Source organism: Eublepharis macularius, chromosome 2 (genome assembly GCF_028583425.1).
Source record: "Eublepharis macularius isolate TG4126 chromosome 2, MPM_Emac_v1.0, whole genome shotgun sequence".
Taxonomy (NCBI): domain Eukaryota; kingdom Metazoa; phylum Chordata; class Lepidosauria; order Squamata; family Eublepharidae; genus Eublepharis; species Eublepharis macularius.
Window position 1 is genome coordinate 92173437 of NC_072791.1, and position 66259 is coordinate 92239695.

A 66259-nucleotide genomic window follows, 5' to 3' on the forward strand; every position below is an offset into this window, starting at 1 on the left:
TTCCCAATGTAGACCACAGCGGAGCTGTTCTCCCGGACGACCTCGAAAGGGCACTCATTGAGGGCGTCAACTTGCGGGGCTACACAGGGGTGATGAGGTGGAAAGGCTTGGTCTTGGCAGATGAAGCCGGTCTGGTCTCGATGCTGGCACCCTTGGAGGCTGACGAGCTGCCATCCGGTCGGGGTGAAGCGGGCCCAATGGTCGGGGTGGCGGGCGTAGAGGACTTCGGTATCACTGACTTGGAGTCCCAGAGGCACGACTGGATACACATGGAATGACTCGTGCGCACTGGCCATTAATAAAAATAATTTAAGCTCCTGGGTGGCCGGTGAGAATGAGGAATTTACAAGGGACCACCAGGATTCAAGCTCCAGTTCAATGGGTGACAATTTGGGCATAATCAATCTTTTAATTTCCAGGGGCAAATGCCCATCCATGGCTTGCCGAATTAGCCCCATGGCCACAGCCTGGTTTAATTGTTGGGCTTGCATACATGCCATGGCTATTGACACGTTGCGTTCCACAGACTGTGTTCCTTTGAGCAGCAGAGAAAAATCTCTTTCAATTTGACTCTCCCAGTTAACTAAAATGGAGCTGATCTCGTGTTGCCCATTTGAAATGGAATTTAGGGACTGCACCACCGGTTTACCTAAGTCGGAGATGCTAGTCGTGACATGGGCAAACTTATTAGCGAGAGTCTCAATGTTGACCGAATCCATGATTGCTAAGCCTCCGGCTGCAGGAGCAGTCCAGTCGGCGATGCTTCGTCTGGCACGCGAGAAAGAGGGGGAGGGATCGATCCACAGTTGTAGCCATGCATTCCAACCCTTGCTACCGGCCTCCAGATAGGGAGCGCACTGCGGCAGCCTCTGGGTTATATTTATCTCAGCTAAGTCGATGCGGATCTCTTTTAAAGACATTTGCAGGCGGACTAGAACTCTCTCTCGAATGTCAGTTTTCAAAACATGGGAGCCCACTATATGCGTGCCGCCTTGGCTTAATTGCTTATTGCTAACAATCAAAGGGTCAATTTGGATGGTGTGGGTCTCCTGGGTCCGGATCAGCAGGGAATAATTGCCTGGTTCGTGAGTCAAATTTACAAAGAGCAGCCCAAGCCGGTGAAATTTCTCTACTAGGGGCTTGGTTTGGCATTCGGGCGTCTGTTGAACCAGTATCCAATCGGGTGGGCCGTGTTTGGCTAGGTCTTCCTCTTTTACAATCCAGGTCAGGTTCTCCCAGCGTTCTATAGCAAAGGAGAGAACTGTGCCTGAAGGGGGCGTGATGGTGACTGAGGCAGACTCAGTGGCAGTGGTGCCTAGTAGGATGGTCATTCTAAAGGGGTCTCCTGCCTTCCATACTGCGGCCGACACTAAAATAACTTCACAGTATGGTCCGAAAGCCTCAGTGACAAATGGCGAGGTTTCGAAATTGGCAGGGGTGGTATATTTGTCTACCACCGGGACTGCGGTGGGGGCTGGCCTGATACGGGGAAGAAACATACAAGGAATCGGAGCAAGTGGTGAAACTGTATCAGTAGGCGAGTAACATACTAATTCTTGAGACAGAGTTTTTACTCCCACACATAAAATAACAAGCTCTGGGGGTCGGATCCACTGCTCTTCACAACTGCGGAAGTTTGTGCGATCTGTGGGGGTGGTCATATTGCTCTGCTGCACAACTTTGCAGACCATCATTTCATTTTCTGCTAGTGTATTAATACATCTCCAGTGGGGGTAGGGCATTAATTTGGACGGGCGCTCCTCTGTTAGGGTGCCTGCCAGCACGAGCAAACACAGAGTAGCCAAGTGCCTCATCTCCTGGCCTTCCTTTTCCTTTTGTGGTGAAAATATCCTGGGGAGACCTGCGGATATAAGTACAGGTTCCCTGAGTTTCTTGCAGCAAAATAAATGAAGTGAAGTAGGGAAAAAGAAAAGGGAGGGTGTTTTTCTGCCAGCACTGTCTATTAGGTGGGGCTCGAACGAGAAGTCCCAGGGGCACTAAGCGAGCCTTCCAGCTTGTTGCTCTGGGGGACTCCTGTGCAGGGGCTTCTTCCTATAGCGTGTATATTTCAGGGGGGGACGTCTTTACGTCGGGCTAGGGTCGGCTGTGCGTTAGGCGGGATTATGCAAACTCGCCCCAGGGGTCTCTGGGTGCCTAGGCTATGTGGCCTTCAGGTGCACCTTGCTCGGTGGCGGGCTGTTTCTATTTTGCGGGCTGAGAGCTATCGGTCCGGCTCGGCCTGGCCTTGCCGCTTTAAAAGGAAAAAACTAGCGAGCGGTTTCCAGCAACTATAAGGATTGCTGCAGACGGGGGCCCTCGCTGTAATTTTCAAAAATGGGCTTTCGTCATATGTTTGCAGGACAAGCAATTTTTGGAGGGACTCCCTCGGGAGGCCCCATTTTCTGGTTTTTTTTAAAAAAAAAAAGGTACACCGGGCAAAAAGAAAAATATACTGAGCAAAAGAAAAATGTACTGAGCAAAAAGAAAAACACACGGGGCAAGAAGCATACGGGTCTGGGGTTCTTTTAGGTTGCCCTTACTTGGGGTGCCTGGCAGGGCTTCATTATGACTTCAATATGTCTCCCCCCCTTCTTTTCCCTTATACGGTACGGGCAAGGGAAAAGATATCAGTACGTGGGGCGAGCGGCTGCTGGCGGAAAGGGCCGAAGTGGAGCCGAAGGTGCTCGGCGGCGTTTATCGAGAAGCGGCGGAGGCGGCCGAGATCTGCCGGCGCCACTGTGTCTGGGTTGTTCGGGGGTCATCTTGGCGTGGGGGATCCTGGCTATGTAAATGAGGCACGCTGCCCCTTGTGCGTGGCGAACGCACCCCAATAACACATTCCAGAGGTAACATATTTACAAAATACTGGCGGGTCTTTTACCTTTGCACTAAAGCGTACTAGATGGTGGCGCCGTATAGCAACTCACCATGACGAATATGAACATTAGTAAAAGAGGGATGTTGGGCTATTTGGGGATCCTTTTCCAGGGGAGGCACGGCCCTCAAAGCCAAAGCCGACCATCATGCGAAAGCGTGGGTCTGGCAGGTGAGACCCCGAATCTACGTAGATGCGGGATCTTCACCAGCACGGCGGGTGAAATGTTTTCAAACAAAGAAATCACCTTCTTTGGTGGTTTCAACGTTGGAAGACTGCATTCACTTTTGGGCTAAAGCCTCTCCAAACACTTTCACACACAGCAAATCTCTTTTGCCTGTGCAATTTTTTTCCGAACACGCGGCTCAAAATCCAATTAAGAATCACTTTCGGTGGTGGTCCTATTTGGCTTTGATTGCCGTGTTTCCCCCTAGGGTCCCAACTGTGGGGCCCGCCTAATGAAGTTAAAGAATAGAACTGACAAGAAATAACAAAAACACTAAATGATTATATGAAGCCAAGTTGGCTTTCTATATCTAATTTCAAAAGGGAATTGGGCTTCAGGTTCATACACACATAAAGTTAAGACTGCACAACGAAAAGGGACGGGGGCTGCAGGGACTTGAACTCAAGTCTCCTTAAGGTGGTTTTTCCACTCCTGGTTCCAATCCCTTCCAAATTCTGACAGGGAACCAGTGATTACATTTATTTGGGCTTACTTCAGCCTGGGAGAGGACAAAAGGACGAACTGGGAGGAGGTCAAAATCCTGGTCTGGCCAGTTTTTCCATTTCAATGAGGGGTGGGGGTGCAGCGCTGAGTGGGAACAGTTTGTTTCAGACGCTGCTAGCAACTGGGAGTCTTTCTGGAATTTGCTCACTTGCCTTATTACATTCCTGACTGCACTTACTGCTGGAGGCTCTACCTTTTCATTAAGTTTTGGGCTTGAGCCTTTTAAAATGAGGAAACAGCTGCACACATGTCTCTGAATTAGCTCAAGCACTACTAAACCACACAGGCCCAACATGAGGTTTTCTTCAGGGGTGTTAGTCAGGGAAGGCTGACAGAAAGCTATTTGGTGTGTAGTTGCAAGCACTGGATTCTCAAAGCAATTTAATTCTTTTAAAGGAACTGCATTTTTACTTTTGTTTACCTGTTCTTCAGGGTCATTGCCAGAGGGCACAGTCACAGTGGGCTGTACATAGCTTGGCTGGGGGCAGTCTATGGGAGCCAAGACAATTTCTTGGGGAATGACTTTTAAACTCTGCACATGCTCAGAGGCTAAAGTGAATTCTGGCTTCTTGGGCATGGGGGCTGAGGCAGAAATTGGAGGCAAAGGTGACTGGCTACATGTTTCACTGCCTTTGGCGGGGCGGGGTGCTGATTCAATCACTGATTGTTCCTCCAAAGTCTTTAATCTGGCCTCAGTGAGTCTCTGGGATTCCAGGAGATTTTGCATCAGGGTTTTTAAAGTGGCAGTTTCATTATTCTGGTTCTCCAGCAAAGTCTGCATGCTAAGGAATTTATTGTGGAGCTGCTCTTTCTCTGTTGTGCAAGCATTTAATTTTTCTTTTAATTCCTCATTCTCTTTATTAAGATCATTTATTTTTAAATTCTGTTCCCTATTTACACTTATGAGCTCCTGAATTTTATTTTGCAGCTCTGTCAGATTTCTTTCAGAGGTGTCTGGCAAAGTTGGTGCTGGGTTCTGGGTGCGAATCACCCTTTGGAATCTTTCCTTCTCTCTTTTAAGTTCCAAGCTATTTTTAGTTCCCGGAGGTCGAAGGCTAGCCTCAACCTTTGGTTTTCTCCCACGGGCAGTTAAGTGGGGAGAATCATGTGTGACCCCCGGGCATCCCTATTGGAAAAAGGGGTTCCCAGCTGGTGGTGGCTCTCCTATTACTGTAGCCACTGGCTGTGCATGTTGGGGAGGGCCTTTCGCAAGGGTGTCTAGAAGGGCAGAGAGAAGAACTGAAGTGGGCTGCTGGTGGAAGAGCTCCATAAGCATAAGAACATAAGAACATAAGAACATAAGCAAAGCCATGTTGGATCAGGCCAGTGGCCCATCCAGTCCAACATTCTGTCACACACAGTGGCTAGAAATCCAGTGCCATCTAAAGGACTGTCAGTGAGGCCAGGACACCAGAAGCCCTCCCACTGCCTTCCTTCCAGCACCAAGACAACAGAGCACCACCTCCCCACAAAGAGAATACCATCTATCTCCTGTGGCTAATAGCCACTGATGGACCTCTGCTCCATATATTTGTCCAGTCCCCTCTTGAAGCTGGCAATGCTTGTAGCTGCCACCACCTCCTGTGGCAACGAATTCCATGTGTTTATCACCCTTTGTGTAAAGTAGTATTTTCTTCTATCTGTTCTAACCCGACTGCTCAATAATTTCATAGAGTGCCCACGAGTTCTTGTATTGTGAGAAAGGGAGAAAAACACATCTTTCTCGACCTTCTCTAACCCGTGCATTATCTTGTAAACCTCTATCATGTCTCCCCTCAGTCGTCTTTTCTCCAGGCTAAAGAGCCCCAAGCGCCTCAATCTTTCCTCATAGGGAAAGTGTTCCAACCCTTTAATCATTTTAGTTGCCCTTCTCTGTACTTTTTCCAGTGCTATGATATCTTTTTTAAGGTGTGGCGACCAGAACTGTACACAGTACTCCAAATGAGGCCTCACCATCGATTTATACAGAGGCATTATGATACCGGCTGATTTGTTTTCAATCCCTTTCCTAATAACCCCTAGCATAGCATTAGCTTTTTTTATGGCAGTCGCACACTGTGCTGACGTTTTTAGTGAGTTATCTATCATGACTCCAAGATCTCTCTCTTGGTCAGTCTCCGCCAGTTCAGACCCCATCAACTTGTATTTATATTTTGGATTTTTGGTTCCAATGTGCATTACTTTGCACTTGGCTACATTGAACCTCATTTGCCACATGGATGCCCACTCTTCTAGCCTCGACAGATCCCTTTGGAGTGCCTCACAATCCTCTCTGGCTTTCACCACCCTGAACAATTTCGTGTCATCTGCAAATTTAGCCACTTCACTGCTTAATCCCAATTCCAAATCATTAATAAACAAGTTAAAAAGCATTGGACCCAATACCGACCCCTGTGGCACCCCACTGCTCACCACCCTCCACTGTGAGAAGTGCCCGTTTATGCTCACTCTCTGTTTCCTATTAATTAGCCAGTTTTCGATCCACAAGAGGACTTGGCCCTTTATCCCATAGCTACTGAGCTTACTTAGGAGCCTTTGATGAGGAACTTTGTCAAAAGCTTTCTGGAAGTCAAGATAAACAATATCTATCGGGTCTCCCTTGTCCACTTGTTTGTTCACTCCCTCAAAGAACTCTAACAGATTGGTGAGACAAGATCTTCCCTTACAGAACCCATGCTGAGTTTTCCTCATCAGCTTTTGGTCATCAATGTGCCCACTAATTTTATTTTTGATAATAGTTTCCACCAACTTACCCGGTATTGACGTCAGGCTGACTGGCCTGTAATTTCCCGGATCTCCCCTGGAACCTTTTTTAAAGATGGGGACAACATTAGCTACCTTCCAGTCCTCAGGAACAGATGCAGAGTTTAATGACAGATTACATATTTTTGTGAGGAGATCTACAAGTTCACACTTGAGTTCTTTCAGAACTCTTGGATGTATGCCATCTGGGCCCGGTGATTTATCAGTTTTTAAATTATCTAGCAGTCGCATAACCTCCTCTCTCGTCACCTCAATGTGACTCAGGTCTTTCAAAACCCCTCCCAAAGTCAGTGCTTCCGGAGTGGGCATGCACTTCTTATCTTCCACAGTGAAGACAGAAGCAAAGAACGCATTCAGCTTCTCGGCCATTTCCCTATCACCCTTTAGTAATCCTTTTACGCCTTGGTCATCCAAGGGCCCCACGGCCTCCCTAGCTGGTTTCCTACTTCTAATATATTTAAAGAATTGTTTATTGTTTTTCTTTATGTTCTTTGCAATATGCTCCTCATATTCCCTTTTTGCCTGTCTGATCACAGACTTGCACTTTTTTGCCACAGCTTATGCTCCTTTTTATCAACCTCACTCCGACTAGTTTTCCACTGCCTAAAAGAATCCTTTTTACCTTTTACAGCTTCTATTACATTGCTTGTTAACCATGCTGGCCTTTTCCTAAACCTATTTGTACCTTTCCTAACCAGCGGTATATATTTAATTTGAGCTTCCAGGATTGTAGTTTTAAATAGTCTCCAAGATTCCCCAAGTGTTTTGACCTTTTTTACTTTCCCTTTCAGTTTCTTCTTCACGTACCCCCTCATCTCAGAAAAGTTACCCCTTTTGAAGTTAAACATGGCTGTGTTGGTCTTATTTGGCAATTTCCTATTTATACATATGTTGTACTCAATAACATTATGGTCACTGTTCCCAAGTGGTGCAATCACATTTACATCTCTCACCAGGTCTTCAGCATTACTGAGGACCAAATCCAGGATCACCTCTCCCCTAGTAGGTTCTGTAACCATCTGTTCCATAGCACAGTCATTGAGACAGTCTAGAAACTCACTTTCTCTCCCCCGATTCGAACACCCATTGGCCCAGTCAATGTGTGGGTAGTTAAAATCACCCATTACAACACAGTTTTTTTGTTTAGCAGCCATCTTTAATCCTGTCATCATTTTATAATCCTCCTCTATTTTCTGATCTGGAGGGCGATAACAAACTCCCACAGTTAAGTTTCCATTTGGGCCCGTAATTTCAACCCATAGCATTTCCAGAAGCGAATCTAATTCAGTTACCTTCTCAATCTTACTGGAATGTATACCTTCTCTGACATATAGAGCCACCCCACCACCAACCCTTCCCTCCCTATCCTTCCGATATAATTTATATCCAGGAATCACCGTGTCCCACTGATTTTCCTCATCCCACCAAGTTTCTGATATGCCCACAATGTCTATGGATTCGCCCAACACTAAACATTCCAGCTCCCCAATTTTACCTCGGACACTTCTAGCATTTGTATATAAACACCTGTAACTTCCCCGGCACACTTTGCCTCGAGACGTAGTTAGGTCATCTGCACTGTTTGTCTCCATCTCAGTTGACAACTCTAATCTATCTCCCTGTAGAAGTGTTATACCTAGCCCTTCATCTCTCTGAGATGAACCATCCTGAACCAGAGACACTTTATCTCTTGTCGGCTTTCCCCTAGCATTTAGTTTAAAAACTGCTCTGCCACCTTTTTGATTTTAAGTGCCAGCAGCCGGGTTCCTTCTCGGGACAAGTGGAGACCGTCTCTCTTGTACAGCTCCCGCTTGTCCCAAAAAGAATCCCAGTGCCTAACAAACTTGAACCCTTCCTCCCTACACCATCGTCTCATCCACGCATTGAGACTCCTGATCTGCGTTTGTCTCTCTGGCCCTGCGCGTGGAACAGGTAGCACTTCTGAGAAGGCTACCTTGGAGGTCCTGGCCTTGAGTCTCCTGCCTAACAGCCTAAATTTTTGTTCCAAGACCTCACGACTGCATTTCCCAACATCGTTGGTTCCAACATGGACCACGACCGCTGACTCTTCCCCAGCACTATCTACCAGCCTATCTATAACACGCGTAATGTCCGCTACCTTCGCACCAGGCAGGCAAGTCACCATACGGTCAGAACGTGGTTGTGCCACCCAGCTATCTACTTGTCTAAGGATTGAATCACCAACTACCAAGAGCCTCCCTCCCGCCCCACCCAGGGATGGTTCCTTGATGCGAAAGGAAACCTGCTCACCAACTGAAGAAGAGGTCCCTTCTGAGGGCATGTTCCCCTTATCCTCCATGTCTGCCCCATGATCCTTGAGTCGCTTCCAGAGTTCCCAGCGGAGTGAGTCCCTGGCTGGCGGCGGGCCGCCTAGGTCAGAGGGCTCCTCATGGTCCTTTGGCTGCGGTCTCCAGGGGTCAGCCTGACTTGGGGGAGGGTAGACCTGGTGATTGTATGTGTGCGGTGCCCGAGGGGGCGGGGGCGCCGAGGGCAGCGCAGGTCTCCAGGGCTCAGAGGGTCCCTGTGGGGAGGAAGGGTAGCGACTGGGGGTGGGCGCAAAGGTTACTCCTGGATGCGAGTCCCTTTGGCTGCGGCCCCGAGTGAAGCTACCGCTTCTCCCACGCAAGATGCCACCTCTAGGCTCCGAGTACGAGCTATGCCCTTGGGGCCGATATTGGGAGTGGGGACCATGGTTGGCATACGTGACTGTGTTGATGGGCTCACTCTCTCTCCTATGGGGGGCCGGGGACTTCACATGGCGGATCGCTCCGGTCTCTCGCAACAGGCCAGCAATGCTTCTGATGCGAGCTTCCAGGTCTCCCCATGAGATGCTCCCGGGCTCCACTCCTGCTAGTGCTAGGCGGGTGGTACTATTGAGTCCATCTAAGACTGCTCTCCTGAATTCTAATTCGTCAAAGTCGGGTATATCGCTTGCATCTAAATCTACTTCATCTGCTAGCTCAGCAAGAAGCTGCTTTCTGGCTAAATATGCCTCTGGGTCCTCTCCAGGTTTTTGAGACTCTGCGATGTACAGGGCTTTCAAACTCTTGGTGGGCCACAGGAATGCACAAATTTCTTTAATTGCTCCGTACTGACTACGGGTGGCTAACCTTCGGTTAGAGATATAGGCATTCAGGGCCGAGACTATTTCAGGGGCAGCGCATTGGCGGGCCAGCTGGGCCACATCGGAACCACTAGCGGAGGGCTGGGAGGTGGTCACATGGGTGAACCACTGGATGGCCGTGTCTCGGTTTAGGGGTCCCATGCGATCTGCTATGGCTTGGAGCTCATCAGGCCTCCAATTGCGGGTTTCCTTAACGACCCGGTCTGTTTTCCTGCCATCCTCGTCCATGGATACAATTTCCTTGGTGGCTATTGGGTGGAGGGGCTGTGGGGCTTCCGCAGGCTGGGGCGAAAGGGGTGACCAGTTGTCGGTACTACCTTCGGGGAGGGCCAAGAGGGCTGCGGGATGCACGGCGGAAATTACGGCCTGCTGCATTCCCAGGTGCTGCTTTAGGGCCTCTAGCTCCCTCTTACAAGCGGAGTGGTCTGCTGCAGCTATCTTTGCAACTTTCTGCTCTGCCATGAACTGGGCAGCATGGGTTAATTTGGCAATTTTCTCTTGTCCTTCAATTACTGCGTGCTCAGCCATATCGGCACGAGCGGTGGCCGCTTCAGCCTTGTGCTGGGCGTCCTGGAGGGCGGTAGTTAATCCTTGCTTTTCTAATATGAAATTGACGCGTTCAGCGCGCCACTCAACTGCCTTATCCTCATGGTCTTTCTCCTGTTCGGTTAGCTTAGTCCTGAGGGTCTGGACTTCTAGACGCAGGGCGTCCTGTTCTCGCTTTGCTTTTTCCTCTAGCTCCTTCCTTTCTTTGTCTTGGGCTAATCTGAGCCTCTCTATCTCCTGCTCACTATCTTCCTGCGCTATATGTAATTTATTTATCAGGGACACGCTGTCCTGTAAGGCAGTGAAAAGTGCCCAAGCTCCGTATCTGTCCTTCTTGCTCGACTTGGGTTTCTCTTTCTCACAAAAATCTTGGAAGGCACTTCTGACTATCTGGAGCGGGTCAGGTCCCTTGAAGGAACCGGCTTCCCAAGGGCAATCTCCCTTCTTCACTAGCCACTTCTCCAGGCGGGGCACGGTGGGGTTTGCCCGGTACATTTTTACTTTTAGTTTAAGGCTGATCTCGGGGGAGGTTAAAGAGTGGATCAGCGACAACAGGGGTGGGGTGATTAAAGCTGCTCAAGGGTTTTAACAACTTCTTCCTCTCTATGTCCCTTTTGGGAGGTTTATCCTTCCCTCAGGTCCTCAAGGGTTTTTACCAGGGGGTTTTAAGGTTCTACTTTTGGGTTTGCAAGGGTATTTTTAAGGGTTCTACACTCAGTTCTTCTCCACCGGGGGAGAAGGGAAAATTCCTATTCCCGTTTCAAGCTTGCCTACAAGCCACGGGACCAGGAAAAGTTTACTGGCTCAGAGGGTGCTCTCAAGCTCTCTAAGCCCAAGAAAAAAATGCTCAGTGCTTCCAAGCCTCTGCTCAGAAGCCAAAGCTCAGGGGTCTCCCAAGCCTATGCGCTCAGAAAACCAGAAAGTGTTCCCAAGCCTCTGCTCGGAAACTGAAGTGCTCCCAAGCCTCTGCTCAGAAGCTGCAATTAAGGGGTCTCCCAAGCCTCTGCTTAGGCAACCCGAAATGCTCCCAAGCCTCTGCTTAGAAGCTACAAATGCTCTCAAGCTCTCTGCCCAAGAACTAAACTCCAAAAGTCCCCAGGCCTCGTGCTCAGAGACAAACGGTTAAACTGTCTCCAAGCCTCGACCAAAAGACTAAATGCGCTCAAGGACTGCCTCTGCAAGTCCCCAAGCAAAAGTGCCCAGGAGTAAAGCTTACTGTACTCCCAAGCGAGGTGCGCTCAAGAGTTCTAACAACTCCCAAGCAAAAGTGTGCCCAAGAGTCCCACTGACTCCCAAGCGAGGTGCGCCCACGAGTCTAACTTAAAACTCGCAAGCGGAAAGGCGCCCAAGAGTCTACCTTAAAACTCTTAAGCACGGTGCGGCCGGCTGCCGCGGGGCTTCAGGAACCTGGCTTCAGATTCCCAAAGCTAACTGACTGAACAACCAAACGGACTAACAATCCCTTCACGTTTCCTCCGGAGCGGGGATTGAAGCCTAAGTGCTGGCAGGAACGGGGTTTGGACGGACTTAGGAGAGACGGGGGAGGGCGGAAAAGAATTTTATATGTGCTTCTTCAGGATATATATAAATCTATAGAGCCTACTTCTGGGATCCCACCCACATAGACGCGTTTAGGCGGCCCGGAAGGTGGCCAGGAACTTCACCAGTTCAGAGGTCCTCACCCACAGTACACCGGTTATAACGGCTGGAGGGCCTCGCGGTGCACCACAAAAGGCAAGTAGTCCAAAGCTGGCTGAAGGAGGAAATGGGGAAAAGCCAACCCACAAGATAGAAATGCTCGCTAGAGCCACACACACTCACACTTTTAATTCCCTGAGCTAAATTGCGCTCTTTACACTGAGGTCTGGAAAATTTTCCTCTAAGTCAGTTCGCCGAAGACACGCGTGTCGACTCACGTGCATTCACACGAACTGGGTTATGCCCGCATATTCTCCACCAGTAAACTGTTACCAGAACTGCTCTTTATTATAATGGGGAATTAGCTGTAGCAGTCTGTAACTTTTAATATTAAGCGAGGATCATAACCTATGTTTACGGAGGTCCCGATCCCAGACACTCTAGTGAAAAAGAGGCAGACAAGGAGTAAGGTCCAAACACGTGTATTGAGTGTAGCGTAAGCCTAGCTCGCACAATCATACAAGGAACACACAAGGTCTAAGAAATACAGGGTATGAAATACAGAGACGTTCGCATTAGCTGGTTCCCAACGATGGTAAGGGAAATACTCACAATCCTGGAGCGAAGCAGAGACACGGCAGCGAGGGTGGCCCAATGCCAGCACTGGAACCACAGACGGACAGCAAGGAGGTCTGGATAGGGAATGGCCGAGGCACCGAGTGGTCTGGGAGACCAGCTTAAATACCCCAAAACGTACCCTGGGGCTGGTGCTGTACTTGGTGGTTCTCACAGATTAAAACAAAGGGTCTAATGGGCTACTGAATGGCTTGGATGGGCCACTTTGGTAATCAGATTGCGATAAGTGACACCTCAGGAAGAGGGGACAAAAGAGGGAGGGGGAAATCCAAGTGGGCTGAATGGATGTTCCAGCGGACAGGGCTTGTCCTGATGTCATCAGCTTCTGGAATGCGGAGGTTTCTTTGAGATGCATTCTCTAAGTGCTTGGGATGGTCGGCACTTAGTTCCTTCTCCGGGGCGGCTCCTAAGATATGCAGAGCGGGGCGAGGGGCTCTCGCTGCGGACGTGGTGTGCCTGCTTCGCCGAAATGGCTTCTCAAAGCAGTCTTCTTCCCAGGGTCTTCTGGCTGCCTGAGAACATGGATGCCGGTTGGGCATAGCTGGGGCTGGATAGCAGGCTGCCCGGTAGCGAGGGCAAGCTCGGCGACCTACCCGCGGGAGGCTCCAGGCGGGAACTGACCAGGGAGCGCCTAGCCAGGCTCGCTGGAGGTTTCCCCGGCAGGCGCCCGGCTGCTAGCAGCGGCTTGGGCCCATATGAGGCAGGCTTCCATGGAGGCAGCGGGAACAACACTCTAAAACACAGTCCAAAGCAGGGAACTGGCACAGTCCGTGGCGGATGGCAATGCAGGCATGGGGCACACTTGTAATAAAAGTCCAAACACACACTGGGAAATCCAGATACAGGTCAGGGCAGGGCTGCCCAGAAAGAGTCCTTTGTGCAGTTAACCAAACATGGAGTCAGTAAACTACACAGTCTATAGCAGCAGCAAGGTAATTGACACGCAGGCAGGAAACTGACACGTGTACCAGAACACACACGTGCAAAGCAGTCTTTGGTGTAGCAGTAAAACAGCAACGCAGGAAACTTTAGCACAGTTCATAGCAGGCTTCAAAGCAGGGGAGGGGGCCTACTTGGCAACAGAGTATTGACCAAAACCTTGGCTTAACTCTAGATCATCTTAGGGAATATTTCTCCCATGTATACTCAGTTGAGCAACTGGTTCAGTAGATGATGACCTATGCCAAGTGTTCTAACTTTCACAAAAAAAATTGTGAACAAAGAGCAGAGCCCATTGTTGGTCCATAATGTCTTGGGAACAGGATTTCAAGGAACCCAGTAGAACTCAGTAGAAAGCAGGAAAATTCCATTCCTCTCACTGAAATCTGCTCACACTGTTTGGATTCACATCATTCTTACATGTGCCTTACTTCCCTGAGGAGTTGGAATTACCAGGGGCAGGCCCTATGGCGGGGGGGGGGGGATCAGCAGATGCATCGCACCAGGGCCCATGGGCCCAGAGGAGGCCCAAAGAGGCCAAAAGGTGGCCCAAGAGTTTCCTGCACTTTGCATATGAAGACTAGAATTTATATCTTATGTTGTTAGCCTACATGGCATAGTTTTATCCTTTATATTCCACTAGGGGCAGCATGTGCCAGTTAGAAGATCACGTGACTCTCCACTCTCCAGCCAGGCAGACAGAATGTTTAGGCCAGTGGCCATTGTTGTAGTGGATGTGTTGGTGTACATGGGTGTAAACTGCAGGGGGGCTGAGGGGCTCAAGGCTTCCCCCAGATTTGGCCGGGGTGGCTGAGCTCCCTGGTCAACCGGTGGACTACATGGGGGCTGAGGGGCTCAAATCCCCTTGGATTTGGCTGTGAGAGGCAAGCTGTGACAAGCTCACATGAGGGACTCAGACTGTCCACCCCTTCTCTTGTATCATGTTACAATTTCCATGATTCTTTGGGGCTTTGTTCCTGTTTTTTGCTCATATGTATTTGTGTGTTTATTAAGAATTTATAATTTAAATAATTTAGTTTTCTAAAACGAAAACTTTTCTAAAACTTTCACACTCACACCAGCCAGCATGCTCCAACCACCAATCATCACATTTTCTTTGCAATCAATGCTATTCTGTTAAGGACCAGTTTCTGTTTCTTTTAATAGGGAAAATTTAAGTCTCTATTTTATTTTACTTTTCAGTTACATTATTATTACGTTGTATTTTGGAAATGGAAAACTGGGAAAGGGTAGGCCCTATGTTTCCTTGTTGAAATAGCTTTCAAGAAGGTTGTTGCTGCTGTTTTCGGGGAGGGGGGGGGTTGTGTTTTTTTGCTGTGTATGGAAGAACAGTTAGTTTTTTCATGGTAATGTGTGGGGAGGGGCTGCTTCAGCCACTCCTAAGCTCCTCTTTCAATTTCCATTCCATTTTTAAATGGAGAGGTGGTATCTATTGCAGAAAAGGACAATTCCTAAAACTGAGAACTGTCTTTCTGAAGCAATGAAAAACCCCATCTGCATGAACAGGATTGGGGGGGGCACAAAATTTCCTTTTGCCCTGTGTGCAGCCTGGAGAGAACATTGACAAGGAATGTGCACTATGTACATGTTCATGTTCTCCATTTTCCTGGTACCTAAAATGGTGTGGTCCAGTTTCAAAGGGGTGACCAACTAGCTAATGCCTAGAGAAGAATTTTTTTTTAAAGTTAAGTAGCACTTTCAAAACTACAGCAATGTATTGCTATAGGATTGGGGGATTCTTTCAATAGATAGATATTTTGTTTTTTCTACTAAACAACTGGAAATGCATGTGGAATGAAGCCAAAATTGTTGCACCTACCCTTAAGATAGAAATAAAATTCTCTCGTGGATGTGGTAGAGTTACGCACAAAGGGGGCTAGGCTGCATGATAACAGACCTGATGCTAACTTGCTGGAAATGAATGACCCAAATGATTCACTAGAAGAAGCCTACTTCAGAAAGTCTGTGTTTTATGTTTTAGTAGACAGTGTTATAGCAGGATTAATGTAAGATTCAATGCTGTGAAGCAGTTGGCTGAAAAGTTCAGTTTCTTATGGAAATACCTCACCATGTCTGAAAGTGACTTGAAAGAAAAAGCTTTATTTTTATCAAAACAATATCCTGATGACCTTAATGATGAGGATTTTTTGACAGAAATGCAGCCTTTACCTTTAGTACATAAGGCAAATTTTGGAAATGCACAGTTAAAACCACTGGATCTGTTGAACATATTAACAGAATACAGACTTGGTGGCTTGTTTCCAAAATGTTTGTGCCAATTTACAAATTCTTTTAACAATTCCAGCGACAGTAGCTTCTGCAGAGACATCATTTAGCAAACTCAAGCTGATTAAGAATTTTTTAAGGTCTACAATGTCTCAAGAACATCTTGTGGATTTGGCCAGGCTGAGTATTGAATCAAACATTACCAAAACAATTACTTTTGATGCCGTCATAGAAATTTTTCACAAAAAAAGGCAAGGAAAGCTCATTTTTAAGTAAATACAAAGCCTATTTTTTAACCTTTTTTGACCTTATGCTTAAAAACATTATGGATAAAAAAAAGATGGCTAATGGAGCAGGAAAGGGGCCCTGAAATTTTTTTGCACTGCCTCATAAAATTCCTCTCAGAGGCCCTGACCAGGGGCAGCATTTCCTGGTTTGGTTTCCTTTGGATAAAAGCATATTGGAGACTTAAGATCTATTTTGTAATATTTGCTTTATATATAAGTAGAGCATAGACTTACTCTTAGAAGACAGTAGATTTGTTTTATCAGCAAGAAAGAGACATCTTCCAGTCCTATACCCCAAAATGCTTCAGTCACAGTTTGTTTTCTGTGCCTTTCTTCCTCTATGTTTGTCACTTGCTGTTTCAAACTGCTGTTTTCTTTATGCACACAGATACTTAACCCATCTCTTCAGCTGTCATGCATCCCTAAACAGAGTTATTGAAAGAGCATCCCTAATAATTAACACCCATTAAGGAATCATTAACAGCCATTAAGAAATATCCAGTCCTTTGTCATAGGCTTGCATTCTCATCACTTTAAGCCAAACCTGTTCAAATTACTTGGATAGCAATTTTACCATTCCTTTTTTTAAAGAAAAGTCTAGTTACTAGAATTCACTTTTAAGTGATATCTCTTCTTAGAAGAGGAACTAAATCAAGAGGTTAATAATAAATCAAAAGACTACAAGATTTATTTTATTTTGTTATATTTAGATATTTATACCTCCCTTCCCTAGTTTTTCACAAATTACTACATTATTTCCCCATCACCAGTATTTTCCGCTTTGACTAGAAACTATTTCCATTTTCCATTTCAATCTAAACTGTCACAAATCTTTACTTCTTGATCCAGAGTTATTTTCCCACCCAAGATATGCTCTTATTTTCATGAAGATAACTATCTTTAAACACTCAGCTTCTTCATTTCTGTTCACAAACACAGGCTAAAATTTCTTTAATCAGTCACCACACCTAGTATATTACTAATATAATGAGTTTCCCCGACATAGTTAGAGAAAAGAATGGAATAGAACTTGATACCATCCGATCTGCATTCCAGAAAGAGTTATATATGCTAATTAACCTTTGACATTTCTCCCTATTTACATTTGCTTTCTGTACCATCTAACAGGGCTAGGGTTACTAGGGCTCGGGTTACTAGTCCCCCACTCCCAGCCTCCACCCCCTCGCACACCACTCTTTGTCCAATGCTGGGAAGTGTGGGGAATGGGCCCAGGAACTCTGAAGCGCTCCTGCACTCCCGGGAACTCTTCCTTGTCACGCTGGGAATGCGCTCCAGAGCACATGCATGCTTCACATGCAAAAGGTAAGATCCCCCCATGTTCCCATGACTTCCCCCGTCCCCCGGGTTGAGCTCCAGAGGACTTGGCAACCCTAAACTGGGTCCGTTCCATGTTTTGTGGGACCCTGGGCAGAGGGTGCAAAGGGGCCTTCTATGCCCACTAGTAGCCCCCTCTTCTTTCCCCTCCCACCCACATGCCACCAACGGCCTGTGTGTCCTTCCGTTGCCCAAGCTCTCTCACCACCTGTAGTCACAATTATCCATGCTGCCTGTACATCCTTTCCCCGATGGTGCTAGGTAGTGGGTGTAGCTAGGAGTGCCATGGTCATGGCCACCAGGAATGCCAATGCTTTGTGCATCACCCACATGCCCTTCTATCGCAGTGCTAGGCAACATATGCAGCTGCAAGCAGAGGTGACAAAGTACTCACAAGCAGACAGTGAAAGTATATGAGTACAGGTAGCAAAGGAGATGTGTGAGTAGGGTGTCAGTAGCAGTGGGCCCCACCAGAAGCCAGGCAGATGCTCCACTTTGCCATGTACGGACATCGGTCCTGCCATCTAACACAAGTTTAAAACACACACACACACATACACACAAAATATATACATCCATAAAAGATAGGATTCTGATAACATTGTTATAAAAATCTTTGCTATCTGGTTGTGTGTTTTTTACTTTTGGTTGTATTCTTGTGGTATCTCTCAATTGTAGTGATATCTTTTTAGTTGTAATATATAATATTTATAATATCTAATATTTATTGTAGCTTTTATTGTTGTCAACCCCTTCAGGCCTTGTTGGAGGGAAGAGAGAAGCAGTATAAAAGTCTAATAAGTAAGTAAGTAAGTATACAGTGGCAGGGAATTGTCATTTTTCAACTTGTACAAAGAAAAGACTGCTAAAATATGTTAGATATTAATTATCATATTTAAGTGTTATTAGGAAAAGTACCCCAAGAACAGCATGCTGATTTTAATTTGTTGTTTATAACAATAGGACTGTGGTGTCTTTATTGGACTAGATTAATTCATCTATGGTAATCACAGATGCAGTATATGGATAGGAGTCAGGGACTTTCTGGATCAGACACAGTTCTCTGCAATAACATTTCTCTTGTCCGTTCTGACTTAACTCTAGTGGTAGAGGTATCTGTAGCATTGTCTTCTCAGCAAGGTCTATTGGCAGTCCCCCCTTCATCAAATGCATGTTATGCAATGGTCCAGTCTCAAGATTTTTCAGTGGCTGTCCCATGCTTCTCCTGGAAGAGATCAGTGGCTGTCCCATGCTTCTCCTGGAAGAGATCAGTGGCTGTCCCATGCGTCTCCTGGAAGAGATCAGGAGAAGGGGTGCTTCTACCACCTTTATAGTAAGGCTGCAAATCAGAACCATTCTGGGGCAGTCTAAGCCTGGCCAATGGGGAAATATCTTTTTAATGGAGCATAAGATGTATTTAGATTGGGGTTTTGTATGCTTTTAATCAGGGCCGGCTCCAGCGTCACCGGCACCTGAGGCAGCTTAATGGCTGCCTCTGTTTGCGCAAGTGCGTGTGCGTGCCAGACTGCATGATGACATCACTGCATGTGACATCATCACGCAGGGCTGGTGCATGTACGCGGGGGGCCTTCCAGCCCTCCTGTTCAGTTGCTCAGTGGGCCAGGCGCAGTCAGCCACCCTGGCCACCGGCTGCGCCTGGTCCGCAGAGCAACTAAATGGGAGGCTGCCTGCTCAGCTGCCCCATGCTGCCACCGCCAGCATGTGCTCCTGGGTGGCAGCAGCGGCAGCAGCTCCATGGAGCGCGCCCCTGCCCCCTGGCCGGTGCCCCTCCGGCGCCTTAGCAGCCTGAGGCGGCTGCCAGGCCAGCCTCAATGGGCGAGCCAGCCCTGCTTTTAATGCATTTTATATGTGTTTGAATGTTTGTTGTTAATAGTTTTTATATTGTTATTGCATGCCTTTGGACCTAAAATATTTGGGAGAAAGTCAGGAACATCCCTGCTTTACATATATACTATCTCAGTTATGAACAGTCTTAGGCAAGCAACTCCTTTTCACCCTCAGAGTCCTCTGCCCTCCCCCCCCCCCCCACACACACAAAGTGAGGATACAGATAATAATACATGGGTTTTGTTAGTATTGCTTAGTGTTATTGTGATCATACAAAGCACACTGATTACTCAACACAGTGTCAGGGTTAAATATTATTATAATGATTACATATTATAACAAATGCATTATTTTCATCTCTCATGCTTTATCTGTCTTACATTTCCAAATTCTGAGAGAGGAATATCTATACAAGACTTACATAAGCATCCTCGTACTTCCCAGCAGATTACAACTGTTCATTGCTAAAAATGTCATGGCTGTTTTTCAAAATAAATCCAGAGGAGTTAGCCGTGTTAGTCTGTAGTAGCAAAATCAAAAAGAGTCCAGTAGCACCTTTAAGACTAACCAATTTTATTTTATTGTAGCATAAGCTTTCGAGAATCAAGTTCTCTTCATCAGATGCCTGATCCGAACTGGTCAAATACATTAGAAATGGAAACGTCCAAAAACCAATGGGAGAACACTTCAATCTACCAGGACATTCCACCAAAGACTTAAAAGTCGCTGTGGTTCAACAGAAACCCTTCAAAAACAAAATCCAACAGGAGGCTGCTGAATTGGAATTCATATGCAAATTTGACTCTGTCAAGCTGGGACTGAATAGAGACTATGAATGGTTATCACATTATCACAGGTAACAGATTTCCTTTACAGAGGCGTGGTCTGGGGGAGCCCAGAGACGCCTGGTGTGGGCTTTGTTTGTCAATTATCTCAGCCTGAGTACGTGTGGGCTTTCGGGGACCGCAGTTCTCTTTGTCAGATGCAGCTGGCAGGGAGAGCTGTGGTTATCGAGGGCTTATACTACATAGGAATTGGATACCTTCACTGCGGCAAACTAACACGGCAAACTGACTCCACACCAAAAGGAGATGTTTACATTTATAAGCAAAGGAATGTTTTGATTGCCTTCACACTAATTGCATCCTGTCCTCTTGTGATATATGTCCCCTTCTTTCCCCTCCCCTCCTCTTCTGTATTTGACCAGTTCGGATCAGGCATCTGATGAAGAGAACTTGATTCTCGAAAGCTTATGCTACAATAAAATAAAATTGGTTAGTCTTAAAGGTGCTACTGGACTCTTTTTGATTTCAAAATAAATGCCACCAGATGGCAGTGTGAACATACAGAATGGCTTTGTCAATTGTTAAAAACCTGTCCATGTAACTACGTGTTCTGCAATCCTTCACACACTTACTTATAAAATAATCCTCATTTAACAGGACAGAATTCCCTTCTGAATAGGCACATACAGTATTGCATAGTAGGATTCTCAGGGCTACTTCACACATTATGTTTTTAGCATGTGTATGTATGGAGCATGCTAAAAAATAAAATACATAGATCTTAGAAATGTTTAAAGCTCATACATTTTGCACAAAGTTCCTGATTAGGTGGGTCTCCCTGCAGCATGTACTTGTATTAGTCATCTTGTGCATGAAATGGCTCTTCCATTTGATTGCTGATGGTTTGGTATGGGTAGTATAGGGAGTCCCAGTGTAGTGATAGCCTTGCTAAGTTCACTTTGCCAGGTGTCAGCCAATGGCAGGCAACTTCCTGGCAACTATAGCCTTTTCTCGCAGATTGTTGGCAATCAGTGGGAGGAGGCAGGTTGCCATCATTGGAGGCTGAGAGACAGGCCAGGGAAACAGGCACAAACATGTCAGCATCACCAGCCAATGATGTCGCTTCTGGTGTCACCCTAATGTTTGGGGCCAATTCCTAAAGAACGGACCCAGGTGCAATGCCATTGCTTCTGGGGTGCAATGGAAGTGATGGTGTCAGCAGGCGAATCTGCCTCCCCCAATCTCCCAGATAGGGTTGCCAGCTTCAGGTTGGGAAATTCCTGAAGATTTTAAGGATAGAGCCAGGGAAAGGCAGGGTTTAGGGAAGAAGAGACCTCAGCGGGTTATAACCCCATTAAGTCCACTCTCCTCAGCAGCCATTTTTTTCCAAGGGAACTGATCTCTGTGGCCTGGAGATCATTTGTAATTCTGGAAGATCTCCAGCCACTACCTTGAGGTTGGGAACTCTCCTCCCAGAACCCCCTCCCAAGGGGCACCTAGCAACCCTATGTAGTGATGAAAGCATCAGATAGGGTTGCCAGCCTCACTCTAAGCAGTGGCAGGAGAAAAATAAAATAAAAAAAATGACCTTTGGCCAACAGCATGACACCATGTCACCCTTCTCTAAAAATTGGCCAAAAAATCTGTAGTAGAATGACAGTGCCTAGATAGGTTTTCCCTAGAAGTGACATCAACCCTTTCTAGAAATCACTGAAAAACCATAGAGTTTTCAGCCTGTTCCTAGAGATGTACGATGTCACTTCTGGCTTTCTGATGGCCACTCCTCCAATCTCCTCCTAGGATTTGGGAGACCTATGTTTGGTCCTCAATGTGTCATGGAAGCTCACTGGGTGACCTTGGGCCAGTCACCTTTTCTCAGCCTAATCTACCTCACATGGTGATTGCTTTGAGGAGAAAATGGAGATGCAGAATAATTGTAAGCCACTTTGGGTCCTCATTGTGTAGAAAAGCAGAGTATAAACATCTACATAAATACACTTACGTATAATTGTATGGTTGTAAAATATTTTCTTGGCAGGTGCTTAATAGGTCTTACTGATAAGCAACATCCACAATGCAGTACCTAGCGACCCTTTTTATTTCTACTCGTGCCCTGTAAATGAGACTAGAGGAAATTGGATTCAGGACCTTCTTTGCGTTTTTTTTTATTAGAAAGGCTCATAGCCTGGCCAATAAATAGCCTGAAGCTGGAAAGCCAGTGGAGGCACTTCTGTGGCTACTGAGCTCCCTTTCAAGACAATCTACAAAGTGAGCTGAAAGTAACAGACTTATCAACATACTTGGTGGAAGAAGTACTTGCCACTTGCCCCAAGCTGAGCAACAGCATGACTGACAGATCTTTAAGTCACTCTTAATAACTTACACAATAAACATTAAAAGCACTTTGGTGTAAAAATATAGCTTGTAAAATAAATATAAATGTATTAAAAGTATGTTATTAAAATACACTGATGAAATAAAGCTGTGTTTCTGATCACTGAATATTTGATGAAGCAGGAAAAAGTTGTGTTGCTTCCAGAAGACAACAGCACTTTCTTTGGAGAACCTCAGCAGGAAGAAAATCTGAAACCTACAGAGCAGCTAACCAAAGCATCTTTCCATAATGGCTTAAGACAAACATATGCAATCAGTCTTTTGAGATCAGAATATGCCATAGGGGAGGAGATGGTATCTAAAATATTTTCCCAGAATTCAGACACTGATCAACACATTAGACCAAGTCCAGAGGGGAGGGAGGTTAAGAAGGCCATGTGAATGCCAGAACACGAAGTATAGCATACCCAGTCCTGTCAGAGAACAAGCTACTACATTCCACACAAAAACTACAAACTGCAGCCTTGAAGCAAGCTTCAAGGACACCATCACAGTGGTTATCAGAAGCATCAGAATGTATTACTGTGGTCAAGTCTCACAAAGTAATAAAGGCATGAATGACAATTACTGCCTAAATCTGACAGAAAAGGTCACAGTCTTTTGAACACACATAGGAGGAAAAAGTGCTCCCAGCAATTCATGAAACCAGATTTTCCAGGCAAGGTGGAAATTAAGAAAGAATCTATTGAACATGAACACTAAAAATCTTGACTGGTAAGATTCAGTATCAGTTCTGTTCACACTAGTTTTGAACTTCAAAGAGAGAACAGGAGTCAGTGACTGTGGATACATTAACAAAGTATCTGATATACTTTGAGTAACACCTCAATGGGGCGTTACGCCAGTTCCAAGTACGGTTACCAGGTCCCTTTAGTCCCCTGGCAGAAACCTGGCACTCACCCTCCCCAGTGATTGGTGTCCCTTCTTGCATATACATTGCGTTTGTGCACTCCTGGTGTACGTGATGACATCACTTCTGGAAAAACGTGATGATGTCACTTCCGCGGGTCAAAGGGCGGCCCAGCGTGTGCTCCCGTGCTCACCGAAGGGTTGAATCATCCCCCCTGCGGGCCCAATTTGAGCCCGTTGTGGGGCATGGGGGCACACTGTGCCACCGGGGGGGTGCCCTGGGGTCGCCCCCCACTGGCCAGGTAAATGGGGTCTGGGAGGAGGAGGTGGGAACAGGGAATCCCCCGCCCTGGGCAGGGGATTGGCAGCCCTAGTTCCAAGGGTCAGGAGCCTGGGGGTGATCTTAGATGTCTCCTTGAAAATGGAGGCTCAGGTTGCAGCGGTTGCCAGGTCCTCTTTTTTCCATCTGTGACAGACCAGGCAGCTTGCCCCATATCTCTCGACCCATAATTTAACTACAGTGATTCATGCAACGGTAACCTATAGGCTGGATTACTGTAACATGCTCTACTTGGGGCTTCCCTTGGGTCTGATCTGGCAATTACAGCTGGTTCAAAATGCAGCGCCGCGTGTCATCACCAGAGTGCTAAGTGGCACGCACATGACATAGGTATTGCACCAGCTGCATTGGCTACCAGTGGAGTACCAAATCAGATTCAAGGTTTTGGTATTAACCTATAAAGCCCTATACGGACTGGGGTCAACATATCTGCGGGACAGTCTCTCCCCGTATGTGCCCCAGAGGACGTTACGATCAAGAAATAAACAACTGTTGGTGATCCCTGGCCCCAGGGAGGCCCGCCTAGCCTTGACCAGAGCCAGGGCCTTTTCAGTCCTGGCTCCAACCTGGAAGAACTCTCTGTCGGATGAGACCAGGGCCCGGCAGAATTTGTTATCCTTTTGCTGGACCTGTAAGACAGAGGTGTTCTGCCAGGTGTATGGTTGAGGCAGGGCTTAGCCTGCACCAGCCAAATAGAGGAGATTGGATCCCTCCTGATTAGATGCATCCACCATCTAGCTTTTTAAAGCTTTTAAATGGTAGTTCAGGTGGTGAACCCTGTTACTGAGTGCTGCTATCTATTTTTATACTACTTTTATACTATACTGTTTTATATTGTTATTTAAATTGTTTTAATATAATTTAGTATAAATACTTATTAAACTGTCATCTGCCCTGAGCCTGCTTGTGCAAGGAGGGCGGAATATAAATCAAAAATATAAATAAAATAAATATATGTAGGGTTGCCAGCCTCCAGGTGGAGGCTAGAGATCTCTTAGAATTTCAACTGATCTCTAGGAGACAGAGATCAGTTCCCCTGGAGAAAATGGCTACTCTAGAGAGTATACTCCATGGCATTATATCCTCCCCTCCCCAAACTCCACACTCTCCGGGCTCTGCCTCCCAAATCTCCAGGAATTTCTCAACCTGGATTTGGCAACCCTAGATATATGAGATATGCAGTGTGTTGGTCCTAGCTTAATGCATTCTATGTGAGTCTATAGTACCAAGGTAGATACCTGCCAAATGGCAGCATGCCAGATAATTTTGCATCACTGAGAAAAGCGAGGACTCAGCAAGATCCTGGAGCAGACATCTTTGACATATTACTAAACAGCCCTGCCAGTGTTTGTGAGGTATGAAGCACACACACAGCAGCAGTAGCACTTCATGGCCTTTCTCTTTCTCTTAGTTCCTCCAGCTCAGAGGACCACCTTGCCAAGCCATGCAGTCCCTTCAAAGGCTGACATTTTTTTTAATATCAAGTATGTCCTATATGTTTGTTGAACCCATCTGGCAACCCTATCTCTAGGCTCCACCTGGCGGATGTCAACACTAGCAGCAACCCAACCAAGATTTTACTCAGAGAAATAAATGACCAGTCTGGCCATGATAAAGCTCTTCATGGCTTAGGAGGACTCATGTGTCTGTAGGAATGCTGCCACCTGATACGTTTATATCCCAATATGCTTGGTATACATATCCCACTGTTTTCTTCCATTGATCTTCAATTTTGTACTCTTGAGTTATTTGTACTCTTGAGTTATTAGGCAGTTTTTCCAGTGGATTCACTGATTTTGTAATCCAATTTTTACTACATTGTTGTATGCACACTGAATTTATTAGATCGTATAGGTCCTATTGCATTTAAATTGTGTGATCTGCCATTAGCCACACAACTTCCACATAAGTTAATTTTCCAAGTTCATTCCCCAAACTATTGGTGTTTTCGCCGTGCATAATCTTTATGGTGTCTTTTAGTATTCAGCTCTCTTCTGCACCTCTCCCGCTCCCTTCCAGCCCACTTCTTTGTGATTGGCCACTTTCATCTATTCAGCCATTTCCTCTTTCCTCCTTTCTAGACCTCCTCTCTTCCCTCTCACTACTCTACTTTTTTCGGGATGTGATAAAAGGAATGACAGGATTGCCCACTGGAAATAATGGAAGAAGTTTGAAGGCCCATTGGAAATAATGGGAACCAGGAATGCCAATTTACTTGCATGGGCTCCATTGAAATACATTACAGCACAAAAATAAAGATGGAAAGAAAATGTGGAAAGGATTTTCCAGGAAGGTCTCTGGACCCAGATATTCAGGGACTGGGATGACCGCCCCTGGAAGTATCAGAAGGGGTTTGGGACTGGAATGACAGGCCCATGAGTGGAATGACAGCCCCCAGATGCAGCAGAAAGACTCTGGATCAGGAAGGACTGGCCCGAGTGGAATGAGGACCTCTGAGTGTAGCAGAAACGTTCTGGAACTGGAATGACAGGTCCCTGAGTGGAATGATGGTCCCTGGGAGTAGCAGAAGGGCTACTCTGGGCATCATCAGTATGCAGATAACACCCAGTTATATCTGATGATGGACGGACGGCCCAACTTGGCCCCAGATGCCCTGGAACATGTGTTTGCAGCCATGACTGCTTGGGTGAGACAAAGTTGGCTGAAGCTGAACCCAACAAATACGGAAGTCCTGTACTTGAGCCAAGGGGGGACTAGGTCCGGGACTCCAGCTCCCAGCCCTTGATGAGGCACAGCTTGTGCCAGTTCTGAGGGTCAAGAGCCTAGGGGTGATCTTGGATGCCTCCTTAAAAATGGAGGCACAGGTGACAGCAGTTGTTAGGTCCTCTTTTTTCCATCTGCAGCAGACCAAGCAACTTGTCCCTTACCTGTCAATCTGTGACTTAACTACAGTGATCCAGCCAATGGTCATCTTGGGGTTGGACTACTGTAACTCACTCTAGGAGGGACTGCCCTTGAGCCTGACCCAGAGATTACAGCTAGTGCAAAATGCAGCAGCACATGTTATTATGAGAATGCCAAGTAGAGCACATATAACACCGATACTACGCAAGCTGCATTCATTGCCAGTGGAGTACCAGATCAGATTCAAGGTTCTGGTATTGACCTATAAGGCCCTATGCGGACTGGGGCCAGCATATCTGCAGGATCTTCTCTCCCCATATATTCCACGGAGGACTCTCCGATCGGAAGAAAAACAGCTATTAGTGGTCTCTGGTCCCAAGGAGGCCTGCCTGGCCACAATGAGATCCAGGGCTTTCTTGGTCATGGCTCCTACCTGGTGGAACACTCTGTCTACTGAGACCAGGGCCCAGCAGAATTTATTGCTAAAACCATTCTGCTAAAACCAGGGCCTGTCATTGCACTCGGGGGCCTGTCATAGAGCCTTTGTACTACACCTAGGGGCCATCATTCCACTCAGAAGCCTGCCATTCTATTCCCAGAGCTCCTCTGCCACACCCAGGGGCCGTCATTCCACTCAGGCACCTGTCATTCCTGTCCCAGAACCCTTCTGCTACAATAAGGGGTCATCATTCCACTCAAGGGCCTGTCATTCCAGTCCCAGAGCCCTTCTGCCACACCCAGGGGCCGTCATTCCACTCAGGCACCTGTCATTCCAGTCTCAGAGCCATTCTTCTAAAACCAGGGCCTGTCATTGCACTCAGGGGCCTGTCATAGAGCCTTTCTACTACACCTAGGGGGCATCATTCCACTCAGAAGCCTGCCATTCTAGTCCCAGAGCTCCTCTGCTACAACTAGGGGTCGTCATTCCACTCAGAGACCTGTCGTTCCAGTCCCAGAGTGTTTCTTCTACTCCCAAGGGCCACCGGTCCACTCAGGGGCCTGTCATTCCAGTCCCAGACCACTTCTGCTACAACCAGGCGCTGTCATTCCACTCAGGGTCCTGTCATTGCAGTCTCAGTGTTTCTTCTACTCCCAGGGGCTAACATTCCTCTCAGGGGTCTGCCATTCCTGTCCCAGAGCCTTTCTACTACACCTAGGAGCTGCATTCAGCTCAGGGACCCGTCCTTCCAGACCCAGAGCCCTTCTACTACAACCAGGGCCTGTCAATGCACTCAGGGGCCTGTCATTTTTGTCCCATAGCCCTTCTGCTACTCCCAATGGCTGTCATTCCACTCAAGGGGCTTTCATTCTAGTCCCAGAACGCTTCTGATACTTCCGGGGACCGTCATTCCAGTCCCTGAATAGTCTGTCTGGGTCCAGAGACCTTCCTGGTACATCCTTTCTATGTTTTCTTTTTTCTTTTTCTTTTTCTGTGCTGTAACGTATTTCAATGGAGCCCATGCAAGTAAATTGGCATTCCTGGTTCCCATTATTTCCAATGGGCCTTCAAACCGTTCCCATTATTTCCAATGGGCAATCCTCTTATTCCTTTTAGTACATCCCACGGCTGAGTATGTGTTTTTCGCACTGGGGCCAGCCAACCCCTGCAACCGGTTTCACTTTTGATTTCTGACAAGCAGGGGGGAGCGGGGGGGGGAGAACAGGGCGATGAAACCGAAACGCTACAGCCATGTAAAGCGAGGCCAGCCAAGCTTTGGGAAGACTGGCAGGCGAGGGGCGCTGTGGCGCGTCAGCCGCCTCTTGCAACGCCCTTCTCGGCTCTCAGCGACGGAGGCGGAAACTCCGCTCCGTGTTATGCTTCCTGCCCCTTTCGCCGTCGTTAGCCTGTTTCGGTGGGGAAGTTTCTACGGGCGGCGGATGAAGAGGTGACAGCGGGGCTGAGGTAAGCACGCCCGCTAGTTTTCTGAGGTGCTTCCACTGAGGGTACTTGACGCTGAGGCGCAGTGGTGGCTGCAGCCTTGCCACTGCCAGGCAGCCGAGGACGGTGAATGTTCCTTCTGTTCCTCCTCCTCAGTGAGTCACCCTGAACCCAAGCCTCGAGGGTAGCAGACCCGCGTCCCGAGTGAGCAAGCCGCGGAGTCCAGGCTACTTGAGTGATCTCCAGGGTTCCCAGGGCCGGGTTGGGGTCTCGGTCTCCTCCCGCCTCGGCTGAGTGGTGCCTGCGTGAAGAGAGCGCCTTGCCAGCGGCCACTTCTTCTTTTGGCGGGTCGGCTTCTATGCTGGTTGAGCATCGACAACTTCGTCTCTTCGGCAGCCATTCAGGAACAGGCCTGCCTTGCGGGGGCGACGGGTTCCTTGTGAGTGGACGAAAAACAGCACCCTTTAATAAAAGGGGGGGGGGGCTGAAGAGAGCAGACTTTTCCTCCAGGGTCTTCCTTTGACTTGTTTCCACGCCATGGGCAGACCGCCCCTCCCCCCCACTCAGACGCTCTCCCCGTTTCAGCCCCCACCCCTTCCAGCAGTTTCTGTCGAGTTTCCCGCTCTTTCTCTAGTGTTTGGCTGAGAGGAGAATGCAGAGATCCAGTTCTTCGCACCAGAAGTGAGACAGCTGCTGCTCGGAAACGGGTGTGCAGCCCTGCCTGGCAGACACCGACTGGGATACTCCCAGATAAAAGAGCTGCCTCTTCTGTTCGTTAGCATTTTCGGTGGTGCAGCTCGTTCAGCTTTGTCTATAGCGCTATTCTGTCCACAACCGAAGACATTGGGTGAGAGAGCCTGTCAAAAGTTTTGAGGATGAACGGAACCTTCAAAGCCAAGCTAAAAGGAGCCCTTCCTTGATTACTGCTACCGGACTTCTGCTGTCAGGCTTTGACTCCCTTGTCTCCATCCAGAAGGCTGCAACTAAAACTGGTTACTTCTCTCATTGCTCTCACACACTCCCTTTTAACTTCCTACACTGGTTTCCAGTCTAAATCTTGAGTCAGCAAAAAAAAATATTTACTAGTAAAGCTGCTGCTTTCCTTTATCTCTTTTCTCCTGTTCTTAGCAATGAGCTTCATTTTCCTGGCACTTGTCATCTTCAGTTAGATGAAGGTCCCGTGCTCCCTCAAATGACTTTTCTTCCTTGATTTCCTTTAAGCTTAGAACTGCCTCTGATATCCTTTATGTCCTCCCCCCCAAAAACCCTTTTCTGTGAAGTATATAATTCCAGTGTTTCTTAGGCTGTTTTTTCTGCTCTTTTTGTTGTCAGTCCTGTGTACGGTTTTTGGATTATAAGCTTCTCAGCACAAGAAACTTGTCTTCTTGCTGTTAATCTGTGAAGAGCTATGCCAGGAGTAGGCAAGCTCCAGCATGTGTTCTGAACAGTTCTATGTATGCCAGACCATTTTAGCCAGCTTGCAGGACCAGTTCTTTGTTAGAGTAATCAAGACAAGCTCCTCTAGAGTTGACAGTGCCAGTATGGCCCGTGTTATGGGACAAAACAGCAGGCATAGCTTCTTGGACCTGTATAGCTGCCTGCTGAGTCTAAGATGAGCTTTGAAGCTCAGGCAGTGCCACAGGGGCCCAGTATGTCTGGCCAATCACAACTCTGATCTCTTCCCCCTTTTGTTAGCCAATGCACCAGCATTTTAACAGGTGGGCAATACATGTTTTTAGTACTTTAGCTGAAAATATTACCTACCCCTATGCTAATGCATGTTGATGGTGCAATATGCAAATAATAGTTACCATAAATAATGTTCTATAGAATTATTACACACCCTCTCCTGCTTAAGTAGACTGTTAAAAACTAGAAGCAGCTTAAGCAGTAGTAGATTGACAAGTTAATGAGTTACTACCACTCAGTAAATGGGAAAAATAGATCTGATGCCCTTACTGGAGTTGTGCTGAATGTTTCTTGCTTGTTGTTGTTGTTTACTTTGGGGCATACCTCCATAATAGTTTATTAAATATGTAAATATGATCAGATGGATAGAATATTAATAGATTGGTATAAATAACAAAAGGCACTTTAAAAGGAAAAAAATGATTAAATGCAAACATGTTTTCATCTTTGTATTTAGCAATGCAGTCTTTAGTTCTTGTGGTAAACTATGCAGAAAGAAATGTGGTTGTCGTGAGCTAGATCCCTGTTGAACTGAACTTTCTTGAATTAAGAACTTTTGATTTATAATGTTCACATAGCTTCCTAAAATACAAGCTATCTTGTCTCTATCATCTTAATTTGCAAACTAGAGTACAGGAAGACCTTTTTTTAAAAAAAAATCACAGATATACTCTAAAGTAGATGTGAAACTTTCACTTTAGAATCTAAATTATATATAACTTTTATATAAGCATGGCTGAGAAATTTTTCCAAGTTTTGGGGTCCTTTCCCCACATTTTGAATCTTTGCCTTGATTTGCCTCTATGTAAGGATTTTTTTTGTTTCATAGTAGTTTTAAATTTATATTTCAATATTGAATAGACACTAATAGAACAATTTAAAGAAAGTATAATCAGTGCAGCAGTTTGAAAGACAACAGGTGCAAGATCTCTGTAATTAAAGCTACATTCTGTTTCCTTATTTATCTGAAAAAGAAACTAAAACTTATCCTGGAAGGTCTGTCTAGTGTTTAACAACTGTGGGGATTCCCCAGACTGGTAATAACTTTAAACAGAATTTGAAAGTTGCCAAAGGAATTCTCCAGTACTGCTAATAGAGAGAACTTTGTGTCAAACTCTCATATGTGGAGGGTTGTTCTCGATGTTTTATCACATTATAGTTTTGGGTTTTTTCCCTCCTGGGTTTGATCAGAATAACATTTGTGTATCTGTAAACATGTCTCTAGAAACCAAGATTACAAAATAAGATTGTCAGTCTGCAGTGAAAATGAAGCTCTTCTGTTGCTTGTATGGTTTAGTGGTTAGTTTATTTTGATGCAAGAAAATCTGGTTAAAACCTCTGCTACTGCTCTTTTTAAGTGCTGCTCTTTGGGTGATGGAACAGGGATTCCTTGCAGTGTATGGGAAGGTCCCTATTCTATTCTTGCAAATAATAGTAAATGTTTAGCTTGTCCTACCTTGGAGTAAATATAAGATGCCATTTACCGAGTAATAACTTAACATGATCTGAATGCAACCACTTGGTAAGCTGTTGTCTGTACTGAGTAGATATTTTTCACTTAATTTTTACCAAGATACTACAATGACCGTACATGAAATCTACATATTGGTATGTTTGTCTTTTAGAATACATGCTTAAGATCTTTTAATATGAATTAACATGCTCCACATCTTACATCAGAAGTGGTTGGTCTGTTCTCCCCGCTAATTTATGCTTATGGATAAATGTTAGTATGTCTGACCAGTACATGGTAGTTATTCCAGAGTAATTAGCATGCAGTATATGAACTGGTATTCTGTACGGGATCAGAGTTTGACCACAACCTGAAAATAAAGTTAGGAAGAGCTTTATGTGCAGCATGAGTGAGAGGATAGTAGGTTATACCACTCCTGTTGTATTCACAGGGAATATCTTCCCAAATCATGAAACCTTAACTTTCAATTACAGGTTTTTCAACATGATTTCAAACTACAGTTATGAATTTAAATATATTGTAAGGCCTGTTCTATGTATGCAATCTCTCTGATTTACATGAGACATTGCAAGAAAATAAGTATAGGATTATAGTTTCAGCAACACTTTAACTGCTACAACTTTATTATTTAATATTGAAAAGAAGAATGTAGGAATCTTAAAGAACAGTTTCTAAAGCAGTTGTTTTCTTTATATTGTACCATGGAGAATGGATATATCAGTTTTCCCTTTGAGTAAGTCACTTAAATGCAGTGGTAAGAGCTTGGAGTCTTTGGACTAAATTGAGAGACAATGCAGTGTATAGTGATTAGTGTGACAGGCTAGGAACTGGGAGACCTAGGTTCTAATTCCCATTCTGCCATGGAATGTTGGGTGGTCTTGGGCCAGTCACCTACCTCACAACAACCTTGAGAGATATAAAATTGAAGAGAGGAAAATGATGTAAGCTACTTTGAGTCCCTTTTGAGGAGAAAGGTAGGATATCAATGAAGTAAATAAATTGAACACATAACATTTATTTATTTATTTAAAATATTTATTAGCCGCCTTGACTTCTTAGATAAACTCAAGGCCACTTACTGTATAAAACAGAAACAAACATAAAACGCAGTTAAAAACACTGATATATTTAACAATGGTGAAACAAGAGCCATCCTAAATAAAACAATCTTCATCTGCCTCCTGAAAATAGAGAATGAGGTGCCAAGTACTCTTCCCTAGGGAGACTAGTCCATAATTGTGGTGCTGTCATTTAAAACATCTAATAAAAGTTACTTTGATAAGATATGGAGAACATTCCTTTTCCTTAAAGTAAAAGAAAATGACAGAAAGGTTCTCTAGCTTTCTAGAAATACTGCCTGTTACCATTTATGGAGACAAACTCCCTTCCATTTAAAGAAATGCTAGAAAAATAGTTGACTACTGTGCCTGGCTATTATTTGAGGATGTCTGTTCCTAATATTTACCACTGCTATAGTATTCTGTTCAGACATTCAAGATATTTCACAAAAATTATTGCAAGTCATCTGTATTGTTCAGAGTTATTTGGAGAACTTTAGATGGGAAATAAAACAAAGGATTTGGTGGTTAGTAATGTAATAGAAATAGTAATTTTATCCATTTTCTAGAATGCAACGTAAGCTAGTTTTGTGTTAAATCAGATGCCTTGAAAGCATTTTAGTAAGTTATGAGGCATGCAGTTCTTCTTGTCTGGTTACTCTTCCTATATAGGCTTACTGCATTGTAAAAGATCAGTGAAAATAACTTTGCAGTACAAAGTATCCAAGAGAAATTTTTTTGTTGGTTAATTATGATGTGAGGCTTGTATTAAAAGCAAGTTTGGTCTTAAAAATAATTTAGTATTGTTCATTCCCATCAAGGCTGCATCAAGATATCACATACACTAAACAGTGGTTTTTAAACTTCAGATTGGTGTGATGTCCAAATGCTAGGCATTCCACTAGTTCTGGTTAGTAGAATACTTAGTCAAATTTACATTCCAGTTGGTGAATCCTGGTCTGTAGTAACTCTGGTTAGACATTACCTTCACATGTGGGAATCTTTGCTTGTTTATTATCAAAATTCCCCCAACTGGAAGGAGAACAGTGACACAACTAACAGGAGCAATGGGCTGGGTTTGAGTCCCCTCCTATAGTTGAGTTTCCATTACATAGGCAAGGAGAGTGTACACACCAGGGCAGCAGCAAGGGTACACAGATGTGTACCTTCACCAGTAGCAATCCTGTCACCCTTCGGTAGCTCACTGGGGAGAGTACTCATGTGGCAAACAGGAGGCATGGGTTCAGTTCACAGCAAGTGGAATACTGGCCAGAAGGCAGATCAGTTTCTTCCGCAGCAGCAAAACTGGGGCTAGAACCCATGCATCTCATACTTGGAAGCATTCTCCCCATCATTCATACATTAGGGCACACAGGAATGTGACAAAGCAGAGGTTATTAGGCATCCCCAGCAAGCCTGATATCAATGGCAGCCACATATAGCAGAGCAGGGAAGAGGGCAGAGGCAGACATGATGCAATGGAAACTTACAAGTATAGCATATCTGAGGTTCCTTTTCACACAGTTAAATCCCCACAACTAAAAATCCCTGATGCAGTCCTGTTGGATTCTTGAGCATAGTGTGAGATTTTGCTCCTTCAAACATCAGTTGAGGGATGGCCCGCATGCCAATTGGCTGCCCCAGAAATCCATAACCTGGCATACTAGGACAGCTGAAGCTAGGAGTGAGCAGGATGTTGGTCCTGAGCTTAGTGGTGGGATCCAAGTTAAACAGACACAGCTGTAGGGGGATCCTCATTTATTGAACAGAACACAGAAACTAAATCAGATGACTGGGGTTGTAATAACTCTTGATGCAATAAGGCTCCTGTGCCTTTGGAAATTGCACTAACAGACTAATGAGTCCCAGTCACTGCACGCAAGGCAACTTCAGCACTCAAACAGCTGTCTGTTGAACAGCTAACACTGGCACAGGAAATAGGCTGGACTGAGAGAGTTGGCAAATGCAAAGCACAACAGCAAGATGCACACTTGTTACTGCAGCCCTTGGTAGTGTCACAGGTTCAGCAATGGTGGCATCATACTGAGAATGCTATCCTTCCAGGCTGCTACCCTTTTAAGTAGCTACCTACGGAGTCTGAAGAGTCATGGTAGCAATAATGAGTAATGTTCTGAGGAACAGCAAGTAGCAAATGACTGCCAAAATTCTGCTTGTAGTGCTCAGACAAGGGTCCATAGGTCCACCCCCCCCCCCCCGCCCGGCTTGGAGGAAGTTCTGCTCCTCTTGGGGGACACAGTGTAACAACTGAGCCATCGTATCCTGTGTTTGGAGGTGCAGTAGAACTGTGTCTGCACTGTCTGCTGGGGCTGCTTCATGATGGTCTCATCCTGCAGCCAATATGCATCATAGGTGTTTCGTCAGCAGTAGCACAGTTCAGAATGGAGTTGTTGGTAGTCACCCCAGACTGCACTTGTGATTCCTGTAACCTCCACCTGCAGAGGAGGTGGTGACACCAACATGAGATCGTGCTGAGAGCATGGTACTGGAGTGCCAATATATCTGGCAGCTGCTACCCCTTTCTGCATTGTACATATCACAGCTAGCTACAGTTGTGGGAGTCAGGATTGTTGAGGAAATACATAGAGACTGTATGGGGATCAGTCCTCATTTCAGGCAGGGTGCTGACTTGTTTTGGGTGTATTCCCCACACCCAACAAAGGAGTAGGGTCTCCTCTTCAGTATCTGTGTTCTGAGGCAGGGTACTGTAATGGTTCTGAGTAGGGCAGTTTTAGGTAATGCAGCTGCTGTGTATGTTCCCTCCCTTGGCTGTTTGTGCTCAGTGCTCTTTGTTGTGCAAAGTGCCTTTTCTGTGAGGTACCCACCACCAGAGTCCTCCAATCTTTGCACAACATGGGCAGAGAGATGGCCCTCGTGCTGCACACTCTTGTCATCTGAGCCATGGCTCAGGGTTTATATACTTCTTGGGAGAGCTGTAATAGGTTGCTTTAAAGGGCTGAGTGGATTTTCCCCTTGCATGTGTCTGTATGGGAGGTTTTTGAACTATGCCAGAGAGGTTTTTTATGGAAGAACATTGTGCTAGCATCAGGACCATGACTAGGACTGGAGAGGAAGCCAACTAAGTCTCACTGCATCCACAGTACACTCCTGGGGAAACTCAGTTCTATCTGGTATGGCAGTTAGACTACTGAAAAGGCTTTTTATTGATCTGTTTTTGACATATTCCAGCATGGTGCTCCAACTCCATCCTAAACCCTTATGTGCCAGGGCTTTGGAGGTGGCTCTAAAGTATTTATTCTTCTAAATTTTGTAAAAATAGGTCAAAGAATATGATATATCATATACTAATTTTAAAATTATGCATTCTTCAGCAGTAAAATATGCTTAAGCTTGATAAGAAAATTAACATTGTAGGTATACCTTACCAGCTTCCCCCAAATTTCTGTGGTTTTTGTATAGTTTTAAAATTTTATATCTCTAAATCCACCCCCATTTTCTTTATATGTGAATCTTGAATGCCTGACTCCCCTCCCCCTCCCCAGCAACTACATAGAGTCCACCTTCCAAAGCAGCCATTTTCTCCAGGGGAACTGATTTTTGTCACCTGGAGATCAGTTGTAATTCCAGGAGATCCCCAACCACCACCTGGAGGCTGGCAACCCCTACTCTCCTGGTGCCAGCCTCAGAGGCCAAGCCTAGTGCGTTCGTGTGAGGAATGCATCCCAGCAGAAGGACTCAGTTGTCCATAGGTGGGTTTATTCCAGGAGGATCTGAACCTCAGACCTTGGGAAATTCTTTGCCACTAGACCATCAAGGGCCTCAACACCCCAACTGCTTGCTGATGCAGCCCCATCCCCTATTTAACCCCCTCCTCATGAGTCCCCTCAAGAATCGCCCACCCTGTTGCGGAGATGGATTCCACTGGTGGAAGGCTTCCCTCTCTGCAACCGTATTGGGGAGATGGACTCTGGTCGCTGCAGCTCTCACCCAAGACTCTTTCTGTCTCCCCCAAGAACTTTCTTTCCTCTTAAAGAAGACTTTTGTCTTTTCTTTCTGTCCTTTCAAAGAATATTTCTCTTCAAAGACTACATCTTTTCCCCAAATAAGATTTTTGTTCCCCCAAGGTCTCTCCCCCGCCCCACCAGGATTGACCTTCCCTCATGGATTGCCTCTGTCCTTTCCTGTACAAGAATATTCCTGTCTCCCCAAAGAACATCTTCCCCCCAAGTTAACCTCTCATGTCTCTGTCCTCCTGTCCTCAAAAAAAATATTCCTGTCTCCCCAAGAACATCTCCTTGAATGTCCCCATTCCAGCCCCTGAGCAGTTTTTCTGATCCCAGGAACCATTCCATTCTGGGGGCCATCATTCCGTTCTCAGAGGAAGATTCTCTAACGCCACTCCACATTTTCATTGCAACTTTTTGGTGCTGCAGTGTATTTCAATGGAACCAATGCAAGTCAATTGGCATTTGTGGCTCCCATTATATCTAATGGAACTTTTCTGGGGGCACCTGCTTTGGGGGTCTATAACTCGGACATCCGAAATCCAATTTTTGCCAAACTTAAAGGGATGGAGGAGAGCCTGCTGAAAACTCCATGTGAGTTTGGCACCTCTGACTGTCAAGGAGGCAATCTACAGCCTCTGGAAATGAAGTTATGAACTAAATGAACCGGTTCACAAATCAGGCAAGTTAGCGTAGGTTTGTCGCGTTTCACGAACCATGAACCACCATTTTTCCAGTTCAGGCCCATCTCTACTTTTTTAGTTAATGATGTTTGTAAATGTGGCTCTACGTGATCTGAGGAGTAAGTGCTACTGTATTACAGAATTAAGAAAGCCTGCAGTGCAGTGATTGGAAGAAAGTGCTTGTGCTTTGTACAAATGCTGTGGAGCAATTTCACACCCTTGTTCCAACACACCCACTGGCCTGTGTGCATCCTGTGACCTTGGCAGTAATTGCTCTGGAAGGAAGAAGAGTTTGTAGGAATGAAGAAGGAAAGCTCCATGGTCCATTGACAGAGTCACAGGATATTGCCTTCTGTGTCCAGTCCTATCATCAGAGCTAGCAGTGACACGTCCTCAGGTGGGAGAGCTGCCAGGGCCCAGTGGGACCCACTGCCGCTGATCTTGCTCCAGCACCTTTTTTGCTGCCTACCTGCATGCCCTTCCCCCACCCACTCACATGTGAGTGTTCTCAGGTGCCCAGTGCAGTTGGGGAAGGGTGTGGAGGTAGTACACAGCAATAGTCCTCCTTGTGGCCACTGCTGGTGGGCCCAGCTGCATGTGTCTCCATCAAGAAAAGGGCAGCTGTGAGTGTAAGCAGTGAGCACTCTTGTGAGGATGCACAGGCAGGCAATTTGGGGAGGGGAGCCTGGGGGCCCCCAAAACTTGGAACAAGCCCTGCCTGTCACTAGCCGTCTATAACAACAAGGGAATAGGGAAACAAAAAAAATTGTCTCTTTGGGTGTCTCTTGGCTTCTTTTACCAGCCTTGAAAGATATGTCTTTGTCTGATTAAATGTGCAGCATTCCACTCGCCTTTTGATTTAACTATGTCGTCTTGTATCAATACGTGTCATAATAAATTGTCGGTTTGGATGTAATGTGTTTCATCAGAATCATGTTCAATTAATAAACTCGATTTATTCTATACTGAAAATGGCACTTTAGCTCTCATTAACTTAGTTTAAATGTAGGTTGCAACAGATAATAAATACATACTGTAGTAGTCTTTTTTCTATTTTTTCTAGCCTCCCATTATTTTCTGCTAAACCTTCTTAAGCGATGTATTGTCGAAGGCTTTCACGGCCGGAGAACGATGGTTGTTGTGGGTTTTCCGGGCTGTATTGCCATGGTCTTGGCATTGTAGTTCCTGACGTTTCGCCAGCACCTGTGGCTGGCATCTTCAGAGGTGTAGCACCAAAAGACAGAGATCTCTCAGTGTCACAGTGTGGAAAAGAGAAGAGATGTAGGTCATTTGTATCTACTCAGGAGGGGCGCTGATCAAGAATTCCTCACTACATCCCGACACGCACAGAAAACTATGCAAGACTGAAGCACAGCCACCTAGACTATATGGACTCCCCAAAATACATAAGGATTCAGTCCCACTCCGACCCATTGTGAGTGCCATTGGTTCACCGACATATGAATTAGCTAGACATCTGGCAGATCTCCTGCAGGACCACATCGGGAAAACCTCGTCTTACATCAAAGATTCAGCAGATTTCATCAACAAAATCAGTTCTCTGAAACTCAATCCACAAGACATACTTGTCAGTTTTGATGTTGTATCCCTGTTTACCAAGGTTCCAGTAAAAGACACTATTGCACTTATTAATCAGATTTTCCCAGAGGATGTAACAGCCTTATTCCACCATTGCCTGACAACCAGTTACTTCCAATGGGACAACGAATTCTATGAACAGATGGATGGGGTGGCCATGGGGAGCCCACTCAGCCCAGTTATAGCAAACTTCTACATGGAACATTTTGAAAAAACAGCTCTAGAATCAGCACACCACAAACCTAGTGTATGGTTCCGGTTTGTGGATGATACATTTATCATTTGGAGCCATGGGGAGGAAGAATTGATGGGGTTTTTGAATCATCTCAACAACATCCACCTGAACATACAATTCACCATGGAGAAAGAAATCGAGGGAAAACTCCCATTCCTGGATACCTGGGTCATCCGCAAAGCAAACTTTCAGTTAGGTAGGTCACAAGGTCTACAGGAAACCAACTCACACTGATCGGTACCTACACAAAAACTCCAATCACCATCCCCGACAAAAAAGAGGCATAATGAAAACATTAGTGGATCGTGCAAGACGGATATGTGAGCCGCGCTTTCTCAATGAGGAAATGAATCATCTAAACCACGCACTTCAGGCAAATGGCTACTCCAGAAATGAAATCCGAAGAGCAATCAAACCCAGGATGAATCAAACAATCAAAGAAAAACAGTCTCCCACAGGAAAAGTGTTTTTGCCATATATCAAAGGAATTACTGATCAGATGGGAAAGCTTATGAAAAAGCATAACCTTCAAGCAGTATTCAGACCCACCCGAAAAATACAACAGATGCTACGATCAGCAAAAGACAGTAGAGACCCCCTAACCTCTGCAGGAGTATACTGTATACCCTGCAGCTGTGGACAAGTTTACATCGGGACCACAAAGCGTAGCATCCAGACAAGAATAAAAGAACATGAAAGACACTGCAGACTTGGACAACCTGAAAAATCAGCAGTGGCTGAACATAGCCTAACTCAAACAGGGCACAGTATCTTATTCCAGGACACCAAAATACTGGACAACACTTCCAACTACTTTGTCAGACTGCACAGGGAAGCCATTGAAATTCACAAGCATAAGCAAAACTTCAACAGGAAAGAAGAAACCTTAAGAATGAACAGAGCATGGTTGCCAGTTCTGAAAAACACCAGGCTAACAAAACATTCTATCCCTGACAATAGCCCTGCAGAGAAGATTAGCACATCAAGTACCAACCCATATGCAAAAGAACCTCCTCAGGATACAGTGAAGCCTCCCGCCATTAGCATTCCACACCCTGGGAAACTCTTACAGGATGACTCAGCTCAACCCCACCCCTCCTGAGTAGATACAAATGACCTACATCTCTTCTCTTTTCCACACTGTGACACTGAGAGATCTCTGTCTTTTGGTGCTACACCTCTGAAGATGCCAGCCACAGGTGCTGGCGAAACGTCAGGAACTACAATGCCAAGACCACGGCAATACAGCCCGGAAAACCCACAACAACCATCCTTCTTAAGCGAGTCAAGCTGAGAATTTCAGAGCTTTTTAGAAATAGACTTCCATAGTTGTAGTCTCTCAGCTGTAAAGAAACAGGATAATCTCTTCTTTTTTCTGATGATAATTTTTCTTGAAAAAGAAAAGACCAGAAAAACATATTTATCCTTTCTGTCCTTTTTATTTTGAATGTAACTCATTTTATAGATTGACTGAAAGCTCCACTACTAAAAACTGCTAGCAGAATTGAGAACAGATGTGCAGGTCAACGTAAGAATGTTGTGAAGAGGTTTAATTTATTCACTGATTGGAGTACGAAATGTCCTTATCAAATAATTGGAAGCCTATTCTAGAGATTATGCCTCAGTGAATATCAGTTATGAGACTGGCAGAGGGAAAATGGGTAAAACTGAGGGACTATTAATAAATAATACTGTAGGGGTTTTTAATTATAAGTACCTTTTTTAAAAGTTTTCCTGTAAAATGCCGACAAGTGAGCTAGAATTTTTTTAAGTGGATGAGGCAGGTTGAAAGACTTCTGTGTGTTAATTGTGAAAGCAGCAGAGAAAAAAAATATTTCTAAAGTTAATACTAAGACATGGAAGCAGTCAGAAACTGAAACAGAATGGGATGTGACTGCTCATTCTACATGTGGTAATTTTTAGAATAAACCGTATGATGATTGTCTGGTACAGAGAGAACCTTAGTTATGGCTAAAAATAAAGTATAGATTGAATGAAATATGTTAACTTTGGTAGTTGTGGAATAAGCAGGACTGTTGCAGCAGAATAAATGTGAAACTAGTTCAGATTTGATTTTGGGGGGGGGGATTTTTCTTCCTCCTTGAAAAAATGGTCACAGTATATAGCACACTGTCACACCAGAAGTAGAACTCTGGCAGCTCAACTCTTTGTCTCTCTCTCCACAGATAATACCTTGGCACCTCACTAATTACTATGAGTCTACTACATAGTAACACCTTCTTTGAAACCAGTGATCAAGAAAGTGGCTGCTGTGCAGCCATGGCCAGCACCTGCAGTTCTGGAGCCAAAGAGGAGAGTGTTGTTGGCAATGTCAGCAATGGCACTGGTGGAACACTTTCAAACTCTTTCATAGAAGATATTCAGGGCTACGATGTGGAGTTTGACCCCCCACTGGAAAGTAAATATGAATGTCCTGTCTGTTTAATGGCTCTTCGAGAAGCAGTACAAACACCATGTGGACACCGTTTCTGCAAAGCTTGCATTGTCAAATCCATAAGGTAAAGGTCAGCTTGTGGGAAAACTAATGCAAGACTGTGCAGTTGTGAAGTGCATACAGCAGCTTGGTTGCAAAGGTCCTTAACTGATGCAAAGAAAAATTATAATGATCAATATTGCCGTAATAGAAAAGTTTCAGGTATATTGCATTGATGATTGTGTAACTGGCAGGTATTCAACAGAGTTGCTCCCATGTATACTATTGATGCCACTTTGGGGAAAGCAGGTGTAAAAGTAGGGAGAAGTTTCCCAACAAATTCTGGAGTCAAATGGAGACATTGAATTTTTTTTTTTTTTTTGCGCAGAGCTCACAGTTAAGGAATCACTGCTGGCAAAGTTCCAGACTGGCTGTGTAAATTTTTAAAAGTTAAAACAAATGTTTATGACTTGTAAATACAGCTAAGATAGCAAAGGTATGGTAGCTTGCAAGATAGCTCAAATCCCAGCATCAGCAATCTTGATATGCTTAAGAAGGCCATAAAAAAAAGTTATACTCAGTGACTGCAAGCTGGCATCCTCTAACCATTTAACTGGGATCTAATGTGATATGGGGGGATTGGATAGTTTTCTAAAATTGTTTATTGTTTTGGTAGTGTGCTTATTCATATTTTGTTACCAGAAATTGTCATCCTCAGGGTTTTTTTTCAGCTGGAATGCAGTGGAATGGAGTTCCAGAACCTCTTGAAAATGGTCACATGGCTGGTGGCCCCTCCCCCTGATCTCAGACAGAAGGGAGTTTAGATTGCCCTCTGCGCCACTGGAGCGGAGGGCAATCTAAACTCCCCTTAGCAATCTAAACTTCTCTCTGTCTGGAGATCAGTGGGTGGGGCCACCAGCCGTGTGATCATTTTCTCCGAGGGCAACCCACTGAGTTCCACCACCTCTTTTCCCAGAAAAAAAGCCCTGGTCATCCTGAAGATGAATTAATTTTAAAATAAATAAAAAATGAAATGCAGTATTTTGCTTAAAATGAGGATACTGTCATACTAAGAAACTTCTAAAGAGAACCCTAAATGAATGAAAATTTTCTCTTTCTTAAAACAATAATGGAACAAAATTCAATAGCACCAAAGGCCTACAGAATTTTCCAGGATTTTGTGAGTCGAAGTTCACATTATGAGTTACTGGACTTGAGTTTTATTCCATACTACAGACTACTGTAGCTACTTGTTATCTTAAAATTGTATGGAGGTTTTGCCCCAAATAGTGCATTACTGTAACAAATTTTTCACTTTTATGTTTTGCTATTTGTAGGTTTTTTTTATTTCCATTTTTTTCTGCAAATCCGGAGCTTTTTTTCCAGATCTGTAGAAAACTCTGTCTTGTATGTCCATGGCACCAATCTCCAGATTTAAGTATCCACAAATGGGGCCATGTTGAGAACTAAATATCTTGATGTGAAAAACAAACTCCTTAAAAGTGTACAGACTGTGCAGAAGGTAGAAGACAATGCAGTAAAAGCAAGATGGTACCTACAGTAATCACTGCAATTTAGTAACAACAACAACAACAAATGCACTTATATACCACTCTTCTAGACAGATTAGTTCCTTACCCAGAGTGGTGAACAAGTTACTGTTATTATTATCCCCACAATACAGCTGGGGAGCTGGGGCTGAGAGGAATGGCTTACCCAAGGTCACCTACTGAGCTCATGGCAGTAGTGGGATTTGAACCAGTAGAGCGCTGATTTGCAGCCAAACCATATTTACTGCAGTCCTAGTCAGTCCTCTTCAAAGGCAGCATCTTCCTGGATTGTTCCATTCTATTACAGTTTTAATTTCATTTTTAAAATTTCCTCATGAACATTTGTTTTCACATTCTGTAGAATGATGGAAATGGGAGCCTTCTTGACCTCCTTAAGCAGGCCATTTTATAAGGTGGGAGCCACCACAGAGAATAGTTTTAGGTGGGTAGCCGTGTTGGTCTGTAGTAAAATAGCAGAATTTAAGCCCAGTGGCACCTTAGAGACCAACAAGATTTTCAGGGTGTAAGCTTTCAAGAGTCAGAGCTCCTTTCTTCAGACACCTAGAGAATATTACTTAACATGAACAGAAAGGGACTGGCTTACAGGTGTAAATTACATTAATTGGAAAAAATACTTATTCCTATTAGGTGCTCCTATTGCAGGAGTGGTGAACTTTAAAAAAATTCTCTTTAAAAGAAGCGCTGAAAGATCCAAATGTTGTACTAGTAGATAAAGCGTAGGACTGAAAAAGCACTAATTCTTCACTGTGTGTTTCCCTAATTTGAGAGATATGAGAGAAACAAAGCCGACAATTTCCATGATTCTGCTGTACTCCAGTTTCATGCAGAACAAACAGTTGAGTTATCCATACTCGCTATGATGCTTGATTTGTTCCATTCACTGTATCAACCTAGCCTACTTCACAGGTTTTTTGTGAGACTAAAAGAAGAGTCAATTATGCCACCCTAAGCTTCTTGAACAAAGGGCAGAATAACAGTGATCAGTTAAGCAAAAGTAGATTTTGGCTGACTCAGTTTTCAGTAGAGCTCATTGAACATTTCTTTCCTCTTAGCTGGTTGGTATCTACAGAGACAGAGGTAGGGAGCAACCTATATAAATTAGTGTCTCCCATTATTGTCTTGCATATATCTGAATGATTATCACTTACTTAACTAAAAAAAAATAAGCACAGCACTTGGGGATAATTTTGTAATAGGGGTAAAATTCCATTGCATAAAATGCTATATAATACATTTCTGTGCATCCTGGGAATCTCTACAGTTTAAAAATCCTTCCTCCATGCATGCTGGTCTCATTCTAATAAGAGGCATTTTCTGTGTGTGTAAATAAATAGCACTTCCCACTGTTCTCAATTTCCTATTATTATTAATGCTGGAATAGTCTTCCAAAGGCAGTCCCAGCCTGCTTATTAAAGCTAGCACTGGAGTATTACCGTTTATACTGCAGTTGCAAGCTTTGTGTATTTTGCAACTGGCAACCGGGTTCCTGTGATAGCAGTTGTGGTCCAGCTACTACCTGAGCTGCAGTATAAACAGGATGTTTGTAACAGGTTTTGTGAGTCTGAGATCTAAAACTATTCTTGACTGCTTTATTTTTCCAAGTCTAAAATAGTAGGCTAAGAGTCATAGTCCCTGTTCCATTGAAAAAAGTAAAACCACTACAACAAGTTCCTCTCAAGGTCCAAAACCAAGTATGCTTCCTTTAGAAGCAATGTTGTGGAAGATGCTGACTAATAAAATACTGAATATAAGCTTCCTTTTTTCTTCAGTTGAAAAATGATAGTTCTGCATTTCATTGTCTTCCAACGTGGCTGTGAATGTACTGAACAAAAACCAAGAAAGAGACATTCTGTTAAAAATTATTGGGTCGTCATGTGTGTACACTTTCCCACACACTCACACACATTATACCTCCTGTTTAAGGTGGAGTATTGCAATGTGTATTCCATTGTCATATACCCAGTACAGTCTCTGGTGTCCTTTGTTGTGCTTCATCCAGCTCTACCAGAAGCTTGCATAGACAATTCTGACTGAAATAGTTAAGATTTGAGTATATATGAACAGATTGAAGAACCAAATCTATTGTCTAGCCCCAAACTCTTATATCTTACCAGCTTTGTCCTTTGTAATTGATTGGGGTGGAAGGGACACCATAGCTTATAACAATGATTGGCTGGCATTCCAAATACAGTTTGCCATTCTGTATGTGGTACAAGGTACAGATGAAATGTTGGGGAACCCCATTTCAGCCATAGTTTGGTGTAGTGGTTAAGAGCACAGGACCCTAATCTGGAGAACCGGGTTTGATTCCTCGCTCCTCCAGTTGAAGCCACCTGGGTGACCTTGGGTCAGTTACAGCTTCAAGGAGCTCTCTCAGCCCCACCCACCTCACAGGGGGTGAGGGATAACATAGTTTGTAAACCACTCTGAGTGGGTGTTGAGTCATCCTGAGGGGCAGTATATAAATCAAATATTATTAAATCAAATAATATTATAGGAACTCTTGATGAGTCTGACTCCATTCCCATGTCTGTCATGGAATAATAATCTACCTGACAAGATGATTGAGGACTTCATACATCAACAATGCTATGTAATGATGGGACACATTGCATACCTTTAATCTGTTTGCCATATGTCACAACATTTACAGGCAAAATGCCTTTTTGTATACAGAGCATAAGGGTCCCCAACCTTTTCAGTCTATGGGCTCAATTAGAATTCTGACACAGGATTGTGGATGCACTCAAAAAATGGCTACCACAGGAGGCAGAGCCAACCACAAAATGTTAAGTAGTGAAGTTATGCACAATTCTAATGTAATTCTTCAACATTTCAGACAGAAGCATTACTTAACAGGATGCTGTTTTAAATAAGAATATTGTTTTATTCGCTTCCGTCACACAGTAAAGATCCTTGTGCTGTAGTGGCAGCTGCTGTCAAAACAATTTTTTTGAAATCTGTACAGCCAATAAGAATGGTCAGTTAGAGGCCCTGCTGGGCAAAAGCCCCATCTCACCCTGCCTGCATGCAAAAAACACTTGACAGTTGCCAGGAAAAGTGTTGGCAGGTACCATGACACCCACAGGCACCTCATGAGGGACCTTTGGTCTAGATGAGCATCAGATTTTTCATAGTGGCTAATCAGATGGCCCAACAAGCCCACAAGCATGTGGCATGAAGGCAATATCCCCTCCCCAGCAATTGATACTCAGTGGTATACTGTCTCTGAACATAGCCATTGATAGATGTATCCTTCATATTGCTTTAAGAAGCAGCTGCAGAAATTTGCCTCTTTCTACCTATATTTATGTCTCTCTAATAAATATCCATTGAAGCAGACAAAGTCTTACTATAGTCTAAAACATATACTGCAAATGGTGTTAACATCTAATTTTGTTTTCTGGTTGAAATTTTGCATACTCACTCCCTCTCTTTGGATTGGATCCTGTTAAAAAGATCCAGACTTTTGGGGAGCGGGATCCTCACTTCACAGTATGGTAATCCAGCTCCTCATTCATCTTGCTGTTGCTGTTCCTGAAGGACAGGGGACCGCATTTCAGGAGTCATTTTAGGGTTCGGCAGGATTGGGAAGATAGAGAAGTTGTTTTTCCATCCAAGGAATGTAGACAGGATCCAACCCTTACATAGTATAGTTAGATATATGTGTTTATAGTACCGTTTCTTCTTTTTGACAGAGATGCTGGTCAGAAATGTCCAATAGACAATGAAATCTTACTAGAAAATCAGCTGTTCCCTGACAACTTTGCCAAGCGTGAAATTCTCTCATTGAGAGTGAAATGTTCTAACAAGGGCTGTGATCAGAAGATGGAACTCAGGCAACTAGAGGTAGGGGCATATTAAAACTTCTTTAAAAACTTTTTTCAGGATTGCAACCAAATCCTATGCTGTACTGATTAGCATCAGCAAGGGATAGGACTAGAGAGGTAAACATTCTGCCCACAGTTACATAGGATGTGCCAAACCTCTTGTCTGTATTGTAGTACCTAAACCTATTTGATGTGCTTCAAATCTGTAGCTGTTTTCTGTGAAGCCCATTTCTTTCAACCGGAAGTCAGTGGGTCTCTAAACACTGCAAATAGACTTTCTGCAAGCATTTTCATGAGGAAATAGTATGAAGACTGAATACAGATCCCAGTACTTATACACAGTTTCCTACACATTAGTGTTTTCAATTAAATGCAAGACAAATCCCTTGACAACCCATGAGTTGGACACTTCCTTCCCTAGCCCTGATCCTAGAGCAATTTATAATGTTTGAAGTGGTATTAAAAATTCAGAATACTTCCCAGCGCTTTTGCCATTTAAGGATTTTGAAACGGCTTAAGCAGTTGAGTTAGTACTTTTTCACTGCCACTGAATAAGAGGCTTCAGAGCCTTGATTTAATGCTGCTTTTCAAATAAGTCCGTTAAAAGCTTGCCCACATATCCTATACTAGACATTTCTGAGGTGTTGGGTGCCTGGGCTTTTTATGTGCCTGTTTTAATAGCAGAGTAACTTATAGTAGTATCATATACAGAGTTACAAACTTTTAAGCACTTGGACTCAAAAGAGAGTAGCTCTGCATAGGATAGCACTGTTACTTGAAATAACTGCTATTGTACTTCTTGGTCTTCTTACAACACAGGATGCCTTTATGACCCATGGGCTACCATTGAATTCAGTGTACATCAAAGCCTACATAGAAATCACTCTTTAAGTGAAATAATAATTTGAGCTTAATTAGTGGGACCGCCTCTCACTATATGTTCCCTGGTGGGTACTCAGGTCAGCTGATAAACAACTGTTGGTGGGCCCTGGCCCCAAGGATGCTTGCCTGGCTTTGACCAGGGCTAGGGCCTTTTTGATCCTGGCATGGAACTGGTGGAACTCTCTGTCCGCAGAAACCAGGGCCCGGCAGGATTTATTATCTTTCCGCTGGGCCTGCAAGACAGAGATGTTCCACCAGGCATATGGTTGAGCTTGGGTCTGGGGCTGGATGAGCACCTTTCTGCTGGTCTCTTGCTGAGCGGGGAATGTAGCCCTCCTGATTGTATGCCGACCCACTATAATGCGTATGCCATCACCCATCCCATGGGATGTACTAAGTTGGGTTTGGTTTATGGGCTGTTCTGAAGAACTGCTGCCTCTTGCACTGATTTCTTATGCACTGTTTTTTCATGTTTTAATGTATTTAACTGTTATTTTATTGATTGATGCTACCCGCTCCGAGCCCACTTGTGGGGAGAGCAGGTTATTAATTTTAAAAATAATAATAATAAAATAATTTTGTTTATGATGCTGTTGTTGCTGTTCCACAGGATCATCAGCTGCATTGTGGCTTTGCTTCAGAGGAATGTCCCCAATGCCAAGGCTATTTCCAAAAGAATCAGCTACAGGATCATGTAATGCTAGAATGTCCAAGGCGGCAAGTCACTTGTCCAAATTGTGTCATAAGTATGGCATATGAAGATAAAGAGGTGTGTGTAAAAAACATGCTCCTTTTTGTTGTTTTACAAGCTTGTTAGGTTTCGTTTTCAATATGGCATTGATAAATATTTTGATAATTTAGAAGTCACTTCTTTCTGTATTACCTTTTAAAAATGGGTCTGGTTCAGAGTTACTTGGAACTCTATTTGTAAATTTCTTTTCATGGGATAGTAAAGATTTGATCCTTTTTACCCTTTCCCAAAGACAAGTGTATTTAATTTTAATTTAAATATAAAAAATCAAATGCTAGTTTTATTTTGTATTTTCTTATACATTCGGTTAAAAGTGTACCTATTACCATAGTTCTGGCCTAGTATCCCAGTTCTTTCTCTAATGTTTCTTTACCTCCTTAAATTGTAGTTTACTTCTAAGTCAGGAGACGCCCTTCATCACAAACGTCCATTTTTGCCATGCAGTTTGTCTAGAGATTTTCTGTTAGCCAAATAAGAGGGGTCCTCTGAGTGTAGAACACTCTCAAACAAATTACAAATCTCAACGGTTATATTAATATATTTTGTAAATTTTTATATTTTTAAGTCATACAAAAGTGCATACAAATCAACATACAAATCACTTCAACACCACCACACTCATTTACTGGGAAATCCGTTGGCTCCTTCATTTTCCAGGAAATGAGTGTGGTGGCGTTGGAGTGATTTGTATGTTGATTTGAGCCTTTGAAAAAGACATTGTCGAAACGGGAAAGTAGGCAGGTGACACCCGTCAGGCTCTTACAGCCTAATTTTTGGATGGTTTCAGCTGTAACCACTAGGTAATGTTGTCGTTTGAAGATATTCCATATGGATATGAACAGTTCTGAAACTTCGAACAGATATTAACAGCTTTGAAATAGCACAAAGAACAAGTAAGTACAGGCTTTCATAGCCCAATTTTGGAGCGTTTCAGCTGTAACCACTAGGAAGTGTTGTCATCTGAGGATACTCCACACAAGATATTCATAGCTTTCAAGCTCCACACAGATATTTACAGCTTTGAAATAGAACAAGAACAAAGAAAATACAGTTTACAACTCTTGAAACTGGAATTGATTATTGAAAGTGGACTGGAAGGATTGGATGCTTGATGAATATTTATGAATATTTATTAGTTGTAGATTTTAGATATTTATTGTAGAATATCACATTTGAGCACTTGCACTTTTGTATGACTTAAAAATATAAAAATTTACAAAATATATTAAATATATAAATATAACCTTTGAGGATTGTAATTTGTTTTAGAGATTTTCTGTTGCCAGTGTGCACGTTAATTCTAGTCCCACCAAATATGTTAGAGTGTGTTTAAAAGGTTTCCCTGTAGTTTTATTTTTTAGAGTATTGCTGTCTGTCTACCACAAAATACATCTAACTATACTTCTAAAATAATTATCAGTCTGCTTTCAGTTAAATGAATTATTTCTTACTTTTGCATTCATTATAATGAAGCTTCATGATCAGAAGTGCCCCTTGGCAAATGTTTTCTGTGAATACTGCAACACGGAGCTAATCAGAGAGCAGGTAAGAAGCTATCATTTTTTTCTGCCACAGCATGATAGAAGTATAGATTTTGACACGTCATAGGTCAGCTAATTTATTTCTTTTTCAAAAGGTACAATGGGAAATGAGAAGGGCTTGTTTAGGAAGAGCCAAGTCGCAGTGAGAAGCCTTTTGTGTCTTGTGCTACAGGAGAATTTTCTTATGTTGCTCTTCCACTAAGTGCCTTGGTTTCCTTTAGTCTACTAGATCATGTTTCTAATCAAGACCCAGAGACTTTCAGAATGTCTGTGTACAGAGAAAATTAGTTAAGAGTAAAACATATCAAGGTACCATGTAGCATGTGCCTTCCAGAAAGTTGGGAATTGACTTACAAAAAAATTGTCATATGCTGTACTGAGACTACTTTACTGCTTACAATAAATTAGCAAATGGCTTTTTTCAGCATAAGGTGTACATGTGTTCCAGAAGACTTATTAATTTCTCGATAGTTAATTGTTAATTATTTTGGTCTGATGTGTGTGATATATGGTAGTGTTTTATATCTGTGTATCATAAGCAACCATCTGTGCTCCAAATGGCTGTGTTCTCTTTGTGTATTTTAGTTGCTTAATCACTATGACAACGACTGCCCTACTGCTCCAATACCATGTACTTATAGTGACTTTGGATGTCCAGAAAAAGTAAGTTACCTGCTTATTTCACAGTAAAAGTACTGTATAAGTTTACCAGTAAGCAAGAACCTTAGAAAGTATGATTAGACAAATTATTTGTTCAAAAAGTGTAGTCCAAAAATTATGCAAATAATATTACTGTAACAGTTTGACTAAATGTATTTAACCACAAATCTAAAATAAACACACTTAGAATGAGTATAAATATATGGATATTGTGTCTACAAATATATTAATATTGTGTCGATAGTGAAGTACATCTAAATGTTCAGTTCAATACATCTGCAATGGTCTGTATTGCAGGAAGTCATAGAATTCCATTCTTAACTCCATCAGGAGGCTATTTCAATAATCCATGTGAAGATTTCTCTTTGTTAACAGTAAGAAGAACTGTTTATTTGACATCTACAAATATAGAATTTATTTTTCTGGAAAATTATTCTAAAAAGCATATTAAACAACATACATTGTTTCTATGGGGATTCTAATTATAAAGGAGCAGAACTTGAATTTCTCTGTCAATGGATATGCTTTTGTCATAAGACTGCTCTTGTATCTTCCTGTGAGTTCAACAGTCAAAAGCATGTGGGTAGGTCAGCACCTGCAATAGCTGTCAGGAACTGTATATAGCTGAATCCTTGGGAAGTCAAACCAGGAATTAGCTGATGATGACTCGTGCACTTTTTTCTTGCAACATATGGGTGGAGTTCATTCTTGCTGTATTTCTGTCCTCTAGTGGTGCATGAATACCAAAGAACTGCTCAAAATAAACATTCATCTAGGTTCAATTCTGATGAGATTCTTAAGATTAAACTGTTGTGAAGAATCCCAGTTACAAGGAAAGAAACTAATACCAGTTTATTAAGGTTTCTGCAATCAGAAATCACAGCTAATTGGAGTTAGTTGAAAAGTTATTCAGTTCTGGGGCATTGTGCAAGGGGAATAATAAAGGAGCATACGAACCTGACAATTAACCAGGTTGTTCCCGTCATGATTTCTGATTTGTTTGTGACATCTGAAATGTAACTGGATAGTGCTACATTTATAGTAGTAATTGGAAAATAATATCCAAACATTTTAGGGTATGTGTTGTCGAAGGCTTTCACGGCCGGAGAACGATGGTTGTTGGGGGTTTTCCGGGCTGTATTGCCGTGGTCTTGGCATTGTAGTTCCTGACGTTTCGCCAGCAGCTGTGGCTGGCATCTTCAGAGGTGTAGCACCAAAAGACAGAGATCTCTCAGTGTCACTGAGCGTGACACTGAGAGATCTCTGTCTTTTGGTGCTACACCTCTGAAGATGCCAGCCACAGCTGCTGGCGAAACGTCAGGAACTACAATGCCAAGACCACGGCAATACAGCCCGGAAAACCCCCAACAACCATCGTTCTCCGGCCGTGAAAGCCTTCGACAACACATCGAACACCTCTACGGGGAGGAAACATTCCAACAGACCCGAAGATTGGAAACACTTCGGAACAAGAAAGCACATCGTGACACTGAGAGATCTCTGTCTTTTGGTGCTACACCTCTGAAGATGCCAGCCACAGCTGCTGGCGAAACGTCAGGAACTACAATGCCAAGACCACGGCAATACAGCCCGGAAAACCCCCAACAACCATTTTAGGGTATTTTTAATGGAGAAATTAAAATCTCATGTTTTCATTATCACACAAACTATGTTAGATAAAAGCAAGCTGGTTCCTATTTATATAATAGAAACCAATGGGCATGATTACAGGTAGATAAGTTGGACCTACTATGCCAGTCCTGAAGTTGCCAGCTAGCTCTTCATTTAACTTCAAAACACAGCTCAGAATGTAGTTGCAGGAGATTCCAGTCTAAGATGCACTCTTGATTTGTAGAGATGTTTCTGGGTAGTGCCACACAGAAGCCGAAAGTAGTGGCAGTAGCTACAGATCATTCCCAGTGCCATCTTTTCCCTGCTCAACCAGCTCTGGCATTGAGCTTCCGTCTCTGTTCATAATGGTTACCCCAGTTTTAATGGGTTGCTCTACCCCTCACAATTAACCAGAAAAATACTAGCCTTGGTAACCTACATTCTGTAGCCAAAATAAATTATGCAAAACTCTGACAACTCAGGAATATTTTAAGGTAATCAATCATCTTTAAATCAGATACTGTGAAATAATTAGAATACAAGTCTGTACCCATTCAGTCTGGATTTAGGCTTGGGTTTAGGATGGAAATGGCCATGGTGGTTTGTCTGACGATCCTCTGGGAGAGTGACAGGGGGACGGCATCCCTCTTGATTCTCCTGGACTTCTCTGTGGTGTTTGATACCATCGCCATGGAGAAGCTGCCTGAGTTGGGGGTGGGTGGCAAAAGAAAGTAGGTAATGCCTAGGAACTGCTGCTCAATCCCATGGCATTTATGTTGTGGGTTCCTGAAGGGTTCCGGCTTGGCCCAATGTTGTTGAACATCTACATAAAACTACTGAGAGGGGGGGGGGTTAGATTGAAGTTCCACCAATATGCAGATGACACTGAGATAACATCTTCCTTACAATCCCTCCTCTCTGTACCTCGGCTTTCTGAGGGAAGATGGGTGACAACCACGAACAGGGCTTTTTAAGTAGTTGCACCTTGTTTGTGGAATACCCTTTCCCTTGAGGTTTGTCTAGCTCCTATACTGCACTCTTTTATGCTCCACTTCAAAATGTTTCTGTTCACCCAAGCTTTTAAGAAGGGCTATTCTAACACCACTTTATTGTGTCTTTAGTTTGAAACTGTTACTTTAAGCTGCTGAGTGGTCTGTTTTTTATGCTGTGGCTGAGCCTGTAATAGTGGAAATTAATTAATTAACTTTTACTGTAAATGGTGGGTTTGAATTAACGCTTTCTGTTTTGTGTTTATTATGTTTTCATAAGCTGCCTTGAGCACTCCAGAGATGGCATAAAATTTGCAAAATAAATTAATATTTATGTGATGTACAAATAATAACGTTCTATGTATATGAACTAAAATAATAAATAGAATCTCTTTATTAATCAAATTTATTTTAAATAATTATATACATCACCAATATTTATAAATGCTGTGTCTGCATGAATATTTTTCAGCTAGCTGTCTTCTGAAATCACTCTTCAAGAGTTTTGGACAGCTTGCTCAGAATAAGAGTGAAATACTATGGTTTATAGGAGGAAAATCAGTTCATTTCTCACAGAGAAGTTCTGCCTTCACATATTTTCAAATCTGTCTCTACAATTTTAAAAATTGCTTTAATACATGAAAGCTTAGTTTCATGTGAATTACAAATTTTTAAAAGAGAAAACCTTCTGTGAAATGGTTGTGAGAAACTGCAAAAGATGAAGAGTACAGTGCCAGTTTGTGAAATTATGATACTATTAATACACATTATACAAATCTACTAATAAATTGCTTATACCTGGGAAATTTTCCTTGACCTTGCTGCTTATCAATAAAGTAATCTAAATAACTACCTCACCTGTGCAGTGTAATACTTTCCTCCTGTTCAGTTGTTCAGTTCTTGTTTCACATATTTACTGGAAGATAAGCTAGTTCTGCTTTCCAGTTCAGTCTTTTTTCCCTCCTACATTAACTCTAAATGTTTGATATTAGTCAGAGGAAGTGTTTATGAGCCCATGTGTTTTCAAATTCCAGATGCAGAGGAATGAGTTGGCACACCATATGCAGGAGTTCACTCAGGTTCACATGAGAATGATGGCTAAGACTCTTCGGAGTGTCAGTGTTGCTGCCCCATCTCCCATGTCTTTCCTTGGAGGATTACCTTTTGATCCATCACTTTTCCCTCAAGCCTTGCCAGCCCAATGTGAATGTAGCCCTGAAATCCAGAACTTCAAGGAGACTATTCAGCAACTGGAAGGTCGCTTGGTAAGACAAGATCACCAAATCCGGGAATTGATTGCTAAGATGGAGACACAGAACACGCACATGGGGAATCTCAAGCGCACCATTCGAAATCTGGAAGAAAAAATTACTGAAATGGAAGCACAGCAGTGTAATGGTATTTTCATCTGGAAGATTGAAAACTTCAGTATATATCTAAAAGCCCAAGAAGAAGAGAGGCCGGTTGTGATCCATAGCCCAGGTTTCTACACCGGGAAACCTGGTTATAAGCTTTGTTTACGGTTGCATATCCAGCTGCCAAATGCTCAGCGCTGTGCTAACTATATTTCCCTTTTTGTTCACACTATGCAAGGAGAATATGACAGTTACTTGCCTTGGCCGTTCCAAGGCACCATACGACTTTCCATTCTGGATCAGTCAGAAGGTTCTCCAAGACACAACAATGAAGAAGTAATGGATACCAAACCTGAGCTCTTAGCTTTCCAGCGGCCAACGGCCCATCGCAGTGCAAAGGGCTTTGGATATGTGACTTTCATGCATCTGCAGTCACTAAAACAAAGAACCTATGTGAAAGATGATACTCTCTTGGTACGCTGTGAGGTTGTGACACGCTTAGACTTAACCAGTCTTCGAAGAGAGGGTTTTCAGCCTCGTAGTACTGATGGGACTGCATAGTCTGTTGTGCCTTCAGGCTGAACATTTGCTTTTTAGAGGGAAAACTGCAGGTAGATGAAAGGATTTGTGAGAATCACAGAGCTTTGAAAGCAGAACCAAAACAGCCATTCTGAGAGGACTGTGTGGTTTTCAGGGAATGGAAAGTATTTTCTAGTAGAAAATAAAAGTATCAAAATTAGTGTGCATCATCTTGGTTTTAATAGGTAAGGTGAATAACTTATGGCTACATTACCAAAAGCAGACAGTTGTTAACAAGTATGCATTAAAATATACCGTTTCTAGTGGTGGTAAGAATGGTAAAATCGTACTTTTTATGTATTATGTGTGCTGTAGCAAGGCCTACAGGTCTTAAACCTTCACCTTGTGTGTCCACCAGAGCCTTATAGAAGAGATGAATTATTTGAGTACTTAAGGTGGCAGTGTTTTTTTAGAAGAGACTACATTTTGAGCTGGACCAGTTACTAAATAAACCTTCAGAGTGTTATAGCAGAAAGCCCATGTACATCTTTACAAGCTTCAGCAGGAAAGTTAGGGCCTTTCGTGCCTTGCATCTTTCTGCAAACCTGAAACAAGTTTAAGTTTTTATTGATAGGTTTCACTTGACTAATTTCCTTACTAGAAATTAAAGTATCGAGAAACCATTCTTAACAGCTCCTAGTCTGATAGTATGTATGGAAGACTTATATATCTAAAAGTTTATGACAATACTGTTCCAGAAAACCTTAATGACTCAATGAGTCATTAATTTACTGCTTCATTGCAGTAATGTCAGATGAAATATCTGGATATGCTTGCGTCTACCCATTTGCCATTCCACACATCCCTGTCATTTTTGTTATTCTAGTCTATGATATCTTTTGTCCAGTTGTATTTTTGCATTTGTGGGGATGGTTTCAGCCACAACAGCTCCCATTTGAATTAAGGTATCATTAAGTAGATGCAGAAGGCAAATGAAGTGTTGAATTTTCCTCTCTCCTGATACATAAGTTGTACCCACATCCACAACGTCTTCGGTTCAGTTGCCTGGAGATTGCAAAATGTGTCTTTGGTCTTAAAGTTCTCAGTGGATGTCTATCCACGCTATCATATTTGGCATCCTTTTGATCTGACTAGGGCCAAGGAGTTTGCCCTAAAAATGAATACTTTGGTAAAAGAAGTCGTTCTGTCCATAGTTCTCAACTTTTTACAGTTACCAGTCTGTGAAGCTGCTAACTTGGTGCATAATTCAATAATCAGTGATAACTAGCCTGGAGATGATGTGAAGAAAAGTTGTATTTTGTGTTTTTAAAAACTGCTTCTGCTCAAAACTCATTGGTGCTCACAGAATAGTTTAGAGCTGACTATAATCACTCCCAACTACAGTTATGTGAAATTAATACAAGAGTCTCTAGAAATTCACAGCCATGGTTATAGATTATTCAAAACAAGGAATAATTGCTTGGCTCACCTACGGAAGTACAATAGATTGTTGTGTGTTAATGACAGATGGTAGAAGTAACGCCACTGTTGCTCTGCAAAGGGTCCAGCAAAAGTAGTGGAAGTCACTGATCAACAAGCAAAAAATAAACTCACAATGCTACAAATGAATTTATCATGATTCTGTGCAGGAACTTTCCTTGGCATTTGGCCCTGCAAAACTCATCCATGCAAACTGTAAAAATTTCTAAATCAAATGAAGCACAGGTTATTTATTAGCATTCAAAGGAAAACGCTAACAAATTTTTCAGACACCCATCGAAACTTGGTTTATAAGAGGGAAAAAACTACTTAAAATAGGAGTTGCTGATAGGCTTGTGAGAAGCCCAGGAGTCCAGCCAAATTTCTTTTTCTGCAGGTTGGGCAAAATGAATGCAGAAAAACTTTTCCAGTTCAAAATGTTCCAAGATTTTGGCAGTACAGTGAGGCATTCTTAAGCCAGATAACACATTCACTATTAAATGATGTATGAGCATATAAACGCATTTTTTAGTACAGTTAAATGTTAAAATGCATTTTTGAGTAGTAAACCGTGATCCCAAATGCTGAATTTTGTTTTGTTCAGCCTAAGCATGACTATTTGCTGCTTAACTTATTTCTACATTTTTTCAGAAGATATAATTCTTTGAGACCACAGACTAATTGAGGTATTTTCCAATCCACCTGCCCCCCATACTATAAACTGTACCATTTTTAACAGCCGTCTGTGAGTAGAAACACTTCCCACGTACCAGCATAAGGAATTATGATCTTTCAGAGAGATTCATGGAGAACAGGTCCACCAGTTATTACTAAGGGGAACCTCCACATGGGAGAACACTGAAAAGAAACTCCTTTGAGATATTTTGGAATGAGTAAAAAAATGCTTCTGAAGGCAAGGTTTTTCATACTCAACAAGTGTAGCATGAAAAAGTTTAAGGACATTTGTTAGTTTCTCCAATGGAACAGTTGGGAAATTTGAGGGAGCGCTAAAAAAAAGCTTGTATACTGTAGACATATACAAGATTTTCAGGGTTTTTGGTTTAAATGTAATTCTGGCAACAATGAATAAGCTATAATATGTTTAATGATTATACATTATTAAAGAGTTCAGTGTTTTCATTGAGTTCATGTCCAAACATGCTGTTAGTTCTACCTGTTGTGACTTGATTAGAGTTTCTGTCCAAATTATATGTTTTCTTTGGTTTACTACAAAATTTGTTTTGTACCTTCAACTTTCATTTTTTGCATCAGAGAGGAAAGAAAAAATGAAAAGATATGTGTGCTAGGGTGCAACAGCTTCCAACTCTTTCTGAAGTATTGGGTATACTTGCAGTTTTCATTTTAGAAAATGGCAATATTTAAACTCTTAAGTTCCATAAATATGCTAAATAATGCAGTTATATATGCTAAGTTATAAAAGATGTGTCTTACGTTGTTCAGTTAGTAAAAGAAGTTTTGGTTTCATGGGCAAGTTAAAATTGCATATGTTTCAAATTTTTCACAAAATTTCAGAGTTTCCCCCTGTGAGGCGGAGGACATCTTGGGTGATTCCCACCGTCCAATCAGGGAGGCAGGAACTAATTTTCTTCCTCTTCCTGTCTGGCTTGTGGGACACCCTCTCTTCAGTTCTGTTCCTGCTTCCAGGGAGAGTAGTTCTTCAGCAGACTAGCTCTGCTGCCTTTTTTCTCTCTATCTCTTTATTTACCTTTCTTCTTCCTCAAACCATTCTTTACCTTAGTCCTTCTCCCATTTCCTCTTCTTTTACACCTCTTGCCAAAGGAAGAAAAGAAGAGGACGATATGGTCTCTAGAGTCATCGGACTCTGAGGAAAGCTTCATGGAGGAGAATATGGACTGTTCCCACGGAGCCGTCCTTCTGGCAGCGGGAACAAGCCCAACTGGCACCAGCATGCCTCTTAGGTTGCTCAGTTCCCTGGCGAGGAAATGGCCTCGGAAGAGACACAGGCCTCTAAACAGCCTCATCTTTCACAGAGCGAGCTTGTTAAAACAGCGTGCCTCTGTCAGCCAGCTAAGAACAGCACCACCTGGCAGAGTTCAATTTTGGCAGGAAACATCAACGCAACGAGTGATTTTCCACCTAATCTCAGACGCACTTGCCAATCTCCTGGCAGGAGAGACATGGCAGAAACATAATCCAGACACCCAGAGCTCCAGCCGACAAGCCCAGGAGGACCATGTAAGTGTTCCCCTGAGCGTGTTACCTCCAAAATTCCTGTCAGCAATTAGACTGACTATGAGGGAGGAAATCCTATCACTTTGCCAGTCAGAAGCACCTTGGCCCAGTAAAGATGCCAGGAATCTCCCCAGCACTGGTGCCATGTGAATGTGCCCATGCCAACCTCCTGGCTGGAGATTTTACGGCAGGCTTTTCCCCTTTGGATCTAGCCCTGCAATTATAACAGGATCTAGCCCTGCCTTTCTCTGTCAGATGGGTAACGTATAAAGGGCACAAACTTGTCGGTGTCTTTGAACCTTTTAGCTTCTTAAGACTAACCAGGAGGGAGGAAATATATAATCTCTGCTGGGCTGAAACCTCTGTTAATAATGGTGTGGAGTATACCTCCTCCTCCCTCCATGAGTAAGGCTGTAGCTCTGTGGAAGAGCTTCTGCTTTGTATGCAAAGGATCCAGGTTTGTTCCCCATTAGCTCCAGTTAAAAAGATCAGGTAGATGATGGGAAAAACCTCTTCCTGAGAACTTGGTGACCTGCTACCAGTCTGAGGAGATAACACTGACCAATAGTCTGAGTCAGAATAAGGCAGTTTGTAATGTTTATCAGTCAGGGATCCCCACGGAGCAGGGGGATTGCCCTCAAATGGTCTGTAATGACAAGGAGAAGGATGAATTCCTTCAGATATGGAGGAGGAGGAAATATCCGTACCAGAACAGTCAGCCCAGCTGTCTGAATCTGAGGTCTACCAGTATTTACTACCTAAGACATTCTCAGCCGTAGAGCTGTAGAAATTACCCTTGGGGGAGTAGGACCCTTAGACTGGGAATACCAAATCCAACCCAGGGAAACAAGAGTCTCTTCCTAGCGAAGGTTCCTCAGAAAAGGTTCTCCCATTTCCAGAATATTTGGGGAGAAGGTTCAAGTCTGAGTGGTCTAACCATAAAACAATTAACAATCCCTGAACTTGGTCCAACCCCCCCCCCCACCTCACTAACTTCCTTTGCTATGAGTTGTTGCAGGTACCTGCAATCGAAACTTCAGTGGCTACACATCAGTCATCTGGGCTCCGGTCAGAGGATGGGCAGGGATCAGTCAGAGACCACTTAGACAAGAGGAGAGAGGCAATGCTAACGAGTGCTCGAGGCCGTGGCCATGGCTATTAAGGCTACAGCTATTGCCTCCAGAGTGTCAGGAGTATGGATATGAAAACTGATCCAACTCCTCCAGTACAACAGTAGCCGCCCCCACTGAAGGGGCAAACAGAAATGTAAAGGCCAATACTTTCAAGACAGACACCATCCTGGATACATTTACCTTTTTCTTCCAGGATTATGGTCTCTACAGCAGTAACATGTCGGCATTCTTGGCTAAGAGCATGGCCAGCAGATTCACACTCTAAAAATATCATCCTGGGTTACCTCTTTCAGAGAGACAAGCTATTTGGGGATGCCCTGGGAAAGATCTGGGTTGAGACCTAGGACAGAAGAATGTGTTGCCAAAAACACCCAATCTGAGAGGCAATCCATTGGCCCTCAGCCTTCTTATTCACAACACACACTACTGAGGTCCAGACAAGATTCCAAATGGCCATCCTGGGGTTAATCTAGGCAGCCCTTTAATACAGGGGGTCCTTTCAAGACCCCACTTGTAGTATCATGGTTAAGTAACTGAACAGTGATGCAGTACTCTGCAGGTTCAAACCTCACTGCTACCATGAACTTGCCACATTGCCTTCTGTCCTCTCAGTCCCAACTCCCCAGCTGTATTGTGGGGATAACACTTACCTTGTCCCAAGATCAAACAGACAGTTTTCCACATGTGGAAAGAGATCCAACCTTAATACCCAGATCTCTAAAACAGGACTCGCTAGCTGTCCCTGTGAGAGGCCAACTACTCTTTACCATCAAGCCTGGGTTGACACGCAGGCAGACCTTAGAAATCGTCTCACAAGGCTATTCCATACCAGTTGAAAGCTACCCACCAGAAAGTTTTTGTCATATCTCCCCTACACAAAATCTTAACCCAAAAGGTACTCCAACACCTTCTGGGCATTCAAGCAGTGGAGCATGTTCCCCACAATGAAAGAGGATGGTGGTGGGGTCTACTCAATCTTCTTCACAGTCTCTAAAAAGAATAGGGACTGGAAGGCGTTATTAGCCCTCAAGTTTTTTGAACAAGTTTATCCAATTGCATCACTTCTGAATGGAGACTCTGTGCTTAGTCACACTGACCAATCAATCAGAAGAATGCATGACATCTACAGATTTCACAGAAGCATACCTCCATGTACCAATTCTGACAGCCCATCAACAATATCTAAGATTTTATGTAAAAAAAATAAATAAATTGGCAGTTCTGAGCCATCCCCTTTCAGCCTGTCTACCACGCCAAGAGTATTCACAAAATTCATGATCAACCCCATCATATGTCTCAGAGATGGGTATTCATGTTCACTTGTACCTAGACAATCTCCTGATCAGTTCAAGCTCAAGAGAAAATCTCACCACGACACTCAATTCACCATTCAGTTCCTACAAGCTTGAACACCTGGGTTTGATCACAGTCACCAAAAGGGCTTTATCCCTCACCAAAGAAAAGGTCAGGAAGACCAAACTGCTGACTGAGACTGTCATCAGAGTGCAAAATCACTTCTCACGACACTACTGAAACATGGTTTTGCTAATGACGAACTACAATGCAATACCTTTGGGGTCGTCTATAAGCAAGACCACTTCAGACCGTTCTCAGATCTCATTAACAACAGATCATGGAGAAGACAAATCTTCCCATTCAGGTACCACTTCAGATCAAAACCAATCTGAGCCAAGGTCACCAACCCAATGCAAAGCAAAAGATTCATGACCCCTCGAGAACAACAAATATTTACAGATGTAAGAATCACAGGTTAGGCATGTCTTCCTATCAATGTCTTAGAAATGTGAGCAATTTGACTGGCCCTGTTCCAGTTCAGAGATCTGTATGGACAAGGTTGCAGACAAAACATATAAACAAGCAGGGGGGATCCAAGGCCTCGAGGCAGCACAAGGAGGCAGCAAGGATACTTACCTGGGAGGAAGGTCACCTAGCCTCGATCAGAACTGAGCACATCAAAGGCATATCCAGTGTCCAGGCAGACTGGCTGAGGGGACAACAGGGGAATAGTCCATTAAGAAAGATCTCATCCAATGGATAACATCGCACTTTGCAACACCTCATGGACCTGTTAGTGTCCCAACACAGCCATCAGCTACCGGGGTACATGACAAGGTTTGTTCCACCCACAAGCAGATGCCCTGACATTGCAGTGGCCATTAGGCCTCCTCTATGTATTACCACCCTTACCTGTAACAGACTATGCCTTTCCACCCTCCTTTCATCTTACCGACCTCTCAGTCAAGTTACAACAGGGACCAATTTGGCCCTCTCATCTAGAATTTCTCTGCTTAACCGTGTGGAAATAGAAAGGAACACCTTCCTAAGATGGGGATATTCCTGAGAGATGGCCAACACGCTCCTAGCATTCAGAAAACAGTTCACGCTCAGAATTTATAACTCCTATTGGAAAGCCCTCACTCAGTGGGCATTTTACACAGCCCTGACCAAACATCCATTTGAACCAGTCAAGGACGTTCCCCTGAGAAGGTTGAGAATGAAGACCATCTTCCTCATTATGTTCACATCTGCCAGAAGAATCAGTCAGACATGAACTCTGTATCTTTCACAATGGTAAGGTGATACATCGTACTGTCTTCCATAAGCGTATTCCAAATTCCATAGACTGCAAGATATAAGGCTACCATATTTCTACCTGTACCCTAAATAGCCTAGGGAGAGGCTCTGACACAACCTATATGTCAGAAGGATGCTCAAGGCCTATCTGCTCCGAACAGTGCAAATCAGAAAGTCAGACTTACTGTTCTTAAATATATCTCCCCTCAATTTGGGGAAGAAAATGCCTTCAGCAGCTGTAGGTGCCGATAGCAAAACATACGCTGTCGAAACTCCTAGAGGTTCCTTGTGGAATACCAGCTCACTCTTTGAGGAGTGCTACTACCAGTGCAGCATTACACAGGAACACTTCTGTAGAAGTCTGCAAGGCAGCAACAAGGTTGTCAGCCTCGACCTTGGTAAGATGCTATAAATCAAATCTATATGATTCAGCGGACACTGACTGTAGTAGAAAAGTACTGCAGCGCATGATCTTGGACAAAGACCACATCGCACCCAGAAACTGGAAACCGCTTTGGGAGCACCGAAAATGTCCTCCGCCTCAGAGGGAGAATGGACCTTTGGACAATTACCGTGAAGGGTCCTCCTCCTCTGAGGAAAGGAGGACATCTTGCCCTCCCCGGTCTTCGCCCTCCTTTACCCTGCTGCCTCATTCTTCTACCTCCTCCGGGTTATGCTTTATCTACAGTGCATGTTAATGCAACAGGTGTTTTTTCTCTCAGTATTGACAGTTGCTGAATGATAAATTCAATGTTACTGTTTTGTGGAGTCACCTGAACTGAAGAGAGGGTGGTCCCACAGGCTAGACAGGAAGAGGAAGAAAGTTCCTGCCTCCCTGATTGGATGGTGGGAATCACCCAAGATGTCTTCCTTTCTTCAGAGGAGAAGGACCCTTCACGGCAAGTGTCCAAAGGTCCGTTCCCTCCCATGGCTTCAAAACTTCCAGGAACTCTATCTCTGTCCAACAGGGTTCCTGTTATGTTCTTAAGTTTATGCACTAGGACTTCCTTTGTTTTGAGTTGAGAAAAAGAATGATACATAATTTCCAGTTTTTAAAAAATAGTATGTCAGTATAGTTTTTTGCTTACAGCCAAATAAGCATTTTGGTAGCCAGCCTAAATATGGCATTAAACTGGGATAGTGTTAATAAAGGAGCATGAGTCCAGAACTGCTAAGGTCTTCAGACATTATTCCCTATCAGTTATTGCAATGCTGAATACTGCTATCTACTGCCACTCAATTCAAGGCATTTTAAAACAGGTTATGTAATTGCACAGAAGCACTAGCAGAAGTTGAAGTCTAGTATCTTATTCTATAATTATCAATTTGTCATTGGTATTGGTATTAAATTTTGACTAGTAATACTTTAAGAAATAATTCTATCTAATTAGACTTTGAATGGGTCCACTGTAAAAATTTTCAGTTGGCATTTCAAATACTTAAAACTTTCTAGGCCCTTTTAATGAATAAACCTCTTACCTAGGATCTGGTTATCGTTTAGGTCTAACATCAATTTTCAATATTACAGGATTAATTAAAATTGTATTCTACTCTACTTCTTTACTTGGAAAATTTCTTTGCGTTGGTTTTCTCTCATCATAGTTTACGTGGGTAGCCATGTGGGTCTGCAGTATAACAGTGGGATTTGAGTCCAGCAGCCCCTTAGAGACCAACAAGATTTTCAGAGTGTATGCTCTGAAGAAGGGAGCCCTGACTCTTGGAAGATTACACTTTGAAAATCTTGTTGGTCTCTAAGGTGCCACTGGACTCAAATCTTGTCCCCTTATATCAATTTAAAATCGTATTACTTATTTAAAATACTTGCAGTCTGCTGTTCCTGCATACCTGTCCTTCAAAATCTGACTTTATGCTCTTCCTAGAACCTTGCATTTATGCAACCCATACCTTTTTTTCTTAAAGCAGATTTAAACCAAAGATTCTGTTGCCTCACATCACTATAAAATTTCTTTGGATATGTTCTGCCAACAAACACATGGCTCATTCTCTTACTCTTTAAGAAGCACCTCAGGACACATCTTTTTCATGTAGCTATTCTAATTACCTAAGGGATTTTTAATTCAGCATGCCTTTTCCTTTTCCTTGTGAGCTCAGATTGTAAGGCAAGGACTGTTTTTTAATGCTGTTTAGTACCATGAGGGATTTGTAGGCTTTATGAAAGAACTATTTTTATTAGCATGACTTGAATCCAAACTTCCAGAACACCAGTAACATAAGAGCTATTCTAAGGTGCTGACTGTCTCAAGTGGCAGCAGCTACTTTATTTTTCTTCACAAGAGGTAGTAAATGGAAGTTGCATCTAACTGTAATGCAGTTCCCTGACCATGCAAACATGACTTTCAGTGCTGCTTCTTGCAAACAGAGTTTTTTGTGAGTGAATGAGATTTTTCTCTAGTGTTTGGAAAACATGGGAAAAGATCTACTTGCACGTGCTGGAACAAGGTTCAGTCCTATGGTATTTACACTCCAGAGTTTTATAAAATATGTTTATAGCAACACAATTTAATCAACATTGTAGCATGACAAGATTGCTCCTTTCTGAATCTGTATAATTGGAAGTTAGATTTTTTTGACTGTGTTCTGATTTTCATTATAAGATCACAGAGCAGTTGTCTGGGTGCAAGAACATTCCATGTAGTTGTATAAGCAGAAAATTCCAAAGTGCCCTTTATAACTAAGATATGGTCTTGCGTGCACAAGTGCCTATATATAAAACACACTAAAATATTGTGACGGTGTCAATTCTACTGGTTTCCCAGAACAGTACATGAATACCATTTATAATACTGTATATAATGTTTTGATGAACTAATGTCTGTATATAGTATTTTAATAAACAAATCAATCATGAGGTAACTTGATTTTTTTTTTACTATGTCCAGTTGCTATTTGCGATAATCTACACCGGTGAAGAATTTCAATAACAGCAAGAACAGCTTAGCTCAATAGGATTTAATATGCTGTTTTGAAACAGATGTGTGCTTCCCCCTCCCCTTTCAAAAAACCATTTTGGAAACTTGAGGACCATTTATAGGAAAAATTCAAAAGGACTTTGCTAAATGTAAAAACACTTAAGATTGTTTAGTAACTCCACATTTCATTGGTGATGAATTTTTATCTTGGAGACCAATAAGAGGTGCTCATTTAGTCATGCTAGCATCTCTTTCTGGTTTTAGAATGGTCTATCACTTCCTTTTAAACATCTTAATGAGCTAAAATTAAAATTCTCTTCAGTTTCATTGCTGCAGTTTGGCATTCATGCTAAACAGTGGAAGAAACAAGACTTTCTTGGAGGATTATCACAATAGGTAAATTGTCTTAACATTGCCATTATCAACTTGTTCCTCTGAGTAGCTCTTTTTATGACTTGCATTTTTTTAAAAAAAGCTTACCCTTTTTCTTCTTGCTTTGAACACTGCAGTTTATGAACGGACCAAGGAAAAGGGGGCATTTCCTGCTTGCTAGGGGCACTGTGGTGGCAAATGAATACCAGATGAAAACAACACCTTCTAGAGAACCAAGTAGAGCTAGAGTTGTGTTTAACACTGAGCTGTCCTTTCAAATCTGTCTGCTTTAAGGCACCTCATCCCCCCACCCCAGTGATATGGAAAAAATAATTGGTTTATCTTAAAGGCTTGTTTGTAACGATTATGGAGATAATGGAGGTGAAGTACTCTTGTCTCTCTAAAGTGTTTATAACTGCTTAATATTAATTAGTACTCAGAGCTTGTTCCAAGCCAAATGACCACTAATTCACTCTAAAAACAAAAAATTGTATACATACTATTTTGTTATTACAGCCAAACATACTGCAACTTACTTTTTCAGCACTTTTCTTAGACTGGATGTTCAGTA

At 43.4% G+C, this 66259-nt stretch overlaps 1 protein-coding gene across 2 annotated transcripts; it reads left to right on the forward strand.

The window, feature by feature from the left end:
* The first annotated feature begins 28032 nt into the window (after positions 1-28032).
* Positions 28033-58003, forward strand: TRAF6 (TNF receptor associated factor 6). Of its 2 annotated transcripts, none has more exons than XM_054970829.1 (7): positions 28033-28125; positions 41009-41341; positions 46526-46676; positions 48150-48308; positions 49764-49835; positions 50417-50494; positions 54126-58003. In XM_054970829.1, exons 2-7 carry the CDS (start codon positions 41037-41039, stop codon positions 55005-55007), a joined length of 1647 nt encoding a protein of 548 aa, XP_054826804.1. In that variant the 5' UTR covers positions 28033-28125; positions 41009-41036; the 3' UTR covers positions 55008-58003. The 2 variants fall into 2 exon arrangements, with proteins under 2 accessions (XP_054826804.1, XP_054826805.1); XM_054970830.1 differs by lacking the exon at positions 28033-28125 and adding an exon at positions 28508-28540.
* Positions 58004-66259: the final 8256 nt, after the last annotated feature.

What these genes read in the sequence shown, in the direction of transcription:
- TRAF6 (XM_054970829.1), top strand. Translation starts at nt 41,037, where the DNA reads ATGAGTCTACTACATAGTAACACCTTCTTTGAAACCAGTGATCAAGAA. An exon ending in TGGAACTCAGGCAACTAGAG is followed by an intron (nt 46,677 to 48,149) that starts GTAGGGGCATAT and finishes GCTGTTCCACAG; the next exon opens with GATCATCAGCTGCATTGTGG. An exon ending in CGGAGCTAATCAGAGAGCAG is followed by an intron (nt 49,836 to 50,416) that starts GTAAGAAGCTAT and finishes TGTGTATTTTAG; the next exon opens with TTGCTTAATCACTATGACAA.